The sequence below is a fragment of the Mytilus galloprovincialis genome, chromosome 5 (genome assembly GCF_965363235.1).
Source record: "Mytilus galloprovincialis chromosome 5, xbMytGall1.hap1.1, whole genome shotgun sequence".
In the NCBI taxonomy this organism is placed as follows: domain Eukaryota; kingdom Metazoa; phylum Mollusca; class Bivalvia; order Mytilida; family Mytilidae; genus Mytilus; species Mytilus galloprovincialis.
Genome location: NC_134842.1, coordinates 30,431,102 through 30,497,523, shown reverse-complemented (window position 1 = coordinate 30,497,523; position 66,422 = coordinate 30,431,102). Strand labels below are relative to the sequence as shown.

At 31.5% G+C, this 66,422-nt stretch overlaps 1 protein-coding gene across 4 annotated transcripts; it reads right to left on the bottom strand.

Moving 5' to 3' along the window:
- Positions 1-20,319: 20,319 nt before the first annotated feature.
- LOC143075579 (eukaryotic translation initiation factor 3 subunit C-like) lies at positions 20,320-53,612 on the bottom strand. Of its 4 annotated transcripts, none has more exons than XR_012978354.1 (25): positions 53,488-53,612; positions 51,048-51,152; positions 49,720-49,785; positions 49,069-49,145; positions 48,051-48,163; positions 47,154-47,279; positions 46,435-46,465; positions 45,973-46,052; positions 43,723-43,862; positions 43,028-43,160; positions 41,778-42,040; positions 40,585-40,681; positions 40,009-40,121; positions 39,367-39,490; positions 34,821-34,856; positions 34,256-34,450; positions 32,323-32,448; positions 31,856-32,009; positions 31,195-31,388; positions 30,248-30,451; positions 29,599-29,761; positions 26,012-26,042; positions 22,949-23,062; positions 22,086-22,127; positions 20,320-21,164 (listed from the first exon to the last, which is right to left on the bottom strand). XR_012978354.1 is itself a non-coding variant. In XM_076251044.1 (24 exons), the coding sequence occupies exons 2-24, from the start codon at positions 51,140-51,142 to the stop codon at positions 21,127-21,129; spliced, it is 2,724 nt and encodes a 907-aa protein (XP_076107159.1). In that variant the 5' UTR covers positions 51,143-51,152; positions 53,488-53,612; the 3' UTR covers positions 20,320-21,126. The 4 variants fall into 4 exon arrangements, 2 of the variants coding, with proteins under 2 accessions (XP_076107159.1, XP_076107160.1); XR_012978355.1 differs by having other exon boundaries at positions 22,979-23,062; XM_076251044.1 differs by lacking the exon at positions 26,012-26,042.
- Between the last annotated feature and the right edge of the window lie 12,810 nt (positions 53,613-66,422).

Below are 66,422 nucleotides of genomic sequence, written 5' to 3'. Positions count from 1 at the left end.
CTTTTACGGAAATACACAATCATGCATTAAAAAAAATAAAAAAAAATAAATAAATTAAATATATTAACTTTGACTTTTACGGAAATAACATATTTGGTACACTGTTCAGGTATAATACCTTGTTTATTTGTAATATGTTTCTTTTTTCATCAAAGAAATCTTAAAAATAAAGAAAAATTATGATAAATAGATTGGAGTTAGATTTAAAAAAAATTTGAATATGTAACCTTAAAAAATTGTCTTCTGTACTGATAAATCGTGATATAAATAATATTATAACCAGGTATAATTTTAAGATGTGAAATAAGAGTATAATCTAGAAATATAATTACTTGGACCATCAATCAAAGATATAAAATAATGGGTGAACATGTTAACTTTACTTCGAAGCATTAAACATTGATATAAAATGTGGTCCTTATCCAGTCAAGTCATTATTCAGTTACAATGGCTAATGCACAACTACAAGTAAAGTTTGTTACAAACAGACTCAGGAACCAAAACCGTGTACACAGTTGATTTAAGTTCCAGACAAAGAACAAAAGGGGCATAAGAACTTACTGGAAGTGTTCAACTTCAAACTCTCCTGACACCATCAATACTTTGAACAACATACCAACCAAAATCTCAGCAAATTACAACCATGGGTCTGACCCCATACAGCTGAAATTAAAGTAGACGATGTCCTCCAGAGAATGAAAGTTTGCTGCACAAATGAGCTGACACCAATTTCAATCATCTACGATGAAGAACTAGTCACTTTTGGAACCACTACTTAACACAAGGACTAAGGACAACAAATCATCTAGAGGGAAGGCACAGCAAGCTGAAGAAACAAGTCACCTGTGCACATCCAAACATCTTTCCACTAATTAAACTTCTGAAACATGGGGAAGCCTTCAATGCCCTGACCAGTATGCAGCCGTTGGGAAAAGAGTGGCCCCCAAAAAGAAGTATGTAGAAATCAACAACAGATTAGACCAACTTAAGGTTAGACACCGCAACCAAGAAGTCACAACAGTAGAAATTGGTGATGCAGCCTCCCACCTTCTTCACGTGGAATAGATTGATAAACTTTAATAGACTGTCTAATGTTTGTGCTACAATGTGTGATTTGATTTAGTGCTGTAATATAACTTGTGTTATATTATGCTTGCTTGAATCTACAGTTGAATTTGTGTTATAAAAGTAATAAAATAATTTACTTATATTTGTTTTAATTTCTTTCATATTTATTTTATATATAAAAAAAAGAGAATTCATACAGAAAAATAACTTATTACCTGTTCTAATAAAAAACACATTGGTCAATTAACACTTGATTAAAAAATGTTTGTACAGTTTAATCCTTTGTTTGCACAAGTTTTCCTCCTATTCCCACATGAAATTTTACCTTTTCTTACCAGATTTATAAAAAGTGGGAATAGAGGGAATATCGAGTAATATTTGTCGATGGACGGTTGTTGAGTTAATGCACGGTATTGTGATTTTCTTCACAATTGAATTTATAGAACCTTTTGTTAAGAGTCATTGTCATATGTATCAAATTAAAATAGCTTTCTATTACCAGTTCTTTGGCGTTGCAACACCACTGCATGGTCATCCAATCAAAAAAGGAAAGTTATAATATTTATTTTATTAATAATATAATCTTTTATTCGTAAGCAATACAACTTACAGAAAATAATTATTACAAATATTCAATTACATCAGTGAAATATATTTACATTTAAACAATTAGTCAAATAATCATATAAGTAAGTATACCATTATAACAGTACAGCAGAATATTATCAAATGGATTTTTAGCATTAATGAATGAATTTAATTTCGTGCCTTCTCAGTCAGAAATAAAAACTTCCCTTTAATTGGTAAGTTCCTTTACATTATGAACAGATACTGGTGAGAACCCAACCACTTTAAAAGGGGGGTCCCAACCGAGCACAAAAAAAGGGGCGAGTTCCAACTGTATATATATGCCCCATTAAAATGCATTGATCGTCTAAAAAGTTTAAGATTCGACGGTTTTCTCCAACAATATGGTTTGATATATTTCTTTCGAAGTTCATTATATTTTTCACATTCTAAAATAAAATGATATTCATGCATCTTCAATTGCTTGTTTATCACACCATATTACAAAATCTCGGATATCTCTCAATATTATAAAATCGACAAGTTTCTATATTCAAACAGAAAACAGACTGATTTATGCGGTATTTACAAATAAATGGTTTTATAAATATAATTTACAGCATGATCTAAATAAAATTGTTGGGGTCAAATACATCTATGCAACATACATTTTGGCGAGTCTTCAAAAAATTAGTTCATTTCACTATTAAGGCCGCAACCATTTGATTTTCTAGGGGGGGAGGGGGCTATATTTTTTTTTCCAGACAAACATTTTTTTGGCGACAAATTTTTTTTCTTTCAATATTAGCATATTAGCATTACATATAGTGTCAGCTGAGGGTGAAACAAACATTTTTTTTCTCAGGGTCAAAAACAAATTATTTTTTCTCCAAAAACTGGAAACAAACTTTTTTTCCAAAAAAAACATAGCCCACCCCTTCCAACCCCAGAAAATCAAATGGTTGCTGCCTAAGGCTACCGTTTAATCTATCTTTGAATTCAAGTTAAAACAAGTTCACATTTTTTAAACCCTAATGTAACCGCATTTTAAAGCGTTGTCATCCGTATCAATAAATTGTTTATCAAAATTGAAGTGCATGAGTATTATTAACGTCTGGGATGAGTGTGAGAATTCTCTGTTGATGGGAATAAAAAAAATTAGCTGAATTTGTATTATTCAAATTAATGAAAAGGCAAGCTAGTGTGTGTTTAAAATTATATTGTTTGAATGGATTTATAGCATGAAAAATGTGTGTAACCGATTTTAGGTTGACTTGAACTGCGAATTTGAAAATAATATATTTGTAAAATCACATTCTATAAGATGACATATTTTGTAAGTAAGTTAACCTTCTATTCTAATTATAGTATCTTTGAAATGCATTTTATAGCTGACTATTCGGTATGTGCTTTGCTCATTGTTGACGGCCGTACGGTGACATATAGTTCTTAATGCCTGTGTAATTTTGGTCTCTTGTGGACAGGTGTCTCATTCGCAATCATACCATATCTTCTCTTGTATATTTATATAGCTATTACTTACAACTGTCATGTGTACATGTTCCAGGCTCGTGCCGCTGAAAGAGGTCCATTTTCAAGTTTGAAAATAGGTGAATAGGTCGGGAAAACTATCAGAAATATATATGATAAAAAAAATCAGTAAAGTTCCCACTACTTTTTTGGTAAACTTTCTGGCTTTTCCCGAGTGTGTTTTTGTGATTTATGCAATTTTATTCATGGACTAGCTAGCATAAAGAATTACATGTACTTTAAATGTATAAAATACATTTTTTCTACAATGATATATAATTAGGAATTGAAATTAAAAGTCTAATTCAAAAACATAAAAAGGATTTTTTTATTTGTATCTTTAAATATCCTCGAAAATAACTGCGTTTGAAAGCTTCTTTTAATATAATTTACACGTATATCGAAATGTGTTCATACCAATTGTCCCGCTTAATACCGAACCCGCGTAACCTTAAAAATTAAGACATTACACAATCAAAACATTACAATTTTGTTTATTACAGATATTTTATCATATCCACGGTTGAATGCACAATATCCCCACCAAGAGAACCGTCTACTGTTAGAGGTGGGACGACAGCCTTGATGTCGTGTGCAAAAATAATAATCACTTGGTACGGTTTCAGCTTGCGTATTGTAATTTTAAATAGTATAGATCGATTCGTGTTTTAAAATCAAACAAACGCTACTGCTTGCACTGATGATAAAAAAATATATAAAACCAATGTATTTGTTACATGTTATTGGTAATAAATTGTATATTTTGAAGATCATATTCCGTAATGTTATGCCCTGAATTCTATTCGATGTCTTTAAAGCAAATAAAATCTAATTTCAATAATATATTGGCAAAAAAAGATAAAGGACTTAAAGGAAAGTATTAAAATTCTCCTATACAAAAATATTAAGATTAACTTGAAACAATAATTACCTAAAACATAACCATTCTGCCTCCAGAAAACTATTAACAAAATTCATCATTAGCGAACACACTCTTTTAATAGAAAAGGTCAGACATCTTAAGATTCCTAGATATCAGAGATATTGCAAATTCTATAATGAGATTGAGGACGAAAGACACTTTTTTTCTCAAATGCTCTAAATATACCTTTTATAGAAAAAAATATTTTGACTCAACGAAAATCAATTCGGAGAGGAAAAGCACTGTTAAAGATGACATGCTTAAACTTACAATATTTATACTAAACCCCACATCTCACAGTCAAATTAAAATACAGCTTCCTTAATAAGAGTCATTAGAACTGAAGACGGGAGACCCAAAACAATAATTTGAACTGCTACATCTGTATTTTAATATTGTACTGTAAATTTTTGTATATAGTTATCAAAGGTACCAGGATTATAATTTAATACGCCAGACGCGCGTTTCGTCTACATAAGACTCATCAGTGACGCTCAGATCAAAACAGTTAAAAAGCCAAACAAATACAAAGTTGAAGAGCATTGAAGACCCAAAATTCCAAAAAGTTGTGCCAAATACGACTAAGGTAATCTACTCCTGGGCGTAAGAAAACCCTTAGTTTTTGAAAAATCAAAGTTTTGTAAACAGAAAATTTATAAAAATGACCATATAATTGATATTCATGTCAACACCGAAGTGTTGACTACTGGGCTGGTGATACCCTCGGGGACGAAACGTCCACCAGCAGTGGCATCGACCCAGTGGTGTAAACAGTTATCAAAGGTACCAGGATTATAATTTAATACGCCAGACGCGCGTTTCGTCTACATAAGACTCATCAGTGACGCTCAGATCAAAACAGTTAAAAAGCCAAACAAATACAAAGTTGAAGAGCATTGAAGACCCAAAATTCCAAAAAGTTGTGCCAAATACGACTAAGGTAATCTACTCCTGGGCGTAAGAAAACCCTTAGTTTTTGAAAAATCAAAGTTTTGTAAACAGAAAATTTATAAAAATGACCATATAATTGATATTCATGTCAACACCGAAGTGTTGACTACTGGGCTGGTGATACCCTCGGGGACGAAACGTCCACCAGCAGTGGCATCGACCCAGTGGTGTAAACAGTTATCAAAGGTACCAGGATTATAATTTAATACGCCAGACGCGCGTTTCGTCTACATAAGACTCATCAGTGACGCTCAGATCAAAACAGTTAAAAAGCCAAACAAATACAAAGTTGAAGAGCATTGAAGACCCAAAATTCCATTCCAAAAAGTTGTGCCAAATACGACTAAGGTAATCTACTCCTGGGTAAGTAAATTTTTGTATATATGTTTTGTTTGTCAGAGATTAGTTTTTTTATTTATTTATATGACAATAAAAGTATTTGATTATAAAAATACAAGGCAAACGTTTTGTTAATAGTTCGTTAGAAATCATTGAAATATATAACAATTTTCAAAAAATATTGTTCATACACACAAAAGTCATTATAATAAAATTGAGAATGGGAATGGGGAATGTGTCAAAGAGACAACAACCCGACCATAGAGAAGACAACAACAGAAGGTCACCAAAAGGTCTTCAATGCAGCGAGAAATAATGTCTGCATCCGTTGCTGCATATATATTCTGACGACGCTAAAAACGACGATTTTCCAGTAAAAATTTCAAATGTATTTGTCAAATATGTGAGAAAATACGTAACCCTACGACATAAAAACTTTATTTGGGTATTTTGATTTAATTCAAGATAAAATAAACGCTTGATCATGATCAAGCAGGTGAACAATCTTCTTTGAAAATAAGTTTTATTTATGCATAGGTCGACTTCGTTCTCTACTTCTATTTTTTTAAGTGAAGAATGAGTACAATACAACTGATTTTGTGTCAAATACAGTTGAACAAATTGAAGTTTTTAACGACCTTGACTGGCTATACAGATACAGCCCTTGCACGGTCGGCCCTGGCTTTCGCCTTATTGGGCATTAAATAATTTATTTTTTTACCATGTGGTAATTAACATAATTTGGAATGAAAAAAATATTGATAAAAGTTTACTGAAAGAGCAAAAATTTGAATAAATAAATGAATAAAAAATTGATAAATAAGTAAATAAGTAAATAATTTAAAATTTAAATACAGTTGGGTACGAAATAATAGCTTAAACCCTTTCAAACTATTCTACAAATCTCTCCATGCCGTATGGCATAGGTTATGATTAGCCCTCTGGGAAAAACAGTCAAATGTAGGGATAATTATGACAAGTACGTGTATTCCCGACAAACACTGACAATTACCAAATTCGTTTATTACGTGAACATGAATGCATTTTGTATAACCATTAAATCTGCATATATATATATAACTGTATACATCACCCATGCAGGAACATATATATAAATAGTTAGATTTACTGTTACCAGATTTACCTTTTATATTTATTCACACGTGTGTTGTGAGGTTGATTTTTTTTGAATTATACTAAATACTAGATAAAAAAAAAATAACGAATACATGATACATAATTGTAGATGATCCAACGGGCTGTATGACATTATAAGTAATAACGCGGGCCATGCTTGTGAGAATTGTGTGATAGTGGTTAGTTCGTATAATAAGTCAACGTTCGGTATAGTCAGGGACTGTTTTACACCAGGAACGGTGAAATCGAAGACATCCAAAACCTTTGATAAACATGGAACTATTTTATTGCCAATCAGCCAATTATTGTACAACTTAATAATATCTTTGACTCATTGGCACTCATACCATAATGCACATCTTCTTCAGTGGCGGATCCAGAAATTTTCATAAGTGGGGGCCGACGGACTGACCTAAGAGGGGGTTCACTCCAGTCATCTTTCAGTGATTCCCTGTATAAACAACCAAATTCTTTCCCAAAAAGGGAGGCCCTACCCCCTAAATCCAACTAGGTTCTTATATCTATCTTTACGATTACGTCGCTTCTATATATCATTGTCCATTTTTAGCAAACGACATTGTGAATATTTTGTGTATGAGTGACAAATGATTCGATGACATGCTTATCAGTCTTCGGTAGTTGTTAGTGTATAACATGTATAATGCAGGCTTTAATCTTTCAAATTTCTTCCTTTATATGTCATGCATCAAATAATAAGTAGTATTATACATGTGAAAATTAAGGTGATAAAATCTAAGGTATAAAGTAGTGATTAAGACCAACGAGTCCGTTGTGTATATACCGCAACGGATTTCTTAGTGCACTAAGAAGAAAGTTTTAGCACCAATGACTCTCACTAAAACGACGTTTTAAGTCCCCAGAGAACATGGATATAAGAGAATATAATTATTAGTATATAACTCATATCTATGGTATCAATAGATATAGTAATTGTGAAGTTAAATGACTTTTTAATCAGCGTGTGCCACTCGGCACGTGACCAAGACCTTAATGCAAATTCCCAATTATCACAATAAAAAGGGTGAAACAGCTTGTATGATTGGAGCTTTCAAACTAAATGGTAGACCCAACCCCCAACATAGCAGGGTTCAAATTTTGAGTTGGAGCCAATAGACTGCTCTATAATTTGATATAATTTGTCTTGAAAGCAGAATTACACTGCACTGTGAGTATTTGTTAGATAATCACGCGCGATTTTATTATTTAAAGGAAATGCTTTACGAAATAACTAAGATCAGTGTATTTGTACTCGTAACAAAAAGGAGAAAAGATTGGGCTGCCTCTCTTCAATTTTGTCCAGTTACCAAAGTAAAATCAAAATTAAATTCTCCGACAATGCACATGGTGATATATTGTATATGTCATTCCAAGACTTACACTTGTTCTTTTATTTGTGTGGCAATTTTAATAACCATTTTAATTCAAAGCTTGGATTTGCATCCTTCATTCTCCAGTACGTTTGAATTTCTACATAAATCACAGTCAGTAATTAAAGTTGTGTGTTAAACGTCAATACGAAAGCAAACAATCCATAGTAAAAAAGATATTTAGAGGGCACATATGTATCTTTCGTCTGACAGCACGTATACACCACAGTTATCGTAAATTATATAAAAATATAAAATAAATTTAAAAAAAAACATTATTTTTTTAAGACAAAACAGAGAAAAGAACTGATAAGTGCGGGTAATCCATGCGCCTTGCCTCCTTTATGTTTCGATATCTTAAAAAATAATTATTCTTTTATCTATTATAACACGTGAAAACTACACCGGTGAGTTCCATACATGTAATAAACTTACAGCTGGTCCTGGACATGCATGAAGTATTTGCCACTGGACTTTAAACAACAATCAATCACACTACAACTTATAGTATATATAGTTGTGAAATACAAAATGTATATTATAATGATACATTTAGATAAATAAATAGAATACAAATACACACTACTTTATATAATTGACACAATTTAAAGGAATACTCTCTAAACTATGTAAGTAGAGAAGCGAAACGTTTCTTTTGATTACTAAACAAACTTCCTAACAGTACATGTTTTTTAAGGGTTTTCCATGCGGCGCTCAAATATTTTGCATGGTCTTTTGGTATAGTGTTTAGACATATATGATATTATAAGAACCTTTAACGTATAATAGATTCACATTCGTTATTTTGCTCAATATAAAAAAAAAACATAAGCATTAATTTATATTAAAAACTGAAGGTCAGACATCACTAATACGTGTATACACAAATTCATGATGATGAGAGTAATTGTAAAATATAATAGACATGTACTTTCTTACGTTATGGATCATTGATTTTGTTACCTGTTGACCCGGTTGATTACTAGCACGTGCCATTGAACTCGACCATTTTAACTAAAACAGATTTTTTTTTAAATTAACGCCATATATATATATATACGAAGTATAGACAAAGTACTATATACATATTATATGGATAAGAAAATAAATATTATAAAGATATATTGTTTGAATGAACATTTTTATACGGTGATACTTTAACACCGTCTCGACAGAGACTGAATGCAGTAAATGATCAGGTTTCGGGATCCGGGAAGTCTTTTTTCGAATTTCCGGATGTCGGGAAAATTTTTGTTCCAACTTTAATAGAGTAACTCGCACGAAAAAAAATAAACATACAAAAAAAGCAACAGCTTCAACGGTAAACTAGGACATATATCAACAGAAAACGAATTAAAGAAACTGTCTTGCATAAAACAAAAATATGCATGACTGTGTTAATTTACCTCTGCTGCATTTCTGTGGCTTGTCTCATTGGCAATCATACAACATCTCCTTAACTTTTTTAGGTTACGTTTAGGATTTTCCGTTACTAATCTTCAAATACAAAAAACATTTTCACCGGTGTTCACAACATTTCAAGGTTAAATTTATGGCATACATTCTGGTGTGTATACAATTAACATACGTCCTTGCATTTAATTATCAATATATATTTATATAAACTAACATTTATTAAAAAATAAACAACATATATAGACGAATAATTTATTAGTTCCTCAACAAAACTAGAAAAGAAATAAAGAATCAACACAAGATTTAATCTTTTTTTTTAATTAATCAAAATATACTTCAAATTCTAATATTAAAATACATATATACATGTATTAATCTAAAATGCATTATCGAGTAGAAGGGGCGCAACTCGTGGTATCAAACCGGTATATTGAACGGATCTAAACAGGCTCTGAAAATTTTGAATGTTCTTTTGTATCCATGGTCTGTTTTGGTCTGGCACTGAAACCCGCTAGACGATTCAGTCTTTTCCGTCTAGACATGCCTTAACGAACTGATTTACCTGATGAGGCTATCGATCTGAACGGCGACTTAACGATCTTAAATATCATGACGATTTTTTCTAGCGGTAAATCCAGTCAATCAAGATGTGATCAGACCAAAATGACCGTTTCAGACTGAAATCGTGCTACTAGTGCCTAAACTACAGATGAACTCTGTCCGACATGTTTTGTCATATTACATGGTCAGCAGTGTTCAATTCTGTTCTTCCTATAAGCCAAAGTAAATTAAAGTTAGTCAACTTAGTAAAATTACTAATATTTTGTAATCTTTTTACTGCTTCAGCAATTTATAAAATTTGTATAAATTCTTTTTCTGTATTATTCACTCTCTTGAATAGTAACCTTACCAATTCATATCTAGGAACAACTTGTACATTTATTGTTCAAGTGTCAAACAAGGAACATTACAATCGAGTCGGGCTTCAATCTCGATAGCATCTTTCTAATAATTTCCGATCTCGTGTCTAGTTTTGTTCAGCCTTGTCAGCAATGTATATCATCTATTCCTAACTAAAATTTAGTAGTCTTTGAACCTGCATTAAGAAGCTTATAACGATCTCTACTTTCCACAGATGATGACATTCATTAATTTTCAAAATTGGATGCAGTTGATGCCAGATGTATCGCCCAATGATTTAATTTTGGATGTAACGCGTCTTCTGATTGGCTGACGTTGTTATGTTTATCGGCTAATAGATATCAGTATGATTTGACAATTAAGAAATGACTGTACTATTGTTTCTGTCTATTCAAAATTACATACAAATGTGGTGCACATTTATAAATAACCCGCTACGCGGGTTATTCAGTGTGCACCACATTTTTATGTTATTTCATTGTCAAATCATACTGATCATTTTTAAGGTGGGTTTTTGTTCTCGTTCATGATTTCAGATGGAACCGTTTGCATTTTATCGCTAAAAAAACAAGAAAATATAAAGAACAAATTAAGGTAAGAGGAGAACAAATACATTCAAATCTATAAATATTTTTTCAGTATGTACTTTTTCTTGAAGAAAGCAACCCCTCAATTAATTGTCATGAAATATAATCTCTTCAATTAGATGAGAAAATATGCTTTATTTTCTTGAATCTATTCACATACCAACAGGAGAATGGGACCAAAACAATAACTCTTAACCCCAACTCACAATATTTTGACAATCGTTGTATTTCCTATGACATTAAAACCACTGATAAAGATTTTTTTCAAACATCTTGTTCAAATATTCGTCAGATATCAAATGTTTTCTTTCAGTTTCTGGAAATACTGTAGATTCATTATTATATTAACTTCATCTGTATTTAAGAAATAATTCATGGAAGCCATATATTGTTGGAACTTTACACATTGCCTGGGCCGTGATATTCGAATTTTATCCTGAGCGTTGGATAAAATTCGAAAATCACGGCCCAGGCCATGTGTAAATTTCCAACAATATATGGCTTCCATGAATTATTTCGATTCTAATAGGACAAATACGGTCATTAAAAAACTGAAGCGAGGGTGGGTATGCTGTGTGTGTGGCTGTTCTTTTTTACTCCCTGCTAGATAAAGCTCAAATATCTTTATAAATATGTAGCTTGCGTAAGTTAGTTCGTGAATAACTGCTAGAAAAAAACTTTTTAATTTTTTTAATTCTCAAACCCAACATTGCCCATTTTTAATTTTCATGTTTTTCTCGTAAGCTTCCGTTAAATTCAAAGTTGACATTTTGTAACTAAGGAGCCGCCATGTTGACTTGCTGAAACGAGTAAATATGCGAATAATGCCATAGAATAGAAAACAAAACAAAACCTACCTCAAAAATCAGTTTTAATACAATATCATTCGATGCACATAAAATCATTCTTATACGGTTAAAAGCAATGAGAAACATCTATTTTTAATCTATAAAATAAAATCAAACAGACCTATAAAAATCCAATTGCACGTGTTGGTTTAATCTATTCATATCTTTATTTATGTTTACATCGCTTATATGTTCATCTGAGGTCAAATCGATAGTTAATTTGATGGCGTCTGGACTAAAATACACACGGAACGAACCTATAGATTATCTACCCCATGCTCTGTAAACTGTTTATTTTAGACTTTTGATAGTTTGGATAAATGTTTTACATTGTTATAAATCAAATATGAGAATTTAATTCAAATCGGTGACCATGAATTTGACAGCTATAGTGCCCCTTTAACCAACCAAGACCTATTTTTGTTTTGTATCTATCTATTGTATTTTATCAATTTAGGAAATGTTTGAACAACAGCTATTCCCCTGGCTAAATATATTTGAACAACAATTTGAAATAAAAAATGTATTCAATATAGCATTGAAACCATAATTTCACAATAAACATGATTTAACTTCAACACCATGTTTATCAGCACTTATATACATGCATCGCCCTTAAAATAAAAATGAAACAAGGTGATCCAATAATCTCAAAACTGAATTGTGACTAGTATTTTCAATGTTATTCAAAATATATATTTTATGTTGACTGGAAAATCTTCAACATGAACTTTAGTCAGTATAGATTTATGGTGTCAATTGAGTTTAGTTAATCATGCAGAGAATATCTTTATATTATTGAAATATATACAAAATAGTAAATATATGAAATAGTTATCCCATGAGGACGCGGTATGTCAGTGTGATAGCACCACGATGGCCGGATGCCAGAGAGTGATCTTACACTGACACACCAAGTCTGAATGGGATAACTATTTTACATCCCAGCTGTTCTAGATTATATGGTCAACTCGCCTAACTGGCTAATCGGCCCACACTAAATCGACACTTTCTAAAAAAAAAAAGCCCACTCTTATTTACCAACTCGCCATACTTATGAAAAGGATTGAAATCCCATTGGATAAAGGTCTGCCAACTCGCCCCACTAATGAAAATTAAAAGAAAATTCACGATGAATTTAGTCGTGACAACTTACCCCGCTTATGAGAGACAGTCTTTACTTAGATAGTACTACAGTGTGGCGCTTTTTTTAAAAGTGGGGCGAGTTGGTGAAAAAGTGGTGCGATTTGGTGTGGGTGTGTACACTTAGCCCATACAAGGCTTACATTGACAATCGACTGCATGTAAACAAGACATGATTTAAACTAAATGTAAACATGTAAGGGTTGACTATGTTTTAACAATGGGAACCTAATTGTGTTTAGTTTACGTGTGAATAACACTAACACAACACCGAGTTCATTACTCTTTGATCATGTGAGATCGTTTGAATTAATTTCCCTCAAGCAGAATATAAGGTATACTATACTGTATATTATTGTATACTTTACCACTGAACAGAAGAACAATTTTATTCTTCATTTTTTGTAATTTTTGTATCCCTTTTTGATATATATTATTTATCTAACATATCCCAAATTATAATAAGAATCGAGATATTTCTAATATAAGAATAGACAATTTCAGTAATTTTGTTTGCTGATTAAAAAGATAGTTAAAACTCTTGTATGTAACAATGAAACTTATCGGGTTTTTTTTCTTCAGAATTTAGGAAAATAAAAAACAAACAAAAACAACAACAAAAAACACATATATGCCAATAAACTCATCATAGATACCAGGACTAAATTTTATATATACGCCAGACGCGCGTTTCGTCTACAAAAGACTCATCAGTGACGCTCGAATCCAAAAAAGTTAATTTATAAATATAACAATATCAATGATAATTCATGTCAGCACAAAAAGTGCTGACTACTGGGCTTGTGATACCCTCGAGGAAATAAATCTCCACCAGCAGTGGCATGAGAAGCACCTTAATAAGACTATTACCCTCAGTAAAGGTGGTGTTTTCCGGTAAAAGAAAGCATGGCGAGTTGGTAAATTTACCAAGACTAAAACTTTAAAAATAATAAAATAAAATTATTATACAAGATATTTTGATTCAACTATCTCTTTTTGATAAATCTAAGAATCGTGTAAGGAGGTAAAAATCTTTATAATATCATTGCTGTTGTCATGTCTGTCAGTCTAAAAAATGTATATTTTAACTGTTAAAATTAAAACAAAAAGTATAGGTTATTTGGTCAAGTATGGGTCAGACTCGGATAGTGTTCAGACCTTTGGTCGAGTATTGTTTAGACTTTAAAAATGATAGGTCGGGTACAGGTCGAGAATGGGTTAGGACTGTTTCAGACTGGTCGAGTAAAAGCTCAGACTATTTCCAATGGCAAAGATAAGGGTCAAGTACAAATCAGGACAGTCAAGTATGGTAAAGACTGGGGTCGAGTAAAACTAGACCAATTTAGACTGGTCGAGTAAAATTCAGTGCAATCGAGTACAGATATAGGCCATTTCAGACTTTAACTTGTTTGCAGTGATAGCATAACCGACGCCTACCCTGTCGGTCTTTTTTTTAATTTCATTTAGTTCAAGCAATTTATTCAGCTTGTATTTGCTACTTTGTGTCTTCTTAGTATTTGCCTTAATATCCATAATCATATATGTATTTATATATATATAATTACTCAAAATATCTGAACAACAATGTTAAATATGCAAATGTGCGGTAGCAAAACAGGGGGGAGGGGTTGGACGGTTATGTTCGGTTTTTTTTTTTCTATTATTAGAAATGAATGTAAGTGACGTAAGAAGGGGGCGGGGAGGATGGATTCTGAGTCATTGTCTTGTGAAAATCTCCCCTATCATTGATATTCCATTTTTCAAGGAACAAAACAAAACCATTTGGACGTTTCACACATGTATAATTGTTATCATAAAACTGCTCTGTATCCAAATGTTACTTACACCAAAGTTTGTCGTATGCGTATTTTATAGCATGGTATGGATATGCTCTGCGTTGGCCTTTATTTTCTTGACAATACTACGGGTGAAGAAATTAGAATTGTGGATACATAATAAACTAAACTAAGTTTGCTAGTAGAAAACGTAAAATACTCACCAATTATTGTTGTTAGTCGTTTTCAACACATTAGCTATTCTCTTGATATTGCCACGCAACGTTTCGTGATAATAGCTTCTAATTAGTATTTATTTTACCTTTTCCAGAGAGATGAAATTTCAAAAACATAAATATCAATACGTCAGTTTTAATATGTAACATTATAACTGTTAGTTCTATGTAAAATAACGATGAGATTTTTTTTTTTATAATTATGAAAATAAAATATTCTTATATTATATGTCCAAATTGTTATAACTGAAATTTATGACTAACAGGCTATCTCTGTTTTGTATATGTAGTCACTAAAGATGCGATACGCATGGAACAATATAGTCGATAGAATGGAACGTGATAGACTGTTTGATTATTATGAAGTTTTAACATTTCAGCAAATATGAGAAGATGTGGGGCAAATAAAGGAAGAGCAACCAAACGACATAGAACGGACGCAGTTTTTTTTTAATAATGTATTATACATACACTGCATATGAATTAAAAGCCATCAATACCAAATATTGAAATTTTGACTTTGGACAGGCACAATAAAAGGAAACAAATTTATATATATTGGTCCCATGTTTGTACCATTCCCGAATAACGAATTTGTCTAGTATATTTCTTATGCTGACTATCCAATTTTCTCTCTGTGTTTTAACTTGAGGTATTTACCCTGTAATATGTCCCAATGAAACACTTTAATGTAATTCATCTCATCAACTTAATATTCGGTGTTGTATACACACATTATGTTATGTTTGACTGTTTTTATAAACTTATTATATTTATAAGTACTGAACGTCATGACATATTTAAAACAGCACTAAATAAAATTGAGAATAGAAATGGGGAACGTGTCAAAGAAACAACAACCCAACCATAGAAAAAACAACAGCAGAAGGTCACCAACAGGTCTTCAATGTAGCGAGAAATTCCCGCACCCGGAGGCGTCCTTCAGCTGGCCCCTAAACAAATATATACAAGTTCTGTGATAATGAACGCAATACTTATTTTCAAATTGTACACAAGAAACTAAAATTAAAATAATACAAGACTAACAAAGGCCAGAGGCTCCTGACTTGGGACAGGCGCAAAATGCGGCGGGGTTAAACATGTGTATGCAATCTCAATTTTACATAGTCAAATAAAATCGTATAATATAATCAAAATGAGGATGTTAACTTGATGTATGCCTTTTTGTGCTTCTTCGTTACATTTGTTGTTTTTATAGTGATTAAGATGATAACACAATGTTGACTGCTGTACCCCTGTTTTTGACATTTTTACCTATTGTGTCTTTTTGTTTTGTTCACGCATCGGTGACAATATAATGGAATTTGATGCGACTGTCATGCAAGTGAGAGGTTTAGCTATCTATAAAACCAGGTTCAATCCACCATTTTCTACATTTGAAAATGCCTGTACCAAGTCAGGAATATGTCAGTTCTTGTTCATTCGTTTTTGATGCGTTTTGTTATTTGATTTTGCCATGTGATTATGGACTTTCCGAATTGATTTTCCTCTGAGTTCAGTATTTTTGTGATTTTACTTTTTGCTTAGTGGCCTAACCGATTAATATCTAAGAACAACTTGTACACTTATTATTCAAGTGTCAAACAAGGAACATTACAGGTGAATCGGGCTAGCATCGTTCCAATATTCTGCCAATTACAGATCTCCGGTTTTGTTTAACCTTTGCAGTCATATATGTTATCTATTCTTAACTGACATTTAGTACTCTTTCTACTGCACAGAACATATTTGTAATTGGACCCATATCATGTTGCTAAGATTGGTGTCTACTTTCTGCAGCTTATGAGATGAACAAAGCACTAAAATTGGAAGCATGTGATGTCAGTTCTATTGTCTATTGGACAATCATACTGTTCCTGTTTTTAAGGTTGTTTTTTTTTTATTCGTTCATGATTTTAGATCGAACCATTTTATTTTTATGGGTCCAGAAACATACAAATAAAAGCTTCGCTAAGCGCAGCCTGATACGACCGCTGTGGTCAAACCCTGAACAGTTGGGGCAAGCTTGGACACAATATTCAAGCTTGATACTGTCTTTATTTGGATTGTGATCAAATTTTGACATGATGTATGTTTCAGACATAAAATAAATGAGGTTAACGATCTTAAAAATCTAGTGCACAAAACTATGCAATTGAAGATTTCTTCTTCAAACTTTGAAAAAAATTAAAAATTTTACAAATTTTTAAAAAATAAATAAATTTTGTTTTGTCTGGAAACTAGGAAAATGTTTGGTTTTGCCCCCCTTTCCTGAATGTTTGGGGCAATTAATCCAAGCCTTCCATTGGTGATATAGAACCTTGTGGTACTATTAATTCACTTGCACACACATCATTGTCTGGAAACAAACAAAATGCTTGTTTTTGGACCCTTTTTTACCCCCAATTTCTAAACTAATCGTACCATAACCCCCAAAATAAATCCCAACCATTCCTTTTGTTGTATTGAACCTTCATGTCAAATTCCATAGAGATCCATTCACTCATACTAAAGAAATAGTCCGGAAACCAATGTGTCTTTGGGCGATGACGAAAAAATTATAGCATCATACAAACCCCCACAAAAATTTTGTGGTCGTAGAAAAAAGTGAAGGCAAGTGAACAGGCATCTACATGTCAACATATGGCGTGAAGAAGCCCAACAATCAAATACTGTGGATTCATTATTTGTTGGATACTAATTTATGTGGGTACAGGTGAACCACAAGTTCAAATTTTCAACAAATTATTCATTTTCTATAGGCTTTGTATGCAGAGATTGACAAAAAAAACCAAAATGAAATACTTACGAAAATGCAAGATTTCCACAATCAATGAAATTTGATACCCACGGAAGTAAATGAATCCACAGTATGCATTTTCTGTATTTTAATCTACAAATAATTGTTCAGTGTTCAATTTAAACTTTTTCTAGAAGGAAGACAACCTCTTATCTAATTGTCATGAAATATAACCTCTTAAAAGAGATGGGGGTTCGGCTTTATTTCCTTTAATCTAATACAAGCTAGAGGATAGGACTAACCAATATTCTTAACAATCATTGTATTCCATCATAAATGACATTAAAACCACTGATAAAGACTATTTAGAAAGAACAAGTAAAACTGTGAGCCACTGCTCACTGATGACACCCCCGCCGAAATATTTCAGTAAACAGGAAGTTGTCGAGTGATGAATCTGAAAACGCATCATACGGTATAACTGACTTATATAAACCCTGAAACCAAATTTCATAATTCCTTGCCAAGTAGTTCCTGAGAAAAATGCGAAATTTTCAACTTGGCTATTATGTGTAAAATGATACAAGTGTTCGGTAAACAGGAAGTTGTCGTGTGATGAATCTGAAAATGCATTACACGGTATAACTGACTTATATAAACCCTTAAACCAAATTTCATAATTCCTTGTCAAGTAGTTCCTGAGAAAAATGCGAAATTTTCAACTTAGCTATTATGTGTAAAATGATACTACAAGTGTTTGGTAAACAGGAAGTTGTCGAGTGATGAATCTGAAAATGCATTACACAGTATAACTGACTTATATAAACCCTTAAACCAAATTTCAGAATTCCTTGCCAAGTAGTTCCTGAGAAAAATGCGAAATTTTCAACTTGGCCATTATGTGTAAAATGATACAAGTGTTCGGTAAACAGGAAGTTGTCGTGTGATGAATCTGAAAATGCATTACACGGTATAACTGACTTATATAAACCCTTAAACCAAATTTCATAATTCCTTGTCAAGTAGTTCCTGAGAAAAATGCGACGAAAATTTTCAACTTGGCTATTATGTGTAAAATGATACAAGTGTTCGGTAAACAGGAAGTTGTCGAGTGATGAATCTGAAAATGCATTACACGGTATAACTGACTTATATAAACCCTTAAACCAAATTTCAGAATTCCTTGCCAAGTAGTTCCTGAGAAAAATGCGAAATTTTCAACTTAGCTATTATGTGTAAAATGATACAAGTGTTCGGTAAACAGGAAGTTGTCGTGTGATGAATCTGAAAATGCATTACACGGTATAACTGACTTATATAAACTCTTAAACCAAATTTCATAATTCCTTGTCAAGTAGTTCCTGAGAAAAATGCGACGAAAATTTTCAACTTGGCTATTATGTGTAAAATGATACAAGTGTTCGGTAAACAGGAAGTTGTCGTGTGATGAATCTGAAAACGTATCACACGGTATAACTGACTTATATAAACCCTGAAACCAAATTTTAGAAATCCTTGTCAAGTAGTTCCTGAGATAAATACGACGAAAATATTCATGGGACGGACGGACTGACTGACAGACTGACGGAATGATGGACTGATAGACTGACGGGCTGACGGAAGGACAGACAGAGGTAGAACAGTATACCCCCTTTTTTTCAAAGCGGGGGTATAAAAACAAATCAATATGATCAAGGACTTTGAACAATTCATCAATGGAACTGAACTGGTTTCTTCTACCTAAGACTTAGACTACCAAAGGTTGCAGTGGCATATAATTTTGAATGCAACTGAAAAATGTGGGATTATTGGAGACTGTATAACATTGAGCTTTTTAACATTTCTCTATAGAGCAAATGAAGACCTGTTGTGTTCATGTCGCTCAGTATTTTGTTATTAGTAGTTTGTAAAATATACTTAATTGTCCTTTTTTTGTTTATTTTTGACAATTGGTTGTTTTTCTTTCAATTCTTTTATTGATGGACTCCTCTGTTCTTTTTTCACCTTTTTCTGTTGTTGACATGTTCTTTTACCTTTAAAATGAGCGAACTCTCTCTCCAACCACCTATCTATGAAATTAAGACAACATATTATGTACAAAAGAAAAATAAGGCCAGCAAAACAACTATCTTTGGAGAAAATATGTCAACTAAACAGATGACTTGGGTTCCTGTCTGTATTAAGTGTGAATTAATTATTAAAGGGCTCTTCCAAATATAACTGTACTAGTATCAAATCTTGATTAAAGTGCCTTCTGATCACCCACTATACAATTAATGGTGGAAAAAATTGATTTAGCATCAATTAGGCCATTTGTTTTCTTGTTTGAATTGTTTAAAATTTTGTCATGTATCAAAGGGCCTTTTATAGAGGACTACTGTGGATTCATTATTTAAAAATTTGTTGGATACCAATTTTCATATATATCATGTAAACTACAAAATTACATGTTCAATTAATAACAAATTTACTGTAGGCTTATATGTAGATTCGGCAAAACCACAAACACTCAATTTTTCTGTAATCAACGAAAATAGGTCCCCACAAAAATAAATGAATCCACAGTATATGGTATTGGTGATGCTCATTGACATCTAGTTGCTTACATCCACATCAATAGAATTCTGGTGGATAATTGTCTCATTGGTGCAGAACACCTCTTAAGGGTTTAACATAAAAACTATAACTGCAAACAATATATGTAATAGAGTTATTACAATAATCAAGGCCATAAAAAAGCAACTAGAAATAAACAATATCACCAAAACAATTTTATTTTTTTCAAGAAATTCAATAACTTTTGTCTAAATTTTCACAATGCATACTTTTTTTAATTCTCAAAATCTAAATTCATGTATAAAACAAATATCATTAATTTTACAAAACAAATAGTGACCATTTATCACTTTCCCTAATCATTTTTTATTTAAATTTTCATTGAAGAATATTAAAACCATGATTATTTTTAGACTATCCAGCACTATTATACAATGATTGAGCACTCTCATAAATATTCTAAAATTTATTTAATGTTTTTGGCCATTCCAACTATTTTAAATTCATTATATGTCAAATGTATTATGTTATATCAGGAAGGGTTAGCTTTTTTTTTAATTTAATTTAAAAAAAAAGCTGTTTCAAAAGCAATATAATTTTCAAATTTTTTTTACTTCAAAGTTATTTGTTTAATTGAATTCAAAAAGATTATTTAAGAATTAATAATTGTGCAAATGAGTTTTCCAATATGAAAACAATGTAGCTGATTTCCAAATGTTCTGCTAACAGCAGGTGAAATTTAACACACGTTTTAGGGCATTTTGTAAAATTGATTTAAATCTGATAATTAAATTTCCAAACACTTTCACGCTAAAACATGAGTCAATATCTAAACACTTGACATGCTATGGATTTAATACAGCTGGAATGGCCGTATACAGACAATCTACACAATTTTATACAATAGTAAGCAGCATGTGTACTGTCACACATACTAGAAATAAATTATTCCTCCAAAACAATGTGACTGAGATTTTGTTTAAACGTTTATATGACTTGTAACTAATATGCTCTTTGTTGTCTGTTTTGGTTTCTTCTATCTGAAAGTAAACAAACAGATACACATTATATTATTTTACTCTTTATGTTAACATGCCAGATTTTCAATTGGTTAATACATGGGAGATATTTTACTACATTATCTAACCTTCACCTGATGCATGATCAATTGTGCACTTTTTTAAATACAGATAGTTGTAATATGGAGCAATCATTAATAATTATTTTGAATTTGAAACTCAAGACAGTAGTAATAGAACATTCAATTTGATATATTAAACAACCCATAGCTGAGAGAATGGTAGAGCAGATTGTTACTTCTTAAAAAAACATTGTCAACCATAACTGATCCTTAGTTGATTATTTTTTTCTAGAGGTAATAATCTGCTCTATCACTCTCTCTGCTATATGGGTTATATATATATATATATATATATATTGTGATATACCAGCTGTGAAACATGGCAAATGTAAAGATAATTGGATAGCTGAAAAAACAAAATGTACATGCTAATCTGAACTATGATGAAGTTTAGACAAATGTAACTTTAAAGATCAAACAGACGATTTTTAACAAGACATGTTTCATCTCCTCAATCTACATGTAGAAACACAGGTGTTTTACAGTGAATCTGTATTAAGGTGGTACCAAACACCTTGACTAAAATTAATTTTGCTCTCTTATTTCATAACATTATGAACAGGATTAAAACGTTCAGATGATTTTTACAGAGTTATCTCCCTGTAGTGTTTGGTATCACCTTAATTCTTCAATATAAGTCGTTCACTATTGAATATATATTGGTAAAAAAATAAACTTGCATACACATTAGAATATTCAGAATATATTTGATCAATGTATACAAGTCCATTCAGTCATCCTTGACTATATCATGTGTGTGTCTAAAATTTTGAGGGTGTTGCTAGGTCATTATGTTTTATCTTAACATTAATACACTTACTGCCTCCTGTCCAATTATCTTTATTCTGTTGATATTTATTACCTGAAAAACAAATCACAGGATGAAATTGCTATCAAAAGTTGAACCTCCAATAATGAATTTACATAAAATGGTAGAACTTTTAGCAGTTAATAAGGAATCAAATGTAAAACACCATATTGTCGCTGGGTTTCCAAAATGTTGTAAACTACAAATTTTTCATGAAAAAAATATCTCACAAACAGGCTTTGAAAATTTTGACAAAATGCATGCTTCCAAAATGTTGTATGTGAACTTGATCATTTTTGTAAATAGCAGTGAAATAAAAACTTTTGACATTTCTGGATTATCCGAGAACTTCTATTATTTTCACAGAAATAAAGAAATGTATAATTATTTTACTCCCAAAGCCATTATACAACGATTTTTAAGTTTTCATACAACATTCATGACATTTTTGAAGTAAACTTTACAAACAACTGACATTGGCAATTTTGTAATATGTCTTATTTCTAATATTTTGATTGGTCTAGCTGTATGCTATTTTGTAATACCAAAGATTTCCTCCCACCCAGACCATTGGTGTCAAAAGGTATTTTTAGCCAAAAAAGTCATATACGATATTTTGGAAGCCCAGCAGCGATTTTTTAATATGCATTTGCTCATTGTTGCTTTCTTTTTGCATAACTTGGTCTCTGGTGGGGATTTGTGTCAATTGTAATCATACCACATCTTTCAAATGCTACAACCTGTTTTTAAAGGGATAAGATTTTATATGTTTGATTAACATGTGTCTCATACCTCTTGAAACGTCCCTCAATAATAAACATGAGTCTCATACCTTTTGAATACATTGATATATAAGTAAGTATATAATATTTTACCTTGCCAAGTGTCTTTATTCTGATACTTACTACCACCAGTCCAATTATCTTTATTTTGATACTTGTTGCCTTGCCAAGTGTCTTTGTTCTGTTGATATCCCCCATAATTCTGGTCTGAAAATAGATAAATAAACAATTAACAATTGATCTACAATAACATTAAGTGAGTGCCTCAATAAACAAAAATCTTATATTTGATTTGCATCACCCATCTGATCGAGTTGTTTTCGGGAACATTTCTATAATGGCAAAATTTTTTTAAAGAACAGCAGAAGATGCATGTTTTTCCCTTAATATTATATTTTGTTATTGTACATAAACTTAGGATGCAAATCTGTCATGCAGAGCTGAAAATAGAGGATAATTATTCTGTTTAAATTAAAACAAGGAAATTTGTTAATTCTATGCCTTCTTTTTTGTTGATTATATTTAATACTCTATGTATTTGGCTTCCAATAATTTACAAGAAGAAAGTAATCAAAGTACACTGTTCTAGGTACCCTAAAATTAAATCCTATAATGCATGCCACTTGCAGAATGGAAATGAGGAATTTGTCAAACAGACAAAAACCCAACTTAAGGTCAGAAAACAGCACTAGGCCACTTATGGGTCAACACAGCAAGAAAATCCTGCACCACAAGGCAGGCTTTAGATTATGATAATAGTCGAGTAATAATTCATTAATCTTGGAATCGGCTCATACCTATTACACAATAGCTGTTCAATAAAATATCCATTGCATTTAGGGAAGACACATAGAAATCTTAACTATGGGTGGGTATAAACTGTTTTTGTACAGTTAAAATGAAAGTAAATTCTCTATAGGTGATTATACCATTTTAAAATTTTCTTCCTTTAGTAAAAGTATAGTAAAAAACAAGAGTGCACACGCTGAAATGTCTCGCCTTCTATACTAATCATTGATATTATGTTGATAGTCCTAAGTATAAAGTTAAGTTTTATAACAACTGTCACATAAACTTAACATTAACCAAGATAACTAAACAAAGACCAATGAACCTTGAAAATGAGGTCAAGGTCAGATGAACCATGCCAGGCAGACATGTACAGCTAACAATGCTTCTATACAACATATATAGTTGACCCATTACTTATAGTTAAAGAAAAATAGACCAAAACACAAAAACTTAACACTGTGCAATGAACTGTGAAAATGAGGTCACTGTCAAATAAAATCTGTGCGACTGACATAAAGATCATAAAATATTTCCATACACCAAATATAGTTGACCTATGGCATACAGTATTAGATAAAAAGACCAAAACTCAAAAACTTAACTTTGACCACTGAACCATGAAAATGAGGTCAATGTCACATGACATCTGCCCGCTAGACATGTACACCTTACCATCATTCCATACAACAAATATAGTAGACCTATTGCATATAGTATGAGAAAAACAGACCAAAACACAAAAATTTAACTATAACCACTGAACCATGAAAATGAGGTCATGGTCAGATGACACCTGCCAGTTGGACATGTACACCTTACAGTCCTTCCATACACCGAATATACTAGCCCTATTGCTTATAGTATCTGAGATATGGACTTGACCACCAAAACTTAACCTTGATCACTGATCCATGAAATGAGGTCGAGGTCAAGTGAAAACTGTCTGACAGACATGAGGACCTTGCAAGGTACGCACTTACCAAATATGGTTATCCTATTACTTATAATAAGAGAGAATTCAACATTACAAAAAATTTGAACTTTTTTTTCAAGTGGTCACTGAACCATGAAAATGAGGTCAAGGACATTGGACATGTGACTGACGGAAACTTCGTAACATGAAGCATCTATATACAAAGTATGAAGCATCCAGGTCTTCCACCTTCTGAAATATAAAGCTTTTAAGAAGTGAGCTAACACCGCCGCCGCCGCCGTAGCCGCCGCCGGATCACTATCCCTATGTCGAGCTTTCTGCAACAAAAGTTGCAGGCTCGACAAAAACTTAACATTGACCACTGAACCATGAAAATGAGGTCAAGGTCACATGACATCTGCCCGCTAGACATGTACACCTTACAATTATTCCATACAACAAATATAGTCAATCTATTGCATATAGTATGAGAAAAACAGACCAAAACACAAAAATTTAACTATAACCACTGAACCATGAAAATGAGGTCAAGGTTAGATGGCACCTGCCAGTTGGACATGTACACCTTACAGTCCTTCCATACACCGAATATACTAGCCCTATTGCTTATAGTATCTGAGATATGGACTTGACCACCAAAACTTAACCTTGTTCACTGATCCATGAAATGAGGTCGAGGTCAAGTGAAAACTGTCTGACAGACATGAGGACCTTGCAAGGTATGCACATATGAAATATAGTTATCCTATTACTAATAATAATAAAGAATTCAACATTACAAACAATTTGAACTTTTTTTTCAAGTGGTCACTGAACCATGAAAATGAGGTCAAGGACATTGGACATGTGACTGACAGAAACTTCGTAACATGAGGCATCTATATACAAAGTATGAAGCATCCAGGTCTTCCACCTTCTAAAATATAAAGCTTTTAAGAAGTTAGCTAACACCGCCTGCCGCCGGATCACTATCCCTATGTCGAGCTTTCTGCAACAAAAGTTGCAGGCTCGACAAAAATGGAACAGCCCGGAATATATATCAAAATTTGCTTAATATCTAATGTCAAACAAAAGCAGGATTGTCACAAAAAATTGCTTTTTTACCCTTGATATTTTTACATGTACATTGTATTTTAAATATCTAGGAGTGTATATCTGCTGCGTCATTTCCTTGAAGGTTTTATTCATAAATATTATAATTCCTGAAAAAATTTGCCCTGTTAGGATGGTTTTCTTTGTCAATATACAATTGCTTTCAACAAATTAATTGTCAGTTTTATGAATGAAATCTTTGCTATTACTTCCTGATTCCACCTAAAAAATGTTTACTCACAACCATATACAGTATTTTTATTATCTGAAAAATATACATATATAACATGCCAATTACCACCTTTGTCCTTCACCTGTTAATGACAAAACCAACTCACCTGTGTTGTGTTAGTATAGGTACACCATAACCTAAGTCAAGTAAAGCATTGTGGGTAAAGTGTTGGTTAAAAGAAAGATTTTAAAACTGATGCATATGGGATAAATTAACATAAAATTGGTTATACCAAGAATGTCTAAAACTGATTTGGGATAAATTAACATAAAATTGGTAAGGGCTATTCCTCTAAAATAAATGTGGGAGGGTAGGAATAGAAGTTTAAATATTGAATGTGGGTCAAGGGTCTTATTTCAGTATGCGTCTATTATCATTACGCAAAATTCTCTAAAAAATGGTTCTTAGTTGTAGGGGTATTTTGAAAGTCCTTTCAAACCTTCCCACATACATATTAACAAAATAGCACTTATATCAAATGGCATAATTGATATGAATTACACATGCCTAGCTGATTAGAAAAAAATTGAAAACAGCGAAATCTAAACTGGATTTACAAAAGGTTTTCATCGGTCTATTTTAGAATTATTTTTGTAGACAGTGGTTAGATCCACAATGTACAATATAATGTCTTGATAGAATAATAGCAATTTTCTTAATCATGTAATATTTTTCTACTATCTTCTGAAAATTCTTTAATATGAAATTAACAAATGAGAACAGCAAACTTAGGTAAAAATGTGAGATGTCCTTGACACTAACAGCAAACCTTTTAAATTATATTATTTTTGCTACTCAGTTATTGTTTTGAACTTTACTATTTTCCCATCATACAGGTAAAGCTGTCTTCCTAATTTTTTTGTTTTCAACTTGCAACTATGATTCTTTTTTTAATAGGGGAATTTTTTGGGGGGAATTTTAAGTTAACATGAGTAAAGTTATGAAGTGTGGTCTGAAAATAATACTTAGTAATCTATAAAAAAAAAGTAATAAGCTGATGAACATACAAAAAAATAAAGACAATTACCCCCCTCCCATACATCATATAAACCGTTAATTAAATAATGTTATTATTTAAAATGTATATCCAGAGTACAGGGAATCAGCTAAAAATGCAATATACAACACTCTGTGAAATTGTCAAATTTCAGTATTTAAATGAAACTGAATGCATCCAAGGTCCAGCAAGTCAGTATTAACCAGGTGCTCCGCAGGGCGCAGCTTTATACGACCGCAGAGGTCGAACCCTGAACAGTTGGGGCAAGTATGGACAAAACATTCAAGCGTGATACAGCTCTGAATTTGGATTGTGATCAAATTTTTGACATTATACACAAAACAAATGTCAAGATTTTACAAATCAATTAAAGATTTCTTCTTCAAACTTTAAATCTAAAATTAAATAGTTGACACAGCATAGGTTTCTGACACAGAATGAATGTGGTCTAATGAACTTACAAATTTTTTTTTTTGACTTTGAGCAATTCACTTTGCTGTTGAATATTAATCCTCTAAAAAAAATGTTTGAAGAAATTTTCTTTTTATTTATGAAATCTGAAATGAGAAAAAATTAACCCCCCCCCTTTTTTTTTCACATCCCCATTTCCCTTTTTCCAAAACTGATATCAATTCAAATTTCTAATGGAGTTTGCAACAATAACTACTCTTAAATACATCATAAAATATTAAAATGTAAAATAAAGTGCTTGTTATCACTGAATGGTAAAGATTGGTTGGTAGTAAAAGTGAATATATACATTGTATATTGTATAAAACAATGATTTAAGTTGATTTAACTACTATTCTGAACAAAGAAAGATAACTCCAATTGAAAATTTCTTGCTATTGCACAATATTGAGCAATTAGATATTTCTTGCTATTGCGCAATACTGTGCAATTGAAAATATTTGCTATTGCACAATACTGTGCAATTGAAGATTTCTTGCTATTGCCCAATACTGTGCAATTGAAAATTTCTTGCTATTGCACAATACTTAATATAATAATTTTGGATCCTGATTTGAACCAGCTTGAAAACTGGGTCCATAATCAAAAATCTAAGTACATGTTTAGATTCAGCATATCAAAAAAGCCCAAGAATTCATTTTTTGTTAAAATCAAACTTAGTTTAATTTTGGACCCTTTGGATTTTAATGTAGACCAATTTGAAAACGGGACCAAAAATTAAGAATCTACATACACAGTTAGATTTGGCATATCTAAGAACCCCAATTATTCAATTTTTGATGAAATCAAACAAAGTTTAATTTTGGACCCCGATTTGGACCAACTTGAAAACTGGACCAATAATCAAAAATCTAAGTACATTTTTATATTCAGCATATCAAAGAACCCCAAGGATTCAATTTTTGTTAAAATCACACTAAGTTTAATTTTGGACCCTTTGGACCTTAATGTAGACCAATTTGAAAACAGGACCAAAACTTAAGAATCTACATACACAGTTTGATTCGGCATATCAAAGAACCCCAATTATTCAATTTTTGATGAAATCAAACAAAGTTCAATTTTGGACCCTTTGGGCCCCTTATTCCTAAACTGTTGAGACCAAAACTCCCAAAATCAAACCCAACCTTCCTTTTATGGTCATAAACCTTGTGTTTAAATTTCATAGATTTCTATTTACTTATACTAAAGTTATGGTGCAAAAACCAAGAATAATGCTTATTTGGGCCTCTTTTTGGCCCCTAATTCCTAAACTGTTGGGACCTCAACTCCCAAAATCAATCACAACATTCCTTTTGTGGTCATAAACATTGTTCACATTTCATTGATTTCTATTTACTTATACTAAAGTTATGGTGTGAAAACCAAGAATAATGCTTATTTGGGCCCTTTTTTGGCCCCTAATTCCTAAACTGTTGGAACCAAACATCCCAAAATCAATCCCAACCCTTCCTTTTGTGGTCATAAACCTTGTGTTAAAATTTCATAGATTTCTATTTACTTAAACTAAAGTTATAGTGCGAAAACCAAGAAAATGCTTATTTGGGCCCTTTTTGGCCCCTAATTCCTAAAATATTGGGACCAAAACCAATCCCAACCTTCCTTTTGTGGTCATAAACCTTGTGTTAAAATTTCATAGATTTCTATTCACTTTTACTAAAGTTAGAGTGCGAAAACTAAAAGTATTCGGACGACGATGACGACGACGCCGACGACGACGACGACGCCAACATCATACCAATATACGACCAAAAAATTTTCAATTTTTGCGGTGGTATAAAAAGGAAAAAATGGTTAACCTAAGAATACAATATGCCAATAGTCCATTTTGATGTCTTAGTTTAAAATTAGACTTGTGAAGTTCTGTAACATTAATCATAATATAGTTGAAATCAATTCACTGGTTTAGTTGAGTGCAAATTAATAGCTAAACCAAGTATGAAAACATTGGCCAAAGATGCAAGATTTAACATTTATTGATAATTTGATACAAGGCTACTTGCAGGCACTGCCTGAATCTAGAAATATACTAATAGTTTCTACAAAATGATAACTAAGCTATGTTAAAAGCCCCATGCGTATGAACAGGCTTGTAAAATTAAAATCAGGGTCTTCAAATATCTTTTTTTTAATATAAGCATTCATTCATTAATTCAAAAGATTATGGTAAATATGAATTAAAGCGCAAAAAAACAACATCAACAAATTGTTGGTTCTTAACTTACTTGTTTTCTGGAAGCCGAAATTTCCTTGTTTGAATTCCATGATCTTTTCATTATTGTCCACTAGAGATGAGACCTTTTCTGACAACTGTAATGCCAGGGACTGTAAACGTGTTGGTTCTGTACGATGCATCACAACTGTACGGGTAGGTTCATCTAGTGAAGCCTGAGCAAAATAACAAAAAGTTTGTGGTTAAATGATGAATCAATAATAACATAAGATGAAAATTTTACAAAAACTTTTGAGATAAACCTTTACCTCACTGTTTACACTGCTTTGTTCTTTCTAATACTAGCTGTTTTTCATTGCTCACCTAGGAACGTTTTAATTTTTAATGAAATTTACATTTTCAATTTGCTAAAAAAAACTTGCTTATGCTACTTCAAAGACATATACATATGTATCTTTATTAACATAATAAGTTATCAAAGACTACATCTCAAGTTCAAATCACAGCCTTCATTAATCCTGCTTATAGGTTTAAGCTCTTAATTCAAATAATTCAAATTTTACTGTCCTACCAGCAAACATGAGAATAAAGAACAGCAATAAAACACTGTTCTTTAAAATATAATACCCCATGGGTTTGCCACTTTATGTAAAAACACTAACTTTTCTTTGAAAACAAAATACTCCTGTCAATACACTTACCATTAATTCCTCATTGATAATCATCTTACTGATGATAGAATGGACGACACTGATCTCTAATTCAAACATCTCTGCCAATGAGACCAGACTGAGTGAATCGTACACACTACTATAGGTAAATAAATAGGTACGTAAACTCTCCTCCTGGATTTTTCTGGTCACCATATCTCGTACTCTATCTTTCTGATAAAACAGATCCCAAACCTACAAAATAAAAGTATAATAAATTTATTTTACGGTCAGAATTTTCCTACAGACATCATTCTGTAGTTAAATTAAAGGTCATACCTTTCACAGGCATTGTCAAGCATATAATTTTTAGATGTTTCAAATTTTTATTTTGGGAACGAAATGTTTTAAAAAAGATTGCTTATTTACTAAGAGTAAGCAAACACATATCTTCTCAATAATCATCTTTTGATTTTTGAGCAAAAAACATTATTTTTTACTACACTTGCTTATAATAACATTTTTGTTTTTGTTTATTAAAATGTTATTTCAATTATCTCCCTTTGGTCAAACAATATCAGTTTGGTGTGTGACCTATTGAGTTGCACAAAACGAGTTCGCAGTGCTAGTTTTAATCATTTTAAACAGTATTATAAGAGTTTCCTTTTCATAATATATCACATCATTTAGCAGATATTTTTGTTTACCCATCATGGGACTTTAAGTGTTTTTAAACCAATGAAAAAGGATAGCTTATGAAAAAAATAATACAAAAGACTTTAATATCAGCACAAATAACTCTTAGCTAAAATAAGATAAACTGTTCAAAGACTGACATAAAATATTTCTTACACTTATAATATAACAAAGAATTGTCGGCTTTTAAAATTTTATCATTGGAAGCTTAACATCCAGAGGCATTTATTTCATGCATATTCAGGACAATCAATTTCTGTAAATCATGTTTTCAAATTTCTAAAGACTTTTATGTTATGTACCTTAGCATTCATCTTATCATTTATGATAAAGTTTTGGCATTCATTCCAGTTTCCTTTCTTCATAGCTTTTGATGCTGCTACAACATGCTCTCTCATACTCTCTGGTGGACCTGGTAAAGTCTGTCGCTCACTCAGTCTTAGAACGTGATGGAAGTTCTTACTGATCATCCTTCGTCTGGCATCAAATTCATGAGCTGTAAAAAAAATCATTAAATTGATTTTGTTTTATTATTAACTTTATGTCCTTCATCTTCTTTTAACATTAACTGTATTACAACTTCAATTTGTTTAACACTAAAAATTCATGACCATAACATCTGATCATAAAGTGAATTTCTTTTAAATTTCTTGATTTCTATCTTTCAAGGGTATATGAAAAATAGGCTTGTATGTTTCTGAATGCCAACTACAGTTGTTATTTCAAAATTTTGATATACCACCCCTTGGTACATCAACTTTTAAAAAATAAATAAAATAGCTGATATCAATTCCTTGAACAATAGAAAGTTAAGAGTCAACATGATTAAATATTTCAGCTTCTAAAAAGTCGTTATTCTATTCTAGATGATTAAATAACTGGCATTGTTCAAATGATTAAGCTTCCCAACAGTAAAATTCCAGTACACAAATTAGGGTTATTATTAATAGACACTCTACATACCAGCCATATAAGGGATTTCCATTAACATAGCAGACACAAGATAAACACATTCTAATAATTCCAAGTTTATATGCATGTGATAAGGTAGCAGACGACGCTTCTCAATCTTCTCCTGCTCTGGTGTTCTCTCATGCTGTCTTTGTAGTAACAGACCCTGAAAATAAATCGAAGCTTTTGTTATTTCTATCTTTGATATCAATACACCTTCAAATTTTATAATAGTATCTAAAGGTTTCTAAAAACTGATCAACATCAACAATCAATTTTTGACAGTTTCAAATTTATCAAGTAGAAATGAATTCATTCTGAATTAGAATCACCAATGGGTTTTGTGTGGTTCTTGCTGTTCATTCTTTTATTTCTAAAATGGAGTATTGTAGACTGTCTTTTTATAATTTTTAATTTTTTTCCATTGGGTTACCAGTTTATCTTCGACTTCTCCCTATGGTGTCTTCTGCCTCTCTTACCTGTGCCAGTAATTCCTTAGCACGACCACCACTCTGTATATCAACCAAAGCATTGTGAGAATCCCTGATCATTCCTTCTCTAAAGGCACACAGACCAAGCTGTACCATCGTTCTGTTGTATAGAATCTGAAATCAAGAATGGTCATAAATTATTATGGTATCTAAAAGTTTAAAAAATAACGAAACAACAATCATTTCATTGTTCTAGTACTAGTACTCATTTATGAAAGTCTTGTTGAAATAATTTCTTGGCAAGCTAAATCCATTACTGTAAAGTGTAAAGGAAAAGCAGCAGTGCAACCTAAGTGAGCTTAATTATTAGGTGAATAGTATAACATCAGTTTTGATGATCTTAATTGAATCTCGGGTATCTTCAGCATGACTTAGTCTGCCTTGCTCTTATAAAAGTTTAGATTTCTATCCTGACCTTCACAACAACTCTTATCCAATCATGTTTCCCAACTTGGTGAAAGCTTTCTTGAGTTATTGTCAGACAAGAGCTGTCAAAATGACAGTAAACCGGATTCTTTAACATTTATTTGTGTTCTGGCATTTATCAATATTACAAGGACCAAAACTCCTAATAGGAAATTTTAAAAGGTTTGGTACGGTTCATGAGTAAATGCACGGACACAACATTTTTTAAACTTTCAAGAACCGTAACTCTTGAACGGTAAAAGTCAAAATCGTCATTATTGAACTTGACCTCCATTTTGTTGTCAGTAACAACATATTAAAATTTTAAAAGGTTTGGTTGACTGGTTCATGAGTAAATGCACGGACACGACATTTTTTAAACTTTCAAGAACCATAACTCCTGAACGGTAAAAGTAAAACTCGTCATTATTGAACTTGACCTCCGTTATGTTGTCAGTAACAACATATTAAAATTTTAAAAGGTTTGGTTGAACGGTTCATGAGTAAATGCACGGACACAACATTTTTTAAACTTTCAAGAACCGTAACTCCTGAACGGTAAAAGTCAAAATTGTCATTAATGAACTTGACCTCCATTTTGTTGTCAGTAACAACATATTAAAATTTTAAAAGGTTTGGTTGAACGCTTCATGAGTAAATGCACGGACAACATTTGGTTGCCGCCCGCCCGACCGCCCGCCGTACACATAGATGCCAACCCCCTTTTGACACAATCAGTAACAAACTATCAAATTTTCCGTATTTTTGAAAAGTTTTCAGTTATCATTCATAAACGTGCATTTACCAATAAAAATTACTGACGAGTGGTTGCAAAGTGATGTACACTAAAATTTGTCATTTAACATGTTGTCTGTAGTATGTATTCCATTCAGTAATTGTTCAGATGTTCTCGACACAAACATTTTTGTTTTGTCAAGGAGAAGTAGAGAAAGCGGGAAAGCTACTTAATAAAATGCAAGTTTGCCTCTTCGGAAGTCAGTTAGTTACCCAACAATAGGTTGATAACTCCCGAGAAACCGGAAGCATTACATTGGCGTTTCCTAAATACTGGACCAGGACGGAAAAGTAATGATAAAAATCTGCGTTTTACAAAATTGAACGTCAATGATTGGGAATCCGTAACTATTCGACTTTGACCGTAATAGCGCAGTTTTTATCGCAAAATCGGAAAAACTACGGAAAAATCGTAATGGTTGGCATCTATGCGTACATCCCCAAATCAATAACCGACATTTTTGACACAAAAATCTGGTTAAAAACTGAAAAATCCCCCTTTTCTTTAATGAATACAACCCCATAACTTGGAAATATTTAAATATAAAATTTATAAAAAATAAAATGGAGATCAAGTCAATGGATATAAAACAATTCACCAAAGTTTGATACAAATTGGTTAAATAAAATGGAAGGACAGACAACCACATACCATAATAGGTTCTGTAAATGGGCGTATAAAAACTGATAATACTGATTTATGACCAATATAAAATAATACCTGTGTAGGAATATCAGAGTGCTGGATTGTATCCTGTAGATGTGACATCAACATAAGATCCCTGGCCTGGTACCATCTATTGTGCAATGCATGATGGTATATATGACACAACATAGCTCTGGTTCTCAGTCTGTCACTGTTATCCTTGGCATGGATATATTTACATAACTGTTGCATCACCTCTCTTGTTGGATCCTGGAAAAAGTTTGTTCTTAATCATGAAAATATAGCAAATTTCATTTATTCTTTGTCAATTCTAACCATTCCTGATCAATTGGTAATATATTTTGAAGCATATATCAGATTGAATATCAGAATTAAGGGCTAAAATACTTACAAGTAAAACTCAAATTATTATTCACTAGTCATAATAACTGTGCAAAATGCACATCAAAATATTTAATAAAATACTCAATTCTGCAACAAGGTATATATGCAATTCACTAAACAAATACAATACAATAATCATTATAATTTGAATTTCTATATGTGTGTGCATTAAATTCCAAGCTTATGTTTTTGGTGCAAAGAGTCAGAAGTATAAATATATATGTAAAATCCTTACCTCCATAGCAGTTCCATCAACAATTGTGTGGTCAAACTGAAAAACAAATTAAGCAAGAGTACAGAAAGTGAAACACATCAACATTATCAAGCTGCACAAAATACAAACTAACTCCTTAATCATAAAAAAAATAAATAAAATGCACTAAATACAAACTATCGGTAATTCGATAATCATAAAATAAAGAGCTGCGCTTTAGCGCATAATACGCCCATTGTTTGAAAGACGACGGGCGTATAAAATGGCAAAAAAGACTACAATGACAATGAGGAGCAGCAAGAAGTTAACAGGGAAAGTGACTCTACTGAAAGTTATGATCTAAATGAGGAAGTAGGTGATGAAAGTAAGGATTTCATTGACAACGGGCGTATAAAAATGGCAAAAAAGACTACAATGACAATGAGGAGCAGCAAGAAGATAACAGGGAAAGTGAAGATGGTGAAAGTGACTCTACTGAAAGTTATGATCTAAATGAGGAAGTAGGTGATGAAAGTAAGGATTTCATTGATGATGAAGATAAAGATTTCATTGATGATGAGGAGGCCTCTTCTGAGAATGAAAATGAGGATTTTTCTGATGATGAGGACAGTGATTACAGTGAAGAAGACACTGATGATTAAACCTAGTTCAGCTTTTCAATATTTAGCATAAAAAACAAATATCATTAACATTGGCATATAACATAGAAGTCTTCAATGCAATATAAGGAAAGTGATATATGATTATGGGTTTTAGTAATTCTATGGCTGATTTCCAAATTTTATAGTAGTTTGAAAGAAGGTAATTTTCTTGGGGTATATTGCTCATAGTTAGATTCTGTTGAACACAGTAAGGAATCCATACTAAATTATACAAAGATGTATGCAAACGTTGTTCAAATGGTGCTTAATATGGTGGATAATGATTATTACCTTTTTATTGTTTAGAATATTCACAAGATGATCATATTGATAAATGTTTAGGAGACTTGATTTCCTTATTTTTTTCATAAAATGACACCCTTCAACATTTAAGGAATATTTAGTCACATGTTAGGATTTTAATGTTGTCACTTGTTCACTTATTATGTGCTATTGTAGACTAGTTATGTTTTATATCATTTTTTATTGCGCTCAACCCTTCCACCGAAACCGAACTCTATAAAAAAGCTGCAATGCTAAGGTATCATTTGTGATTTCAATTGCAACCAATTTTAACAAGAGTAAAACATCCTATATATGCAAAAACAGTATTTGATTTTTATCCATAGCTTAGATAGTAAAAATGTTATCATAAAATGATATATGCCTCAGGGAACAGTTAGTATCTCAGGGACTGCCAATGTGCTTTCATCCTTGCAACCATTCAATAATAGTACAAACGTATGACATTCATGGAACCTATTTTTTACAAGAAATTTAATGTTTTAAATTGAACTAAAGATTTTACAAATTTTATGTATTCATCAGATTTTATTAAGTATTATTTGTTACATCAATAGATATAAACAATTCACCAAAGTTTCATGGACATTGGTGAAAGCCTTTTTGAGTTATTGTCCGAAGTGTTAAAAATCCCCCTTTTTTTGTGATTAAAGCCCCATAAATCCAAAACTTAAAATCTGAAATTTATAAAAATTGAAAGGGAGCTTACATCAATAGATATAAACAATTCACCAAAGTTTCATGGACATTGGTGAAAGTCTTTTTGAGTTATTGTCTGAAGTGTTAAAAATCCCCTTTTTTTATGAATAAAGCCCCATTAAGGCCAACCTTAAAAATATGTTTGTTTGCAGTTTTCCGACTGTACCTTCAGACTGAAGGGTCGGTAGGTAGGAAAAATATTTTATTTTATCAGCCAAAATACAGTTTAAACAAGCAGTTACACTAAACCAAGTTTCTTGTGAAGAAAAAAAAAACATTTTAAAACAACAAACACTGGACATGCCTAAACCAACATCAAATGAACAGGCATTTTCAGATAAAAAACTTTTTAACCAAAACTGAAACTTTAATATAGTGTCATTATCCAATTTATGACATAAAATATGGTATAATTATTAAATACTGGAACACTTATAAACAAGGAATGTCATTATGACTAGAACTGTTTTAAAGAAATATATTCAGACATGTATGCTTCTTGACTAGAATGTTTTCACGAGTAGAGTATTTTCATCAGAAAAATGTAGATATTAAAGATTTATAAGACAATGTAAGACAAAGAGTGTATTTTTAATAAAAAAAAAAATAACCATTGAATCTTCCTCAATCATGTCAATTGAAAAAAAAGCAACTTGAAAAAAAAGTATTAAGACATTCGACTGTTTTCATATTTCTAACAATATTTAATTATATGTGATAAGTTTATATTTTGCCAGGCTTTAATGAAAACCAAAGAAATCTAAGGTTTGGGGTGAAATCCATAGCACCCCATTAAAAGTAAATGGTCTGTACTGAAACGTTTTTAATGCATAAAAAAAAATGGCAGCATAATAGCTCCTAAGGACATGTTTTAATTGAATTCACACAGGCCACACAGTTTGGGTATATTTAATATTGTAAGAAAGAGAATAATTGCAATGAGTGGGGCAGCCCCCCTTATCCTAAAGGAGCATACTCATTGCAATCGAAGATAGATTTAATATAGAGAGAGTATATTTATTTTTCAAGCTAACCATTCATTTTCTCTACATCTTTGTGTAGTTAGGGTTGCTTTTTATTGATTTGGCATGATCTATATCCATTAACATTTCAAATGAGCCCTCCCTCCGTACAGGCGTGTTTACAGATATCCATGAAGATTTAAGGGAGCTACCATTTGATTTTTATGGGGGGGGGACTAGGATGAAAAATTTTGTCCTGTATTTTTTTTTAACTGTAATCTCTGTACTGCCTTTTTATTTTTCACTCTGTTCGGTCCTACCTTATTTTTTTTAGTTTATCCTGACTTTTTTTTTACCTAAATTGTCGTCCTGACTTTTTTTTTGCAAGTGTCTCATCCTGCCTTTTTTTTTAATCAAAACTCCTGTCCTGCCTATTTTTTTCAAATTTCATACCCCCCCCCCATAAAAATCAAATGGTAGCTCCCTAAGTCACGGAGGAGTGGTTTCATCTTTGTCGTCTTCACAACGATTTGTAGAAAATATGCCATACTTCAAGCTGCTGTCGAATTACTTAACCACTGAAATTGGTTCCATAAAGTCAGGCTCCACAGATTATGTACCCGATTTGTTTGAGACAGAATGGTTATCGTGTCAGTTATGAATATCCGCTGCATCATCGTCAATGATATCATCACACATCATTACATGTGCCTGAATCTGTATAAACAGTTTACTAATAAACTTTTTTGTTTGTTATTTGTCTTAAAATTGACACAAGACGACAGCGTAAAGTACTCCTCCGTGACTTCATGGATACCTGTAAACAATTTCCATGTGCTTTATCATTAAATGGTCACATGAACGCTTGACGGGAAGCTAAGAAAAACCGAACTTGAAATGCGTAATTGACCCAGACTTTAAATCATTTCCGGAAAGGACCCAAAGTTCCGGATCGCGTCAATAGAAGTATTAAAAAAAATTTCTTCAAATTTAAAGCAATAAAATTTTCACAGTCGGGAGGATTTTCAAGGGTCGGTCGGTAAACTGCAAACAAACAATATTTTAATTTAAGCCTAATCCAAAACTTAAAATCTGAAATTTATAAAAATTGAAAGGGAGCTTACATCAATAGATATAAACAATTCACCAAAGTTTCATGGACATTGGTGAAAGCCTTTTTGAGTTATTGTCCGAAGTGTTAAAAATCCACCTTTTTTTATGAATAAAGCCCCATAAATCCAAAACTTAAAATCAGAAATTTATAAAAATTGAAAGGGAGCTTACATCAATAGATATAAACAATTCACCAAAGTTTCATGGACATTGGTGAAAGCCTTTTTGAGTCATTGTCCGAAGTGTTAAAAATCCCCTTTTTTTTTATGAATAAAGCCCCATTAATCCAAAACTTAAAATCTGAAATTTATAAAAATTAAAAGGGAGCTTACATTAATAGATATAAACAATTCACCAAAGTTTCATGGACATTGGTGAAAGCCTTTTTGAGTTATTGTCCAAAGTGTTGAAAATCCCCCCTTTTTTATGAATAAAGCCCCATAAATCCAAAACTTAAAATCTGAAGTTAAAAAAAAACGAAAGGGAGCTTACGTCAATAGATATAAACAATTCACTTAAGTTTCATGGAAATTGGTGAAAGTGTTTTTGAGTTATTGTCCGAAGTGTGGACGACGGACGGACAGACGGACAACGGTATACCATAATACGTCCCGTCTAAACATATGCTAAAAGACGGGCGTATAAAAAATAAAAAAATTCTGCAACAATAGTATTCTAAGGGTAGTGTTTTGGATGGACTGATTGGAGCGGTATCTCAACCTGATTTCGTCATTGGTGACTCAGGTAAAATATAACAAATATAATATAGCTTAATCCTTCAAAATACTAATAGGTGTCCCTCTAAAAATTAGAACCTGGGACAGTGGGTATTTTTATATTCTTTCCTACCTTATAATATGTATGCTCAACTCTTTTAAGATAAACACGACACATTTCCTCAGTTGTTGCTTTTCCTTCTAAATAAGCCTGAAGTTTTTCTATCATTTCACAAACAACAGTCTCATCCTTCAATCTGAAAAACAAAATAATAAAAAATAACAAATTTCACATTTTTCAAATTTATATAAATGGAGAATGTTTCCATAGGACACATATAATGCCCCTGCTTGCATATATTGTTACTGTTAGTAAGGGACATAACTAAAGAACAGCAAAAGTGACGCCACTTCAACTTGATTTGAGTTTTGTGGTAATACCAGTAAGCATTGTGTATAAGTTTTTAAGTTAAGACATGTTAGAAAATGAAAACAAATTATTCTATTTGTAATGCGACATCACTCTATAACAGAAAAAGTGACACCACCTAGCGGCTGGAGCATAAGTTTTTTTGGGGTTAAATTTCTTATTTTCCAATATTGTTTGAAATAAGAAGTACTCTTTATTCTTTTTAACTGGAAACTTCAAAGGAACTTTTACTCATTCAACAAAACATAAGTAGTTTACTTATACTCCCTCATCAATAGCTTTCATGGCTCTATTGTCCAGGTGAGCTAAAAATGTAATAAATATCATGTATAATTTTATAGTTACCTGTCTACATATTCTGTACTGTGAGCATCACAGGCCTGTAACATCTTAGTGAATTCTTCATCCATTCTTTCTACCACAGTTAAAATACATCCTCTAACTCTGTATGGGGAAGTCTGGCAAAATAAACAGAAACTTAAATGTATAAAATAACAAAATAGTTATGTATGTCTTTGTTTCCTTAGAGTTATAAATAGTCATAACCAGATTTTTTTTTAATTTAATTGTCCATCAATTAGATCAACACTAGCAGGATTTACTTTTTAACTTTTAAAATCACTTTTAGTTTCTGGCTAGTTATTTTCTTAAGGCATTTTAAACAAATTGATGTTTAAACTCTATTGAAGTCCTGGTTTTAAAATTAAAGTTTTGTTCTTTTTAAGATCTTTCATATCTTAAAACAACTATGCCTCATCATCCTTGTTTGTGTTTTTCATGCCCTTTTTTTCGATCGGTTTTTGCGATGGACAAATTCAGATCATCCAAAACAGTGAAATGCCCGTCATGCCAAACCTTTCGAGACCTTATCTGAATTGACCCATTGAGCCAAGTAAGAACTTTATGTGAGGTCATATTTACCTCAACATTTTCGCTGTCTTCCAGAATATTTTCTCCAACAGTAATATCAGCATTATTAGCTATGAGCTCTAACAAATCTCCAACATTCTTTATACATCTGAAATAAAAGTAAGAATAAGCATGATAAGTATCAAAGATACCTTGTTTTCACTATTAATCTGAATTTTACCCTTAAGGCCAAATAAAAATATATGTGTGGTTCCAGTAACCCTATTGTCCGTACTTTTTCAGCTTAAAAATCCAGCATGTTGCTCCCATAGACTCAATGTAAAAAAAAAAACATAAATAAAAAAAAAATCCCTACCTACCTACCCTAACTTTTTTTCAGATGTAACTGGAACCACACATGATAAAGCATCCCTACTAGACAGGACATGAAATATTATAATTAACCCAATGGACTTTGGTTTCATCTATTTTCAGTGTTCACTTATTCTCAAGGAATCCATGAAAATTGGTACCCAAGGTATGTACAAATAATTAATAATAAGTCAAATAAATAATAATAAGTTGACAGTAAACCATCTCTACATATTCATTTGTCACACATTTTTAGATAAGCATCAAAACTAAATCTTTAAATTCACAATATGTTTCTTAACTGTTCTTGGAGTTAAAACAGAAACAAAATATGTTCCTCAATGATCTTTGCTATCCATCAATAAACCAGGCTACTTCAAAATTCCAATTGAGATGATAATGCTCCTTTCATAACTTTCAAATGCAAGATGAATTGTTGTAAAAAAAATACATTCCCTTATGACACATATATTAACATATATCCAAACTGTTAACGAAACCCCGTTTGTAAACATTGTCCAAAATAAAACACAGTGTTCGATGGATTAATGGCGTTTGAGCACAAATTTAGCATGCACTGGCTGAATCATGTAAAAAAAAATTTGAAAATTAGATAATGAAAGAAAAATATTTAGACCTATAGAATTTTTTTTTTTTATGTACAGTACATGTATAATAAGGCTATTTCATCAAAATGTATATGGGAGGGTAGGAAGAGACTTTCAAAATATCCCTACAACTTAGAATCATTCTTATATATTTTGCATAATGGAAATAAGACTCATTCATACAGAAAAGACAACCCAAGACCCACATTCAATAATTGAAGTTCCCTTCCTACCCTCGCACATACATTTTAATAGAATAGTCCTTAATATGAATGTGTGACTTACTTATCCCACATTTCTGATCTCATACATGTAGCTATGTTTGGATTGTAATCGTATATAGCAGCTACAATGTTAAACATTATCTTCACTTGTACAGCTGGACCTAAGTTATTTGTGTCAGCTATAGTGGCTAGTTCATGTAACAATTCAATCTGTTCATTTCTATCGGTGGATTTTTTTCCTCTGGCTGAAATAATCTCTGATAATTTCTTCATAACAGCCTCATGGTTCACTTCAGTATCCTTAGCAAACATAACAGTTTTCTCCTGTTAAAAACATAAAAGTTATATCTTAATAATATTAATTCAAGTTTTTTTGCTGAATTTACGAATGTTTCACATTGTGTACTCTGTGATTTAAACGTATATAAAATGGAAAACTATCTACAAATTTCCTAATCAACTAATGATCAGAACTAATCTTTTCACAAAGTCAATGGAAGGTTATTTTAGTTTACAGCAAAATTAATTGAGTGTGTATCTAAAGGCAATATCGTTGGTTAGCTTGCTTGCTTGCTGAACCGTGAAGTCATTGTTAGGTTAGATATACTACCCTCAATTAAAAGTAAACTTGTCCAACAGATTACCAATTAATCTGTCTGTTGGACTACACTAACTCTGAAAGGAGTGTAGCATACTCAACCTTATAGTGATATAAGAGTTCAGCTAGCAATCAAGCTATCCAAAGATATTGCCTTACTTTCACACTCCATGCATTCTGCTTTAAATGATTTCAAACATTGTTTGGATTTCTAAATTTTGGTCTGCCAGCAGGTGAATGTATAGAGATAAATACTATTAGAATCCATTATAAATACAGATTCTATAATTTCATTTAAGTAAAGGAGACCTTGTTGCTTAGCAAAAGTTTGGCGACAATAGTGTCTCATCAAAGCTAAAACTAATATCATTCAAGTTTGGAAGCAACTTTAATCCCTCTAGCTTAAACAGATTTTGTTAAATTTCATTTTAAAAGTAATTGAGGCCTTGTCGGTAAGTTAAAATAATAAATTGAAATACTATTGAAAACTTAACATCACAAAAATGATTGTAACACATTTAAGTTTAATCTTAGGTAAGAGATTTTTAGAAGAAAAGTATGTCAAAAGCTTAACAATGGACAAACGAAAGACACAAAGTAATGGCAATAACATACAAACACCCTTATGTTCACTTGAAATTTAAGAAAATCTAATAGGTATGTAAAGCAAAACTGATGTGAAATGATTTAAGTACAGAATACATCAAACTTACAATAACATGAGGAGCACCCTTAACAACATCTGTCCATTCTCCTTCATCCTTCTTTGAATCTTTTTTCTTTTGTGCTTTTTCTTCTTTCCTTATCCTCTTTGCCTCTGCTTCTTTACTTGCTTCTTCTCCAGTTCTATAAAGCATTATTTCACAAATAGTCATAAAAAAATTCTTTACACATAGCCATTGCTAAGCATACCCCCACACATAATTCAAAGTATCATAAAATAATAGGAAGCATGTGTCAGACAGATCTAAAAGGGCACACAGTTAAAACTCATCACTGTTGAACTACTGATCTTGTATGATGTATTTTTGAAAAAGTGTGCATAAAATAGTTCTTTGATGATTTGACAGATGAGGATTGCAATATAGCTCCCCACTTTTAGAGTGACGGTATAATCAAATACTCAGAAATACACAATACACAAAACCAGATACTAATTAAATACACTCTTTGTAAATCTAATGGTACTATTACTGAACTATCATTTTAAATCAGGATACAGTCAAACCTTTTTTAAGAGACCACTTAAGGGAGAGCAAAAAAGTGGTCTCTTTTAATACAGGTTCAATTTATATGAAATGAACTACAACATTGTACAAAGGGATCTTAATTTGGTGGTCTTTTAACACAGTATTTTGCTTAATACAGGTCATGCAGGTGATCTCTTAAGCAGGTTTGACTAACTTACTTTTTTAAGAACATAGCTGCAGTATACTGTCTAAGACCACCAACTGAGGGTAATTCATCGTCACTGCTAGATGAGGATTCATGATCTGACCCCCATAAACTATCATCATCGTCATCATCATCATCAGCGGCAGCTTTATCCTACAAGGCAGAAAAAGTGTGATGCTTATATTACAAAAATCAACAGTAATTGGTCAATACACAACTTTATGTTCTGGGACTATTAGAGCTAATTTCCTACTGCATGTAGAGCAAACCTTTGATTAACTTGCTTGCTTTGTTTGTATATTGTAAAATTGGTATTGGGATAATGTCAAATCAAATTTAAATATAATATATATACAGGTTTAACTATGCCTTTATATATTGTTTGAAGATGTCAATCTCAATTACTAAGCTTGAGCAAATGTTTATACAAACAAAACAAGCAAGCCAACCAATGTTTTACGGTACAAGCATCAGGGAATTAGTTCTTAACTATGGAAATATAAAAAAGATGTGGCATAATTGCCAATGGAATCCAACAGAGAGCAAATGACATAGAAGTTAATCAAAGAGCAGATTGCTCTGAGGGATACGATTGCCATTGTTTTCATTGACACATGTATACATGTAGCTGGATAATATTATTTTCAAAACTAATTCAACTGATGTGAAAAATTTATTTAATTTACGTACGTAATCTGAATAGTTACAAAAAAGCCAATCCCGGTTAAAAGTGTATGAACAATGTACTTAGGCCTATTGTGTTTTATTTTTGTACTATCAATTCCAAGTTAACTTTCCACAGCAGTCACTGTGAGACTCAGAGTGAGAGAAGTATTTCACTTCGTATCTTGTCACCTATTTTCCTACGTTAATTCAAGGAGGAACCCCATTCCTAACTCTTTAAATATTTAATTTCCCTTGGGTCTGTGATCATGACTCCTTTTTGTACACATTCCTCGGTTTAAATTGCGATCGTTTTTAATATAATACGACGTTTATTGACAGAACTAGTTAATTTTTCTCAACGTGTTGGACATGTTTTGATTCAGAATTCACGGAAGTGACTTCCGGAAGGGAGACAACTCGAAACGATAATATGGAAGACTCCATTTTGCCAGAAGGGGTGTTGAAAGTAACAGACTACATTTCTTTTAATTTAAATGATGCATATGATTTAAAATTATGCAACAACAATGACCCTCAATAGCAGACATACATAGAAAGGATCCCATGAGTTATAAATTAATCAATTGAGTGGGGAATCCAGAGCAACCATTTAACCTAGTACCCCTTGAAGTCAAGAAAACTATACGCATGAGCATAATTACCTAAACAAACCCTGCAGTAAGAACGTATATTAAACCTAAATGGTTCTCTATTTTCTATGGAAGTACAATATCAAATATCAGTTAAATAACGGTGACATATAAGAAAAACTCCACTTCAGTTCTTATATGGCAGAAATAGATTTATCGGAATTCAGAGAACTCTCGCATTTTTATCACAACTGGGGAATTCCCTCTGACGTGTTTCTAAATTTATAAAAACACTAAATATAAGGACTGCTTGATTCTGATTTTCCGTGTTGTTAAAAACACGCATATAAGTCAAGGGAAATATCAAACATGAAGATTATAAAAAGAACATTATAGGAAAGTTGTTTAAGTTCAATCCCTTTGTTTGTTTTCACCTTTTAAACCAAGACAATCATAAGAATCTGAGATGGTCCTTAATGTTTATAATAAAACGGTTGAAGTGAGGGAATTGTCCTGAGCCACTGGTATAAGTCTACAGATTGCTTGTAAGCAATCGTATCCCAAAAACTATAGATCAAAGCATTTATTACATAATAGTTGATCTAATGAAAGTAGAAGTCAAAGCATTTTTGTGCCTGCGATCAAGCCAATGTTGTAGCTAGTTACCATTCCATTATAATCTTACTAGAAAATTTGTTCCATTGCCAAATATAAAGATATATTGAATTTTTTTAATTTTTTGCAAACTCTTATAATATTTCTCTTCTAGAACAATGTAGAATGTATATTGGTGGCCTTCGGCTGTTCTCTGCTCTATGATCAGGTTGTTGTCTTTTTGAAACATTCACTATTTTCATTCTCACTTTTATTGATTTATAACATCTGATCTTTTATACATTTGTTTATCCAATTATTTTGACACAAAATACATTTTATTTATTTCACATATGCATAAGACAAATGTAAGACTTCAGCAACTTTTAAGTTTCATAACAGGAACAACTTACAATTGGTTTGAGAAAGCCATCAGCTATTTTAGGTTTGAGAGAAGGAACAACTTCAACATCTTCTTCGTCTTCTGATTCAGCTGTGTAAAATTTTCATAAAATCCATAAAAACATTAACAAATTTTTGAAAACTTGAACAGATTGTGCAACCATTGATTCAAGATTGATTTAACGTCAATGCTAAGTTTGAATATCTAAAATTCCATTTAAATCATTAATGTTTTTGTTAACTGGTCTTTTGTTTTACATTCAAAAAGTTTAATAAGTTTAAAACTTACTATAGATTTATTTATGTGTTTTTGCATTTGAAAGCACAGAAAAGAGTAACTGTGCTATGTGCACATACATGTATAAATTTGTGTTTCAAATATGATTGATTGATTGATTGGTGTTGTACACCCCTATCAGTATATGATTCAAATATACTTTTAAAAATAACTTATTGGAGTGTGGCAATCTTACCTTGCAATTCTTCCTCCTCAGCATCAGGATTCTGAAAATTTAATAAATATGTTGTAATTACTGAGACATTGGGAAATACTAAATTTGGTGGGTTTTTTATTTATAGAATCAAATACTACAAGATAAGGTTTTTGTATTTTGACTATAGTACAACCTATAAAAAGCTATAAACTCTATGATGCACGGTTTCTCAAGTTTCCTGATGAACATTTTAATTTACTGTAGCAGTTATGAAGAAATTATATCTAAATTGTAGTTTTTTTCCAATGCAATCAAATCTTCCAGTCTATTATTATAGTTCTTCTATAATAGCATGCAAAACAAAACATTGATCAACTTGCTTGCTATGTTTGCTTGGCTTTTTGCAAACAATAGGTAGGCGGAGTTTCAGTCATTTTTTATATATACTGGGATTTGATTGGACAATAAGAATTGACATGAATTGAATTTAATGTTTATTGTCCAATCAAATTCCAGTAAATAGTAAACAAACATCCAAACAAAATTAGCAAGAAAGTTAATCAATGATTTGTTTTGCATGCTTTTATAGAAGTGCAGTAAGATTCTGTTTATTCACAAATTTATTATGTTATGAAAATTTTTGTAGGGTCAAAAGTACCAGGATTATAACTGACTCAGTTCTAAAATGTTAATTCAATTGGAAATTTCCTGAAATAACAAACAAACCACAACAATCTTTCAACCCCTCATGTCTTTACCTCTCTATATCCTTTAATATCATCTTCAAAGTCCCTCATATATTTCCTTAGTTTCTGTCTCAATGTAGTCAGACCTTTACTGTTAGTTTTACTCATTGCTTTTCTCCCATCTCTATCCTCCCACATCTGTAAAAATAAAGATATTTATTTATAAAATTCTAATTTTAGTTACAAAATGAAGTAGATAATACTTAAATCTTTTGGATAAACCAGGTCATACAAACATGCCTGTTATGAATATATAGAGGTCTTCATTCAACCAGAGCCTGTAACAGAATATAGATATAAACCAGGTAGAAAATCTCCTATCTATGTAATTAACTAGCAAGGTTTTAAATGAATATAAGTGCAAAAGGTGGGTGCAAATTTGTTTTTACTTTAATTTTTTTTTTTATCATAAATCAGTTCATTGTTTTTTTTTGTTTTTTTTTAAATTGTTTTACATTTGGTCATGAATCAGGCCATTGTTTTTTTATTTTGATTTAAATCAGGCTGTTGTTTTGTTTGAGTTGTTTTATATTTTGTCATGTGGTATCTTTTTTTATAAGGCTGACTGTCAATCAGTACACAGTATAAGTATTGCTCCTTGTTGAACCTGTACAGTGACATATAGTTTGAAGACTAATATTCCAATTATTTCTATGTGTCTCTACAAAGTTTTGCCAACACTTACTATTCAAAATGAAATTTTACTAGTCTGGGGTATCTGACAAGTGGCTAACTGTGCAGACTGGTTGTCTCATTTACAAGCATACCACTCAAACTAAATCTCCTCATTTTATATTTTGAATTTATGAGAGGAATTTTTTATTTCATTTCTGCAACGTTTCAGATTTTTTAGATTTCTATCTAATAGCAGAGTACAATATAAATGTTCATGATCTTCTGGCTACTTACATCACTAATGAAATCTTCTAACTCTACCAGACATTTAATATAAAATCTGGGTATGCCTGTCTGTTCTATCACCTTCTTTGTTTTGACATAAGCTTTCGCCAAGTCTTCAAAATCTGAAAGGAAAAAAATATAACTTGGAAGTTTTATATGAATATTAACATGATTAATTACAAAAATTTCCTGTAATTCTTTAAAACAAAGTGCAAGCCATTAACACAGCTGAATAAACACCTGTCAAAAAAATTTGCATTCAAACATGTTTGAAATTACAAGAATTCTTAATACTTGTCAAAGCATAAGATTAAATATATTCAGATTTTTATTTAGAAAGGTTGTTTTTACTTTTGACATACATGTATCTATATCTTTATAGAGGAAGAAATTTCATGACAATTTTTTTACTTGCCGGTAATTTTAGATAAAATTTGTTTCGTCTATTAGCCCATAAAATGGAAACTCAGACAGCATGCATTTTATTGATATAATCAGATAGATCTATATGATGCATGCAATAAATATGTTAAATCTACAAAGAAAGAATAAATGCTACCAGTGATGTTGTAAGAATCAATGATCCAAACTGCATTTGTAAGCCCTATAATGACAGACTTTATTTGCACTAGCATGTTACTAATGGAAGTAAAATATAAAACTTTGCACTAGTAAATTAAAAGTGGTCCCTTTTTGTCGCTTGACATAAGCTAAACCTTTCAATTCAGCAAAATTCAAGATAATTTTCATCATGTTCATAAAATACTTTCATAAATCAACAAAGTCAAAGTATCAAGCACAATATTTATCCTGGCCATTCAACTTGTACCATTCTTCTTGCAAAAAGAAAAAGAGAATATTTGCTCGAAATTTTCTATTGGAGATTAGTAATTGCCTTACAAGAACAATTTTAACATGTATATGAGTAGCTGATAAGGAAATAGAGCAAATAAAATTGTATTACATTACATGTACAGTTGTTATGTGTTTTAACAACTTACTGATATTACACCTTTGACTGACTTACCCGTAAGAACATTGGCCATATCTTTAATCTTTTTATGGTTATTCATGTTTTTCATAATAGTCTTTAATTCTTCAAATCTGTAAAAATAAAATAATTATATTTGATACATTAAGATACAGCTGTCTTCTGTTTCACTGGATTAGTTCTTTTTTCTACTTCAGATACACATATCTATTCAATTGACATTATTATACTACATTACTTATGACAGAAGACATACTTTTATAATGTATTTCTTAAGGTGGTTCACCCATATGAAAGAGGAACATAAAATAAATGAATGGTGGTTGGTTTCATTTGAAATCAAAGATTAAAATAAATAATTCATTAATTTGATAGTTTGTATTCTACAAGGCCAATAAAAATATATGTGTGGTTCGAGTTACCCTAGCTATCTTCCCTACTTTTAAGTTTTAATAATAGCCTACCCTAAAGATTTTCTTTATCATTTTTTATTGAGCACTGTTAAATTCAGAATGTTGCTCCCATAGACTCAATGTAAAAAAAACAACTCTACCTTCCTACCCTAACTTTTTTTTAGATGGAACTGGAACCACACACATAACATACTACTTTATCTGGCAAAAAATAATTGAGTTTAAGCTATATCCTTCTTTTCTTACCGTTGATCTTTAGCACTTTATTTCTTACCGTTTATCTTTAGCACTTCGTACTTCACGCTTTGTTTCTTCTTCTTCATCACTGAACTGGTAACCCCTTCAAAAGCAAATATATCATGTCATCTTTAATTTACATGAGAAATGTTGGCTGTGCATGCAGGAATTGATTTTTCGCCATGTGATTGTAATTCTTAAAACAAATCATAGACAAAGTAGGTTTCCTTTGGGTCACCAAATTTAAAACTTTGACACCAACTACATCTTAATATGATCTTATAGTGGGAGAATTTTTTTTTATCAAAATATTTAAGTAAAGTTTTATGACCCCTTCTGTAGCCATTTTTGTACAAACTTTTCAAACTTAAATTGTAATTTGTATCAAAACTACAGATATAACAAATAATAGAGATAGGCCATTTTGTACATACACCAACAGGAAACTTGATGCAAAGCATTATTATTTACTGTTTCATTTCATTTAACATGTTTAATAGAAAAAGAGCATTTTGTGGCAAATAAATCAAGATTTTTATCGCACACAGCCTTTAATACAGAGATTTTTGTTATAAAATTTGAAACATAGATTACTCACTTGCTTTTCTATGATGTGCTAGTGTTTATTTTTTACAAAAAGTTCCAACCAATGTGTAAATTCCAAAATACCTTGTGCTGAGTCACTAAAGTCGAACACACCCTAAAAGGTGTACTTGATTTGGTCTATATTTTTATTTGTTTTAACCAATAACTACATTAATAAACTTGTTTTAAGGAAATCAATGCTAGCACTGCATGCAATAGTCCTATATCTATAAGTCATCAAATTGCCAAATATGAGAGTACAAGGATAAAGGCTGTGGATTTTCTATAAAATTTCCATATGTTTAGCATTGAATCAACACAAGGGTACATAATCCTTAAAAAAGTCGGGGGAAAAAAGGATGAACCTTTTACAAATGCTAAATGTGTTTGGTTTTTTTCCATTCTTTATATAATAGTGAGATATAATAAAATAATTAAGTAAAATTTGACACTCTAAATCAATTAAGAATATTCTTTGGTGAGATTTAGCAATTTTTTGACATTTTTAGAATAAAATTCCTGGAATTTTGAAAACAAGGATTTTTAGAAATTTAAAGATCTTGAAAAGGAGCTCCATAACCTACATGACCTATTAATATTTTAGCTGTATTTTCTTCCTAAACTAATACTCTTTTGACTGGTAATATCAATTTTAAATTCTTATTTGTTTCAGTTTCACTGAAGTAAAAATTCTAATATAATGAAAAAAGTGATTCAGTTAAAAATGTTTTTTAAAATCATTAAATTAACAATTTTAACAAGACAGAGCTTAATACTTACGTTGCTGGTTTGGCAGTGGGTCTACTTGGTGCTACCTCTGTATCACTTACAGAATCATCTGATTCAGAATCAGATCCCATAAAAAACCTCGACATCTTGAATTAGCTGAAACGTAATTAAAAATAGTATTATAATAATTGATATACATACATGTATTTCATATATTTTCTGAACTACAGATCCTGACTTGGGATAGATACCTAAAGAATGTGGCAGGGTTAAACATGTTTGTTAGCCCTCAACCCTTCCTTAACCATGGACATAGTTGCTTTGAACAACTGAAAATAAAATTTGATAAAAATAATCTATAAAATAAGTTGAAAAGGACTGAACTTGTAGGTATCAGGTCTGTTTGCACCCAATTTTTACCAAATTCCAGTTGAATAATTGCATATTTTGTACCCAAAAAATATTTTCCTGAATAAAGTTAGGGAACTGTTAAACATGTAAAATGAAATGTGTTTTCTTCCCACGTGAATTTCATGATGAATTAAATTTATACACAGCTAAATTTAGTATTATTGCTGTGTGTTTGAAATCATGATTTTGTTTTAAATAGCTTTGATGTAAATACTAAAATTGAGAATGGAAATGGGGGATATGTGAAAGAGACAACAACCCGACCATAGAACAGACAACAGGTCACCAATAGGTCTTCAACAAGAAACTCCAGCACCAGGCAGTATCCTTCAGCTGGCCCCTCAACAAATATCTATACTAGTTCAGTGATAATGGTTGTCATACTAAACTCTGAATTATACACAAGAAACTACATGTATTTTGCTTGGTATGAATAAATAAAACATTGAAGATTTAAGTGAAAAACACTAGAGACAATGTTTTTAACAGCTTGATTGCTTTGATCTTATTAATTTTTGAAACAATGAAATTTTTTTGTAGCAATGCACTAACCAAATCGTAACAACATGATTAAGATTTTTTCAACACAACAAAAAAACGTAGCAAGAATCTCACTTTCTTTTGAAACAAAAACAACTTATTTTTTAACTCAATTACAAAATTATTAAACACAAAACAAATAAAAAGGGTCAAATGACTTTGAGTGAAAACCGAATCAACATGTAGGGTGCAGCCTTCACCCTTAACTTTTGAGTCCACAAGCCAGAGGCTCAATTTGTTTGAAAATCTTAGTTGGACTCTGTTGACTTGTCAGTCAGGGGTGCTACTCAAACAAGTTATTTCATTATCACCTATTTCAGTGATTTTTTTTTTATATTCAGTAATCACCTATTTAAGTGATTTTGACGTTTGCTTTGATCTTCAAATGCTAATTTCATTGATTTTCCATATTTTCACAAAATTTTTCTATAATTTTCCTACATAATTTAATTATCCCTTTATCTTTGGATATCAATTTCACCAGTGCGCTTAGGCAGTAAGTTAGTCAGCTAAAGTTTTTAAAAATACCCTTGTGAATTGTTCTGTAATCAAAAATTAATTAACTACTCTTACTACATGTATCAGACAAAGGTCAACAATATTAGGTGACCTGATTGGTTTTCTTTAGAAGAAGAATGATCTATTTTAAGGTTATGTACTGATCTACAAATTATTCCAGTTTTTGCATATTCAAATAAACTGTAAAAACTGGCAGGCTTATCAAGCAAATGACAATTCTGCATGTACATAATTGCTTTTTAAATGAAATTCTGGTCTTTTTACCAATAAAAAAATCAAACTTGTGGGAAAAATATCCCAAAATTTTTATAAACACTTACTAAAGTGATTAAATTTTAACCTTTTAAATTACTTGTTTCAGTGATTTTCAAAAGTCTGTGTGAAAATTTTAAATATTTCACAGCCAAAATCACTCAAAGAAGTGATTTTGAAATCACTTGTTTAAGTACCACCCCTGACTGCTTGTAGAGAAGAATTTTACAAGCCAATGCTTTAGGACTTGACTTGTGGAGGACTGTGAATGAAAGTGTTTTTTGGGCGAACAGACTTGTATTCAACTTATCAGATCCGAAGCAGAATAACACTAAACAAAAACACACCCTTGACATGGCAGGGTACTCACATATCCCCTGCAACAAAAAAGACACACAGAGCAGATCTAGTTTAAAGCTTTTTCAGTGTTTGTCATGTATATTCTGGCTCAAAAAAATCATAAATCCTCTGATGTAAAAATCATATGGTTTTAATTTTAAAAATGGAAAGCTTGTCGATTTTTCCTCTGTTGTTGAGAAATTCACATGCTCGATGTATGTTTACTGGTGATACAAAATTCGCAATATAGTTAGACGTGAGGTTAGACGTTGATGAATGGCTTATGGGACCAAATTACTTTTTTAATAGACCGGCACCAAAAGTAATATCCCAGTGCGGATTACTGTGCAAGCTTATTCTTCGATTTTCAATGCCTACATGATAAGAGAATCTTAATGATGAAGTAGTTTATAAAAAAAAATTTGTTCACCTTTGTGTATATACTATTTAACAAAATTTTATAACAAATGAAATTGACTGCAATATGTTATTTCGCACGCAATGGCGGCTTCCAGCAACTACACATGAGTTGTGATCTACGTCACGATATTATGGGTACTACAATAAAACCCGGGTACGTAAATCCGTCAGGAAAGAGTCTCCGATATTCGTCTATTTATGATCTTTCATGCTTTATCACTTTAAAGATTTTAAAGCAGAGACATATATATACTAATGTCTGTGCTTATAGTGAAAAAAATTAAAATGTGGATCATCGCCAAATATTTCTTCAGATAGAATTTTGGTATACTTTACCAAAATATATTTTCCATGCTTTCTTTTTTAAAATGCAAAGGCTATAGTTTTATCAGAGATATTTAGATAAATCGTTGGTTTCATTATGTGCAGAGAAAGTTACAAGGTAAAATATTAAATACAGGTAATATTGTATATTTCCGGGTGATAAAAAAACATAACAATTAAGAATAAATTAAGACGCTACAGAAGACTCAGTGGCAGATCAAAAAAAGGGGGGGTCCGGGAGTTAACACCCCCCTTTTTTTTTGACGATCAATTTATGATCTTTTTATGATCTGACGATCTATTTATGATCTTTCATGCTTTATCACTTTAAAGATTTTAAAGCAGAGACATATATATACTAATGTCTGTGCTTATAGTGAAAAAGATTAAAATGTGGATCATCGCCAAATATTTCTTCAGATAAAATTTTGGTATACTTTACCAAAATATATTTTCCATGCTTTCTTTTTTAAAATGCAAAGGCTATAGTTTTATCAGAGATATTTAGATAAATCGTTGGTTTCATTACAGAGAAAGTTACAAGGTAAAATATTAAATACAGGTAATATTGTATATTTCCGGGTGATAAAGAAAACATCTTTATATCTTTATTACCAAAGTCTATATAAACTATAGGTATACAATTATATCAACATCAATAAAACATATAATACATACATAAACACAGACTATGTGACAGCAGAAGGTGTTGTAATGATAAACAAACATTATTTTAACATTTCGGATCTAAGCTTAAAAGATCTAAAAATAAATTTACCTAAATTACACAATTCTTTTACATTATTAGTACTCATCAGTTTGATAAATTTGTACATCGACGGTTTTTTCCAATAAAATGGCTTAATATAAATTGTTCTAAAACCTTGAAAACGTGGACATTTGAGGATGAAATGAAACTCATCCTCTATATCATTTTTACAAAAAGTACATATTCTATTATTTCTTGTTATACCATAAAATCTTCCATTTTCTATAGCTAAGTTGTGGCTACTTAATCTTATTTTTGTTATACATTTTTTGTAAACATTTGGAATTGGTTTGCATAAATAAAATTGCAGACAAAAATTATCTAACATATATTTATAATTAGAACATTTTGGAGACATATGTAACTGAGCATCAAGTTCTTGTTTTAGACAATCGTATAAACGTTGCTTTATGACAGCAAAATATACATCAGGCAAGTCACAAATAAGGTTTTGGCTATACCATACATCACCTAAACCAATAAGAAAAAGTTCGTTCTTTATAAAATACAACCAGTTACACTTATTATTTGGACATCTCTCTAATTCACAATACAAGTAGTTATAACAATTTTTCAATATACAGTTTGAAGTATTTAGCAATTTAAACCAATATTTGAAAATCTTACATTTTCTTGCGAAAATAAGAGGCAATCTACCTAGTTCTTGATATATCATAACATTGTTAGTAGACAACTTAACACCAAGTATATTTTTACAATAGTTCATGTGGACTCTCTCTATTGCCGGGGCTTTATGTGCACCCCATATTTCGCTTGCATAACTCAATAAAGAATTTATATAAGTATCAAACAGTGATAACAAAGTGACATAGTTTAAACACATACTTTTCACATTTCTTCTTAAAGCAAACATTGCTTTTCTACCTTGTTCTGACAATTTCTGTTGTAACATATTATATTTGCCATTAAAATTTAAAAGTACACCAAGGTAAGTAAAATTATCAACAACTTCAATTTCCTTATTATCATAATACCATTTCTCATCAACATGAACTCTTCCACCTTTCCTAAATACAACAATTTTAGTTTTATCAATATTAACACTCAATGACCATTTTGATGTATACTCATATAATGTATCAAGCATATTTTGTAACCCCAAAACAGATTCTGAGAAAATAACCATATCATCAGCATACATAAGTAAAAATAAATTCAATTCTTTCATCTCATATGGTATGGCATTACTATTAATGAAAGCCATTTCACAATCGTTAACATATAATGAAAAAAGTATGGGAGATAACACCTCTCCCTGCATCAAGCCCAATTCATTGGAAAAGTATTCAGAATTAAAACCATCAACACATACACAAGTAGACACATTAGTATACATAGATTTAATAACAGTTAAAAGTTTACCTTGAATACCAATTTTTGATAATTTATACCATAGCATTAGCCTTTGAACAGTATCGAATGCTTTTGTGTAATCAACAAAACAACAATAAAGACGTTTGTTTGCTGATAGGGACTTAAAAATTACAGAAATTAGGGCAAAAATTGCATCTACAGTTCCAAAACCTGGGCGAAAGCCGAACTGGGCGTCAGTAATGACATCAAAAGAATCAGACCAGTCCATCAAACGTTGATTTAATACGGAAGTAAATAATTTTGCGAAATTACTTACAAGACTTATACCTCTATAGTTATTTGGATCGTCTTCGTTTCCTTTCTTGAAAATAGGCACAAGTATAGCAATGGCCCAGCTAGTAGGGAATATACCGGATTGTAAAATACCATTGAAAACCTTGACTAATATTGGCATAAAAACATCTTTATACTCTATAAAATATTCATTCAAAATACCGTCTACTCCATGACTTTTATTGCGCTTTAAATTGCGGATGGCTTTTAATATCTCCTCCTCTGTAATCACTTCATCAAGTTCAGGATATACACAATCGCCATCAGTGTTATTAAATAAATCTTCGTCACATGTATTGTCTATATTCACAGAAGACAATTTTTTAAAGTGTTCATAGAAAGATTGTAACGGTACATTATTTTTCTTTTCGGTCCTTTTCCTAAATTTCGAATAAAACAGTTTTGGGTTACTATATTTCAAAAAGTCCATTGCATTACCCTCTATACGTTGGTATTCTCGCTTAAGACGACGTTCCATAACTTTATATTCCCTCTTTGCACAAGTTAAGTTTGTATGGTTTACAATTGATTTTGAACGATTGAAAACATGTAGATAATCTATATAACATCGATAAAGTTCCTTGCATCGTGTGTTGAACCAAGGTTTGTCAAAATAATTAACTGGTTTATACGGCTTGTTGTTTACATAAGGCATCGTTTTAAAGAAAGGCGACATAATGTCCTCTATCATACATGTAAAATTGCTCAACGATTTATCAAAAGAATTTTGATTTTCAAAGTTTATACGATTCTGTAAACGAATGATATTGTCCATATTGATACGGATACACTCAGTACACTGTTCTTTAAATTCATCTTTCCATTTGTATTTAACACGACGTTCTGTATCTTCCATGGCATCTGAGCATTTGCCTGTGTTTCGCATGGTGTCTATTAATAAATTCAGTTCTAAATGTAAAAATGCATGGTCCGAATAAGTTGTAAAGTTTGACACAATTAACTGGTTTATATTCGGGAAATAAAACGAAGGTACAATGAAGTAATCCAGAACGCTCATACCAATAGGGCCACAATATGTAAAGTCATTTGAAAATCCGTTTTTGTGTCTACCATTCACTATTCTTAAGCCTGAGGATTTACACATACTAATTATTTTAGATCCATAACTGTTTGTATTTAAATCGGGATTGACTCTTTTCGGGAGAACACTATCGGCTAAATATTCGAAAGCGCCACAAATTCGGTTCTTTAAAGTAAAATGAATATCATCATTTTCCAGGAAATCGACTAACGTCCCAGTTCGACCATTCAAATCCCCAAGAATAAAAACGTGACCAAGTTCAGAGTATAACTCAATGCTATTTTCTAACTCATTGTATAAATCACAATCATATAACTTATAGTATTTAGATTTGACTGGGGGAATATAAATACAAGCAATATATACAGATTTGTCTTTGGTTAATATACCCTGCTTAATATTCAACCATACAATAGAGTCTAAAATACAAGTTTCAATATCAATAACAGTAGAAAAACATTTTTTAATCAAGATAACACTACCTCCTCCCTGAATAGATTTAGCTTTCAATCGAGGGAATAAATGACAATTATAATCAGGTAAATGAAATGAAAAATCTTTTTCAAACCAACATTCCGTAAGAAAAACAAGATCATATGTACATAAAAAATTTACAAATGCTTTATCATCAAGTTTTGTTTGTAAACCACCATTAATATTCCACGAGATAAATTTCAAACTCTCAGTACAAATGTTAGATGAAACACTAGTTGGAAGTCCTTCAACGCTATCCTAGTCTTCCTTCTCAGCCATACTGCTATTGGGATCCGGGTCATCATCGTTACTACCAACTGTGCTCTTCGCCTTCGAATTCCCAGAACTAGCACCACTAGGAAATGCCACTGTTGACTCCTTTATAAATTGCTTGTGTTTTAAAGGGTCGAAAACATCATTATCAATGTAAAGCTTGTCCTTGAGCAACACTGCCTTGACATTTTGACTTCGGGCTTCTTTTAAAATTGGGATTAACCTTTTCCGTTTAGCAAGAATATCTGATGGGTACTGCTCACTCAGGCTGAAAGGAGTTCCCTTTAATCTATAAGCTGAACGGCGCACTTTTTCCCGGTCTTTCAAACTTTCAAACGAGGCAAGTATGGGACGTGGATTGAATTTGCTGTTGATGCGTCTAACATTAACAAATTTAATTTCGCTTTTTATGTTGATTTCAGAACGGATAAATCCTTTTAATAGACTGTCGGTGTTTTCACCCGGTTGGTCAACGACTCCGTAGAACACCAAGTTTTGTTTCAGAGATTCGCATTGCAGATCTGTCACGGTTGATTTCAGTTCTTCGTTTTGTTTTTGTATTTGTTCTAGTTCCTTTTTAATTTTAGACCCTTTGCCTGGACTACCTGCCCCACCAGCGGCAATAGCTACCCACATGGTATCCTTCTCTACACATAACTCGTCAAGTTTTATTTTATGAGAAACGCATATATCTTGTACTTCAGTCATCTGTGAAGTTAGGGTTTCAATACCGGTTTCAGTTTTTTTGACTCGAATATACAAGTTCTCCATATTTTCACAAAAACTTTCCAATTTATCGATTTTTTTGTCCATATTTTCTAAATTACTAAGCCGGCTATCGATTGTTGTGATGTATTGCATAATATGACCAAGAACGTTGTTATCAGCCACTGGAGGTGGCGGCCAACTAAATGACGGATATGATCCAGAATGAGCTGGAGGGGGGCCAGGAAAAGGGAGCGGGTACGGGTACTGAAGCGGTGTACTGGTTTGCGTATTATAGGCATGCTTCTGATTATCAGGTGTCTTATCGGACGACAAGCCCTCGTGAATAGAATGAACGCTGGTGTTGTTTTTCGAAAGTTTTTTCGATCCCTTTTTATAAGGTTGTTGTGTTGGAGAATCAAATTCTGGGTCTGTATTATTTGACAAATCTTTCAGTTTACGCTTTGCATTTGTATTTAACTTGTTTCTAGTCATGTTGATAAATAAAGTTCGGAAACAATAAGTTCAATAGAAATACTGATATTAGTGACAAATTGGCATCAATGTTGACACTGGTATAATAATAATGTAAACAAACGATTGTTGACTTCCGGGTTTGGGTGTACTCGAATATTTCGAACGGCGTGATCTATTACAAACTAACCTTTGCTCGGTAAACGTGATGTAACGATTGTTTTTATACAAATTTTCAATTTATAGTATCGTCCTTATAGAATAAACATCTTCCATGAGTCTCGTCGTGTAAATATAATTATAAACAACAATAAAACTGTTTTTTGTCTCACCATAATACTACCCACGACCTTCACTAACCCTGTCACGTTATGAAACGTAACAATTAAGAATAAAATATATGATGATTATAATTAGTCTACCTTCTTACTACCAACTGTTAATTTGAACACCAATTTGCTATTTACAATTTGTAAAATCCAATACACAAAAGCTTTAATCTTGAAGGCTTTTTTACATGTTCATGTACATAGAAAGCAATTTTTTGCACAAAAAGTCAGAATAAGGTGCAATGAAAATTTCTTCAGATAGAATTTTGGTATACTTTACCAAAATATATTTTCCATGCTTTCTTTTTTAAAATGCAAAGGCTATAGTTTTATCAGAGATATTTAGATAAATCGTTGGTTTCATTACAGAGAAAGTTACAAGGTAAAATATTAAATACAGGTAATATTGTATATTTCCGGGTGATAAAAAAACATAACAATTAAGAATAAAAAAACATAACAATTAAGAATAAAATATATGATGATTATAATTAGTCTACCTTCTTACTACCAACTGTTAATTTGAACACCAATTTGCTATTTACAGTTTGTAAAATCCAATAGACAAAAGCTTTAATCTTGAAGGCTTTTTTACTTGTTCATGTACATAGAAAGCAATTTTTTGCACAAAAAGTCAGAATAAGGTGCAATGAAAATTTCTTCAGATAGAATTTTGGTATACTTTACCAAAATATATTTTCCATGCTTTCTTTTTTAAAATGCAAAGGCTATAGTTTTATCAGAGATATTTAGATAAATCGTTGGTTTCATTACAGAGAAAGTTACAAGGTAAAATATTAAATACAGGTAATATTGTATATTTCCGGGTGATAAAAAAACATAACAATTAAGAATAAAAAAACATAACAATTAAGAATAAAATATATGATGATTATAATTAGTCTACCTTCTTACTACCAACTGTTAATTTGAACACCAATTTGCTATTTACAGTTTGTAAAATCCAATAGACAAAAGCTTTAATCTTGAAGGCTTTTTTACTTGTTCATGTACATAGAAAGCAATTTTTTGCACAAAAAGTCAGAATAAGGTGCAATGAAAATTTCTTCAGATAGAATTTTGGTATACTTTACCAAAATATATTTTCCATGCTTTCTTTTTTAAAATGCAAAGGCTATAGTTTTATCAGAGATATTTAGATAAATCGTTGGTTTCATTACAGAGAAAGTTACAAGGTAAAATATTAAATACAGGTAATATTGTATATTTCCGGGTGATAAAAAAACATAATAAATGCAAAATAAGGTGCAATGAAAATTCGTAACAACTTCATGATCTTTCGAATTATGTAGGGTACTATGTTCTATACGAATAGATCTTGTTCCAACCACAGCCGCTTGGGTCTATGATACAGATTTTTAAATTTTTTTTTTTTTTTTTTTAGAATATTCAATTTTCTATATTTATCTAAATATCTCTGATAAAACTATAGCCTTTGCATTTTAAAAAAGAAAGCATGGAAAATATATTTTGGTAAAGTATACCAAAATTCTATCTGAAGAAATATTTGGCGAAGATCCACATTTTAATCTTTTTCACTATAAGCACAGACATTAGTATATATATGTCTCTGCTTTAAAATCTTTAAAGTGATAAAGCATGAAAGATCAGGGTCAGAAACTTGAATTTAGCTACTATGCTAACGAGACTGGACGGCGAAAACACAGAAGAGACAAAAGCCAAATTACAAACAGTGGCACATTACATTGACAGAACGGGCAGATTTAATACTGCTGTTCCTCAATCCCAATCTTAACCAGCGCATACCAAATTTAAAGCACAGAGAAGAAAATACATCGAGGAAAACGCACCAGAGAGGAAAACCGTACATTGGGACAATTCGTGCCAACAGGCCTTAAGATTGAGGATTGAGGAATGCATTTGATTGGGGGACAATAAGAAAATAAAATGATATCTTTTATACCTGTTGAGATTATACTATATTTTAGTAAAGTAACAAAACTATAACGAAATCGGATGGATATTCAAAACGGAAAGTCCTTTATAAAATGGCAAAAACGGCAAAATTAATAGCCAAACATATTTTACATGTCTACTGACGGATGGAAAACAACTGTCATATTCCTGACTTGGTACAGATGAAGATTTGTCTCTCTTTATTTATCTGTAACTGTCAATGTCATGTTAAAAACGTTAAACAATCAAATACACATATAAATGTGTATATAGAAAGAAAAAGAAAAATAAAAAGTAAAAATTAGGAAAAGAAACACACAAAAATACCAAGGTCTAATGAAATAACTGAGGTATTTCATGATTTGCATGCATTGAACAGATATAAATAGAAAGAAAAAATCTAACGTGACAGAATATTTAGAATAATGATATACACCTTTTGTTGCACCAAGGCCCTATAAACGTTCAAGAATAAATTCTGACATAGAAAATACTCATTTATAGGACAGGTCAGCAAGAGGTGCATTGCAATTTTCATTTTTAAACATATGTGAACTTAAATCAAAATCTTTAGCACCAGAATTTTCAGAACTCGTTATCAACAGTGATATCTCTATATTTGTAGAAACAAAAACAGACAAAAGATGTTTTAGGAAACATCGATCAACGTTTAAAAGAAAGTCAGTTGGATATGATGGTATTGTGAATGCACATATTAAACATACGGTTAAGGAAATGTTGACCATCTACCACAAGTTATTCAACATTGTTTTAAATACTGGGAAGGTACCAGATTCATGGACAATGGGAATTATTCCACCTATCTTCAAGAATAAAGGCAATATATACGATTCTAGCTCGTACAGACCAATAACATTAGTGTCATGTCGTGGGAAAACTTTCACATCTATCTTAAATGAAATAATTGTGGAACTATCAACTGAGATCAATCTGATTTCCGAGGCTCAAACATGTTTCAGAAAAGGTTATAGTACATTGGATAACATACTTGTAATACATTCATTAATATTAATTTATCAAGCACTTGGAAAAAAAACTCTTTTTGCACTTTTGTTGATTTTTCGAGAGCCTTTGATACAATCTCTTATACATCTTTATGGATAAAATAACAAAAGGCGAATATTTTTAGGAAAATTTTTAAGGTAATATATAGTATGTATAGTGATGTTAAATCTTGCGTAAATAATGGGAAGTTCCGACGAAGTGTCAGCCATTTTTAACTGTAACATTGGAGTGAGACAGGCAGAAAACATCCCCTTTTTATTTGCTGTTTATCTAAACGACCTGGATTCTTTCTTTGCTGAGAATGATGTTCAGAACTTGCAAGTTATCGAAAATATTTGCCACAATCATTTGCATATATATATATATATATTAAACCTTTCGTTCTTTTGTACGCCGACGACACTATAATTTATCTGAAACGGCCGAATCAATGCAACACGCCTTAAATGTTTTTGAAAGATATGTGTCCGATGGAAGTTAAAAGTTAATTTATCGAAGACAAAGGTTGTTGTGTTCTGCAAACGGAAATCAAGAACATTACCAAAGTTTCAAATATTTAACCAGTCTATTGAAATTCAAGATTTTTATCCATATCTAGGACTAACCTTTAATTACAATGGTTCATTTGCAACAGCGAAGAAACGTCTTTGCGAACAAGCACAGAAAGCTCTTTTTAGTCTCTATACAAAGAAACGTAACCTCTCAATACCTGTCGACTTACAATTACAAGTCTTCAACTTCGTATTTTATTTGGCCTTTTTAACTTTTTTGGATTCGAGCGTCACTGATGAGTCTTTTGTAGACGAAACGCGCGTCAGGCGTATATACTAAATTTAGTCCTGGTATCTATGATGAGTTTATTTACAACTGTTGATGCACTTGTACTTCCAATCTGACACATGGATGTGAAATATGGGGATTCGGAAACAATTACATGTCACTGGAAAAATTCCATCTACAGATTTGCCGGAATGTGTTGAAAATTAGATCGTCGGCACCAAATTTTATGACATATGGAGAACTTGGTCGTACATGTTTTTGGAACAATTAAACTTCTCACCAATGAAAATAAACTTAGCAATATACTTTATCAAATTATGTTCAACTTAAAAGATGATCACACTTTCAAATGGATGGATTATATTAAATCGATCCTAGACAATGCCGGACTAAGCTATGTTTGGACTCAGCAATCACCATTAGATATAAATCAACTAAAAATCGTACTGACAGAAAAACTAAAAGGTGCATTCATTTAACAATGGCATAGTCAAATTGACAACTCATCCAAAGGAGAATTTTATGGACTTTTTAAAACAATCTTTGGCTTAGAAAACTATCTTTTAAAATTAACACCATTCGAACGCAAATATATTTCAAAATCATTTATTAAGATGCTGCAATGTAAAAATTCCAGTAGAGCTGGGAAGATGTTATAACATTCAAAAAGAAGACAGGCCATGTAATTTGTGTTTAACTGCAATTGGCAATGAATACGATTATTTATTTGAATGCAATTCTTTATTAGTGAAAAATATCAGAAATCAGCATATTCCAGAGTGCTATGTGAAATAACCAAGTGAAGCAAAAATGAAAGGACTACTGTTATTGACTAATATTAACGTACTTAAAAATGTGTCTTTATTCATTTCAAAGTTACCTAAAATATTATAATATTAAAATATTATAATATAAAGTAAAGTAATTTTCTATATATTTCATTTGTAAATTGTTTTATTTATTTCTTTATTTGTATGTGATTGTATTTTATAATTTACCTCTTGTTTCACATGTCAATGTGACGGAGTGATTTTAAAATAAAGCACTGTATTGTATTATCAAATCAGTGACAAGTCAGTTTATTCACATTAAAACTATTTTTATAGGTCTGGAATTATTGCCTTTAACCCCCTTTTTGTCTAACATCAGAAAACTGTAAAAGGTAAATAGAAACTTAGATACTATTTTTATACAATATATGGATAGAAACTTAAAGTACCAAAATGTTCAGCAAGATTTACAAATTGTTTTGGGAATATTCTGGTGTAAATATATTATATCATTATTATACACAGTGCACATGTATTGTACACAAGTCTAAATTAAAAACAACGTTAAAACCTATGATTGCGTTGGACATGTTGGATAAAAACCTAAACTTTTAGACGTGTGCACGCAATATAATTTTTTTGATAGAGGGGTGATAATACAGCACAAAGAATATTTTTCAAAAGACCAAAAAAAGTAAAATAAGTATAGTTTAACAAAACGCATTTGACAAGCAGGTCGAACAACTGATGTTCTTAAATCCTGCTGAAGGCCATTGGCGATTGAAAAACAAACCAGATGTAACAACAGTAAACAATAAACTTGCGGAAAAGATTGTATACCGCAAACATTACGTACACAAATTTATATGCCATATCTGGATTTCCACAAATAATGTCTCTTCAGTGATGTTAGGAATCAAATATATTATTATAGTATATATATAGATGTGGAATATTCAAATAAAGATTTAAAAAAGCAACAACAAAAAACCGAAATTTACAAATACATTCATACGTTCGGTGTGAGCCAGGGCTCCGTGTTGAAGGCCGTACATTGACCTATAATGGTTTAATTTTTTTTAAATTGTTACTTGGATGGAGAGTTGTCTCATTGGCACTCACACCACATCTTCCTATATCTATAAGTCAACATTCCTAAAATCGTTAGATGACTCCTTATTGAAATTATTGCCCTTTGAAGACGATTTTTACTTATTTGTCTTGCTTTTTTCGCAAATTTTAGATAAACTGTAAAATATAAACTGTTTTAAGATTTACCTTGATAAGCAAAACTTATCAGGATCTACAAGTAAATGTACTGGTTGGAATTGTCAGTTCACTGCTTTTGGAGTTAAAATTTACTACTTAGTGATGCTTTTACCCCAATCTTCAGTGTTCTGTCTCTTATCTCAAAAACTATTATAGATAGATAGCCACTTTCAAGAAGCAAGATTGACCAGAAAGACTGGATCTACAATTAAGTCAACATAGCAGAAATCGCCAGTAATGTCGATTTCTCTCCCTTATGACGATTTCTCCTTTTTTTACGTTTTTGCTTATTATCGCAAAAGCTATAAAAGATGGATCAAAACTTAAATAAATAGCAAAAATGATCAGCAAGGCAAGATATCTACAAATAAGTCAAATTTCGTAAAAAGTGTTAGTAAAGCGCATAGTGTTCATTGCAGATGCACAAAAACATACTAAAAACATTTGGTGTTATGTTTTATGCGTTAAGTGATTTTGTTTTCAGAATGAATACAGCCTATATGCAGCTGTCTGTTCTAAATATGAACATAGTTTTCATGTGCTGTTTTGGGTCGTAATCATTCTCCTATGACTTGAGGTGTTATTTAACATAACTGTAAACCTAAACTTAAATGATGTGAAATTAAGAAATATATTTTCCTCGTTCAAAGCTCTTATTGGCTATACTTGTTTAACCTTTTGATTTCTTCATTTGTTTTTCAACATGCGCATCTGGTGAAGATATATTTGTATCGTTTCTTTCCCCAACATTTATCGCAGAAAATTTATCTCTCTATTTGTAAAGCTTTGTCGTATTTTAAAAATAATAATTTGTAAACCTTTTATTTGTAAAAGCTTTAGAGCACGCCACAACAGAACATTAATAGTTTTTATTTACTGAATGTAGATTTTTAAAAAGTTTCCTATGCGTTATCTAAATTAGTAAAGAATCATGTGACTGCCAATAAAAACTTTATATGCAGTAATATATACAACGTATTCATCAACGATCTTTTAACTTTCATCGGTGGAAGAAAATCGATTGGGACATCCCACCGAATTTCGATTTCATAAAGTACTGGGTGTGGGTAATGTGTAGATTCAGATACTTTAGAAAACTGGCGA

What these genes read in the sequence shown, in the direction of transcription:
- LOC143075579 (XM_076251044.1), bottom strand. Translation starts at nt 51,142, where the DNA reads ATGTCGAGGTTTTTTATGGGATCTGATTCTGAATCAGATGATTCTGTA. An exon ending in TATGGCCAATGTTCTTACGG is followed by an intron (nt 48,164 to 49,068) that starts GTAAGTCAGTCA and finishes TTTTCCTTTCAG; the next exon opens with ATTTTGAAGACTTGGCGAAA. An exon ending in GAATAAAGACACTTGGCAAG is followed by an intron (nt 22,128 to 22,948) that starts GTAAAATATTAT and finishes TTTGTTTTTCAG; the next exon opens with GTAATAAATATCAACAGAAT.